This window comes from Pollicipes pollicipes, unplaced genomic scaffold (genome assembly GCF_011947565.3).
Source record: "Pollicipes pollicipes isolate AB1234 unplaced genomic scaffold, Ppol_2.1 Scaffold_4295;HRSCAF=5057_pilon_pilon_pilon, whole genome shotgun sequence".
NCBI lineage: Eukaryota > Metazoa > Arthropoda > Thecostraca > Pollicipedomorpha > Pollicipedidae > Pollicipes > Pollicipes pollicipes.
This window is the reverse complement of record NW_023596461.1, coordinates 34837780-34903529: the sequence shown is the minus strand read 5'-3', so window position 1 is coordinate 34903529 and position 65750 is coordinate 34837780. Positions and strand designations below refer to the sequence as shown.

Here is a 65750-nt window from a genome sequence, read left to right as displayed (position 1 = left end):
GGTGCTGGACATCGATGCGACGCACTTATTTAACTGTTAACTGCACGAGACAGAGAACAATGATCATTGATTTTTATCATCTCGAGTCACACGACTGGAATCGGTGCAAGGCCATGGTCGCAAGGAAAAGAGATAAGCCAGACATGAAAGAACACCAGTCATGCATACCAATGAGAGCATAAATTGTTGTTCCACGTCTCATCGCATTAAGGCATTAAGATCAGTATTGAGCTCATATACTGAGTATGAGAACACCTTTGTTTCTGCAGCGTCTTCGTCTCTGTCGGGGAGCCGGTGCGGCAGGTCTCTCTCACCACAGAGTGATAGTTATGCGTCACAGGGTGTACGGCGGCATGCAATAAGGTAGGAGCACGATTCCGAACGTGCCCCTGACCTTTGCCATCGACGTTCCTGAAATCAAAATAATCCGCGACATCCGTTGACAAATTTTTACGCATTACTGCATAGGCGTGCACCATGCCACAATTGGCAATAATGCATGACATTGCTCCCCGGCTGGCTGTTTCAGTCTACACCACTCGCTGTTGCAAACTATTTCTGTTGTCCCAGCCGGATGCCAAATCAGTCTAGGCCGCCTAGCGCGACCGAAGCGTCAAAACAACAACGCTATTGAATCTGGTGCGCTCGGATGGCGGCAAAAGCCGGCACGCATCTACATAGATCGGACTTGGCACGATGAAAGCTTTGCAGCATTCAGAGCCCGCTGCTAAGCCACGACGCAGACGTCCAAAGCTGAAATGGATCCTTTCAGCGCTCTGATCAGTTTATTCGAGTCTCCTTTAGTCAGATCCAGATGTAAGCTGTTTTACGTGCGTTGATATCATTAATCTGGGAATTAGTCGATCAGTCATTGGTGGCCCTGGACATGATGACACGCCAGGAGCTTGATGCCTGAATCATGCCATTCATAGCCCTTGCAACCTGTATGTCAGTTATAATAACAGACAAGTGTCGTTACCATTTCTGTAGACCCCTTCAGTCTTCTTTTACCCGTCAGCCGAAGCTAAACATTTTCATTACCCGTTCGGAAAGAAGTTAGTCATGCCCAGTAAGCCTATGCCATATTTTGTGAAGGCAAATATGAAAGTCAAAATCTTGCTTTTATCGCGGGATAAGACAGCCCCGCATCACCAGTGCATGCAGTTCATATTCACTCAAAAACCAACCAGCTGTCTCGCGATGAATATCAGTTGCATGTATTGAACCAACAGCGAGTGTCTTACGGTTGTAATCCATTACAACTGCAACGTGACACCATTGCTGATGGATTACTCATTTAAATGGTTCTTAAACAAGGCTCGATCTATTTTGCCTGGAACACTGTCGTTGGCCCAGCCCTTAGATGAAACGCTATTAGCCGGCCTAATATCCCACCGCCATCGCACTCTGAGTGCCGAAGGGACGCGAGAAAAAATGTCTAGATATGAGCAAAGTTTGTGGAGGGTGCAGTGGCGGGCCGAGTGGAAAGTTCGCCAAGTGCAATGACTCCAACCACCTGACTTTCAGACAGTCAAATTACTTGGGCAAAGTTTGACTTGAAAAGCTGGCGGCTTATACTCGAGATATCTGCGGACAACTATCACTCGGCTCGCCAGACAAACTCATCGTTTGCATTGAATGTAAAGTGTGCAATAAATCCAGACACACGGTGACTTTCAAGACAGCAAAGAATTAATATCGCCAAAAATATAACTCCATGGGCAAATCAAACATCAGCAGCCATGGAGGGAGCTAATAAGGAGTAAGAAGAACGGCAAGCAAACGCATTTAATGCAAACATAGTCACGGGCTAATGCGTACCAGCGACTGATAAATGGATTAGCCTCTGATGAAGATAATGGCAAGAGTGGGGAGAGGGAGCAAGGAATCCGGGAACAAAGGAAAACAAAGAGAAAGGGAGGCTGTGGCAGTGGAGAGGTTCTTCAGCTGGAGGTGGAAAACGTGCACAATGGTGTGTGCAGATGAAATGTGGGCGTGGAGGACGATGGGTACACCAAATGTGACAATCTTTGATTTGGCTAATGTAACAGACCAGCATAACGGCGAGGAAATGTGATACTAAAATGACCATTCTGGTCTGTTGGGCTGACACTACCTGAAAGTGAGCAGCTGACAGACGCAGACAGTAGTGAGGTTGATTATTTGTACGTTATTTCCGAACGCGGCCCCGCAAGCCCCATCCATCGTCAGTGGGGCCTCTGCTCAGGCGAAGGCGAACACGTCTGCCGCCAATAAAAGGAGGGCACTCCGGCCGAATAGCAACGCGGGGCCGAAGCCCTCTCGGAGGGAAACACAACGTCTTGGGAAATTAACCCGGCAAGTCGACCGACGGAACGTTTTATTTAATTTGGGGCCGATTGCACCTCCCCTGTCTGGAGCGACGCGTCGACATGGCGTGGCCCCTCGTGACTGTGGACGTGTCCGCCGCCATCTTGCGAGTCGCTCGATGGGTTGCCAAGGGGTGACTTGGAAGGGGCTCTCAAGTAAAAGGGGCCGTTACAGCTCTGTTTCCAGTCCAGGTGTCGAGCAATCCTGTAGTGGCATTCGTCTTGCACGGTTGCATCTGTCGACATGCATTTGTGCGCTTGAAGAGCATGTAACGTGCCGCCACTGGCGATCACTGTGGTCACTGTGGCTACGGTTACCAGTCCGCATCTACCTGCGGCCTCCATCATCTGAACGTCATAAAGAGAGCTGCGCCATGACAAGGTAAGTAGACCATCGGCATGTTCAACAGGTCGGAGCAACAAACTATTTTCAATTGCATTGCACCAGCTTCACAGTACCCTGGACCAAATTTCCAAAATGCATTCTCATCATGTGCCTCCGAATATAATCATTACGAAAATTTGGGAAATGTCCCTATTTGCATTCCTGGTTCAAATTTATTGAAAGCAGAAATGCAGGAAGCTGGCACTCAAATGAAACAGCACTTTTCATTTCACCGCGAGGGTACTGCAGGGAGCCGTGTCAACACCCACAACATTCGTGATGACCATCACGGAGGAAACCAGCCTCAGCACCACCACATAACAGACAGGAATCCAGACATGCATTTCTCCGACCGGTTGTCTGCTGTCCGTTTCCCTGTGTTTTTGCCAGTGCGGGCCGCGTCCTGCTGATGAGAGGGCTCGCCTGGCATACATATCGCCTCGTCGCCTCCCCCGGACGCACCGCACCCGGGGGCCATTATAATCCCGTCATATCGCCGCCGGCTGTGCTGTCATAGCGCGCTGTCGCGCTGTGTTGGCGCCGGCGGGTGCCGACCGTCCGAGCTCCGTCGACGCGTCGGCACCGACGCTGAGCCGGCAGACGGTAGGGAGCGGTGGGGATGGGCTGAGCCGGACAGGCAGGTGTGTGGGAGCCGGGTACCCAGCCGGATCATCCCGGGACGTCGGGACGGCGGGCCGCCTGCGGACGACACGCACGCAGCCAGTGAGTGGCAGGCGGCCGGAAACACAGAGGTGGAGCAGCTGGGGTGACGCGGCGGCACTATTGTGATGCGGCGCCTTTGTGCGTGTGTCGGTAAACGCCCTCTCATGGGCCGTAATCGCGTGGCAAGCGAGATAATTCCGCGTCAACTGTGTGAGTTCTCAGGCATGTGTTAATCAGCTCGCACGTGCCCGAAACAACCGTCAGATCTGCTAGCTACCCGCCATAACTTGTGCTTGATCACTGTGTTTGGCAAAATGACAGCAAATTGAATAAAACATGTTTTATTGCAAGCATTGAGAGATGGATGACAGCCGTTTGAATAAAGAAGGTTAAGTGTATGAATGATGTTTCTACTGCTACGAGGTATTGTTATTATCATGCATTAGTATAGACAATTTTTATCATTGCGTGAATGCTATTACCATTGTTATATATGCTGGTATGTGGGCCGCATGTGCCTGGCTGGGCACGCTTCTGCCATTTTGTGAGGCCGTGTGACCTGACCGATGACCTGACCTGACCTGACCTGGTCGTGTGACCTGACCGATGCCGCCCCGCTACAGAGCACGGGTCAACAGCACGTAACCCGACCTGCAGTCAGCGCGCTCCCGCTCCAGAGCGAGGGGCATTTTATCAATGGTACAGCTTACCAAGCGCAATAAGCGGGTTTTGACTAACGCCGAAGGACTGCAAAGGCGCCAGTCGGCACAAGCGCCTGCAATCTATTTATGTGCGTGAATGGCGCCGATAACACGGCACCCGCGAGGCAGACCACTGGGCATGCCACACACGTAGGGGTGTCATAGATTCTACTGACGTTGTCAATGCTATACTTAAATGGTTAATTCAACTATATTCGTAATTCACAAATATTAGCGATACAAATTGTACGTAGGTGCATTAAACAAAAATCTGGATCGTTTCGCGTGAAGTGCCTCTGAGCTGCAATCCTATTGCGCTACCGGTTCGTTTAAACGCTATTTTTCGGAGCAGGCACGATATAAGTTTAGACTCCGTATTTTTGCATCATCGCGTGGCCTCCCCTTCACGCCACATCTCTATGGGTTGTCAATCAAGGGAATCGCGTTTGTCAAAGTTTAATTTCGCGGATTTCACGCCCGACGGGACACGGTTGACGAAGTGGCCTGGAGCTAGGGGCCGGCACAATACACGCGCCGGCGCTGGGGGAGACCAAATTAGAATCAATATAAAAAGCCGGACGTGCGACGAAAAATGATGATTTTCCTCGGCTTTGCACCGTTATCGCATGCTCGTGTCGGATGGCGGTAGTGGGAACAAAAAGGAAAAGGAAATGTTGTGCTGTGGCCTGATATTTCAAACCTTTCTTGTAAAGGTAAATTATGTTATTGATGTCAGTTTCTAAGGCATTCAGGTCTCCGGAGTACTTGAAGGTGCCGTCATTCGGCTATCTGAAAATGGCTCACTGAAGCTGGGACACCTAAACACCAAAACCAAAAGGGAATTTTGCATGGCAATGCTTGAAGAGTACGCAAATACCGAGGTACGTCGGGTCACCGTTCGCAAATGGCGCTCAGTCACAGCCTATACACCACGCGTGCACGAGTCACGACCCGACATCTAACCATTACCAAATGGTCTAATTACACGACACGTCGCGTCCAGTCTGCAGTTCGCCAGCTTCCCCACCCATTGGGGAGCAGCGGCAAATTCGTCACGCGCCTCACCCGGTGGGCACACTTAATTCTGCCTGTCGCGACTACCACGGAGGGCGCAGCGCGAGTGTTGTGTGTGTGTGTAGCTGTTGCTGAGAGAATTATGCCATCCATGAAGGTGCGCGTCAGTGTGATGCTAATGTAATCATCACGGCTCCTCTGTAATAAGCCTAGACTGGAATGCCCCGGCCGTTTTTGCTTTTTTCGCATGGTTAACCAACCCTTCAAGCGTGCAAGAACGCAATTAGGGTTAATTAGGTTATAAATCTTAGCCGTGCACATATGCAAATTTCTGGAGCACTGTCAATGCAGTTGGCCACGCTGGCCGGTCCCTTACATGTTTATCAAACACATTACGGGTTTCATTAGTCATCTAAAAAAACAGAAGACACCTGCTATTGCACGTCATAGTTTTCAAGGTTCAAACTGAGCGCACCCGCTCTATGAAGCTAGCAAAAACAACAGCAAACAGAGAAACAAAGAAAGAAACAAACATAAAACATGAATGAACAGCCATGTTCGCGTGAATTTGAAGCGATGCTGGTTAGGTAATATACACATAAGTCTCAGCCATATTTGTGTAAGGGTAAGAGTCGCATCCAAAATTTCCCCTGTCTGTATTTTGTACAGAGCCGTGCGTTTTCTTGAGGGACGTGACGCTCACTGTTATATCTGATCTAACCTTGTCGAGCTCAGTATCTATTTTAGATAATCTAGCCTTTGGTGGTATCATATAAACGGACCTTTGAGTGCATCAGTACAGCCATAAATACTGGCAAAAAGCCGGTGGAACAGCTATGGTTCCTTTCATCCCTCCAACGTACCATTGCCGAGTGGCATGCCGGCAAAGCTGAATGTTCTCAGTGCCAACAGACGCCCCCACGCCTAGCGCCAGAACTGTCGGGCTCACGCTGCGCTCCGAGACCGGCTCGCACTCTGATAATGCCGTGCTTTGTGGACCCGGCTGATTTGTGGGCCTGCCCGGATTAGCGCGCGCCACTTGAGGCTGATGAAATTATCGCATGTACCGGTCGCCGCTCAGAATCTACATATAAAAGCGGAGTCTGGATGCACCAGCCTACAGTCACCCTCCCCATCCCATCTCCCCCTGGCGCAGGGTGGACGCTTCACAATCAGCAATATTGCGAGCGCAAATAGAATTCCACCAAGTGGGAAGGTGCGGGCCCTCTGAGCGTTCGGCTGCGCTCGCTGCATGCCGATTCCGGCGGTGCTCGTGGTGGCGGGTGTGAAGGTGGCAGGTTCCGGGTGACGTTTTTGTCGCGGAAATCCCGACGGAATTATTTCGGATACAGAGTGCTCGCTTGCATTGGTGGGGGGATGGATGGTGGGGTTGGTATTGTTATCGAAGGAGTGCTGGGACGAGCCCGCGGAGCACGGCGTAGAGTGCGATTTTCGTCGTGACTCGCAAACTTCAGACAGATCAATGCATGGAGGTAGTCTTGGCAGACTTCCGAAGTTTCGGATTTCGAGCAATAAATGCTAGGTTTTTTAGTAGCTGGGGAGGGGGTGGAGGCGGATGGCTGCGACCAAAAACGCTTTCTGACATCTATTGGATGAGCATTCCATAGCGGCAGAGAGCACATTACTTCAGATGAGATTTGAGGAAGAAACAATAATGAATCGTTGCAAAGAAGCAGGACAGATCCGTCAGCCGATAGCCGCCCAAACCATGTCTCTGATAAGAATGGGACGACAGGGTACAGTGTACAGTGAGTACACAGTAAACAACATGCCCGGATACGACGACGATGACCGACTTCCATGTCACGCAAGTCGCAAGGTTAAAGAAAATCGACAATCCTCAAATGCCACTGGCACGAGTTCCTGGATAAATCGCGTACTGAAGATGGTTTATGCACTGATATTGCCCGCGATTGGCAATTCGCCATCTGTGGAGGGCTATAAAGTCCCATCCCATGAGATACCGCAAAATGTATTACCTCGCTCTCTTAAATCGATGTCGGGTCGGTTCGTTTTGTGGATTGGATGATGTATGATATACTAAGGGCACTAAAAGTCACAAACGCATTTGAGCTCCTGATGAGGGTGAAGTCATGGGCATATTGATTGGTCTCAACAGGCATTGGAGCCTGTCAGCATTGTCAAGCACCATTGGAAGCGCCCATTCAAAGAGGAGCTTTCTGGCAGCTGCTTTGCATAATTGTAGAAGTTCATTTGCAGACAGTCGCATTTCGTTTTTCATTAGCTCCTGGCCAATCACACATAATCGAATTGATCAAATAAATTGGGTGATTTCTTTCCTAAGTATTCAGTTGCATGCGCAGAAATTTTCCGGTGTAAAATTGCAGCATGACGCGTTCAGTTTTGCATTAATCCCAATTCCATCAACTATCATGCATGCGCGGTTCATCAAGTTGTTCTTTCTAGGCCTTACATAAGGCTGTTCATCTATATTATATCAAGCATGTTATAAAACATAAATGGTTACAGCCGTAGTAATGGATTCCTGACGTTCGCCTTATCTTTCAGCACCACGGGGCTGCGTGGCTTATTCACGGCTGCTATGGAGGAAAAGACGTAGAGAGGGGTAATGAATACGTTACGTAAGTTCGTGCGATGTGACTTATTTAGTGTCGCCCCCCCCCCCCCCCTCAGCGCAATGGCGCAGACATAATGCATTGTTTTATCAACAGGGCTACAAAGGTAGGATCAAGGGCTGAGTGGATGAGAATGTGGCCTCGCGCTGACGTGGCCTGACGCTGTACTCCTGAAAGCTTCTATGCAACAGCCTTACATTCAGCGCGCGGCTCGCGCTTTGAATAGGGTTCTCAAGCCCAAGCAACTAGGAACAGGCACATTGTCAGCCCACCAACCCTCTGGGACAATGCTCAAAGGGATTCAAAAGGTCGTCGAGTGACAGATACTTCAGAACATGGGGGTGGGGGTGGGGGTGGGGGTGGGGTTAAGGGCTGTAGACGCCAAGGTACCCCAATTTTCCGAGGATGCTGAGCATATACCACATGGCGACGCATGACAAGAGCGGACACCAAAATTCATTTCGCCCCCTCCGTTCCTGAGACGTTCCCTCAGCTATGCCGAGTGACCCGATTGATCCGGTGCCGTCCGCACGGCCAGGCGGCATGGCGCGAGGCCTCACCCTGGGGCAGTCCGAGGCGTTATGCAAACGCGTTCTGGCGTCGCAGAAGGCAGATCATAGACACGCCGGCCGGGGACCGGCGCCGACGTCCCCCGGGCGCCCACCATGAAACGTGCGGCGAATCACGCCGCTGGGGGCTCCGCCATCGACAGCGACGCTGGGGAGGGATTCATGATGCGCTGGGAGGGTCGCAGGGGCTGGGCGACGCCGCTCTGTCACGAGGTGATTAGGGACACACTTGAGGTTGATATGATTTAGGAACAACCATGCGCTGCCACGCTTACACAGCGGCGCCTATGGTGTTCTTGCAAGGACATATTCTAACAGTTTCCGTGGCGCTGACAGACATGGACGAATCAGCTGGCTCTTCTTTCCGCCGGATCTGACTTGAACCCCTTACTCCGGAGTGCGGATCTGCACGGACCCAAGGCCCGCCCCGTGCGTTCAGCTGCGGGGCCTGGCCCCATTTCCTTGCTCAGGCCGGGTCCCTGTGCCCTCGGTCTACCATACGGCGCCAGTATCATTTGGGCAGTCTGTACGTGTGGAGGGGGGGGGGGGGGGCGTATTATGGCAGTGGATCTGGGACGTGCCGCGCCATCCAGCCGCTCTAACTGCTTGCTTTCCTTAATTAAAACCGCAATAACTGTTAATTACTGTTAATCACGGTGATACGTCGACATCAGCGCTAAATGGACGGTGCGGTGGGACAAGGCGACGACTGCGGCGGGGCCAGCCCACAGTCAGCCGTGTTCACCTCAGCGCAACGGTCAGCTGCCTGGCAGACAGCGTTATGCTGATAACATGCCGGGCACAATCAGCTTCTAATGCCACGCTAATGTGTTTGTTGCAGTGTTGTGATAACGCGACATCTCACTGCCATCATGTCTCGCGGAATGTTTCCGTCGGTGCTGTTGAGCCCAAATGGCTGATTTGATGGGACGACATGCGTTCTGTGATAATCTCGGGGAAAACGGAGTGAGTTTAATGTTTTAGTTGGAATAGGTCGCGGAGAGGAGGCTTTCGCACACTCACGTCTACAGCGACGTGGTGGCAAGATGCGCCTGGCCTCGTACCGGGTGCGTCTGTCGTACCATCAACGGTATATTCTATGAAACCTGTTTTAACTTAAAGTATTCATATAAAAAGATATATAGTTCTTCGCAAGTAGCATGGCATGACTACTTGGATGGCATGCACAGCTAACAACGAACTGTCTCCGGTCGCGTGGTTTTGGCATCACCTGGTGTGTGCTAACCCATCGAGTCAGCACTTCAACCGTGGCTCCAGTGACTGGCCTGATGACACGGCGCGGCATGCTTGGAGCCGTCAAAGTGGAGTACCCCGCCGCGCCGCTCTAGTCGATAACCCTCCGGCGAGCTCCCCACTCGGACCGAAGCGGCTCCGCTTTATCAAGGCCCGCGCCGACGCCACGGGACCACGTGTCGCCCCCCGCCCCGCGATCAGTTACGTCACGTCGGCAAACGACTCCACCGAGCCGACTGTGGTGCTTGCAGTGCGGCTGTGTACACACGGGCAGCCTGGATAAGCCAAAGGTCGTGCACGAGCGGCTTGTGATAAAACAGAAATAGCCCGAGACGTGGCGTGACTGAACCGCTCACCACCCACGCCGCGGGTGCCCCCCCCCCCCCCCCTCCCTCCCTCCAACACAAATAGCCTTATGCCCCGCCGTGGCATATCCATTCGACATTTGATGACGTCGAGTCGCCTGCTTCGGCAGCGACACGTAGACTGCACCGCCCCCGCACCACAATACGGCGCTGAACGCTAGCGGTGGTCCCGCCGCTCGCAAATGACTGCATTGCTCGCGCGCGAGGGGCCTCAAGATGATTGGTTTGTGGCGTTCTTGACCATTTGGCCATTTGATATACGAGTGCTCCTTTCTGGAAAACATTTCAAATCAACTGTAACGCCATTTGCTGATTGACACACACCATGAAAGTACGTAGTAGAATACAGAATGGAAAAGGGTTCCGAAATTCATGGTATATAAAAACGTCAAGTAACGTGTCTGGGAGTCATGTTTTTGGTTGCTTCACAAAGGATGGGAAAATTCATGCTTCTGTTCACGGGCCGTGTTAAATACCGTGTTAAAATAACAAGTTATAGCTTTGCATCAACAATCCCATTCTTCCACACTAGTCGTACATGATACGCACTCCACAAGCTAATGCGTGTTGTGCAATGTATCCCAATAGTCAGTTCCATGCGTATGCCATAGATTCGGAGCTGATACCAGCTCTGACTGCTCTCACCCCGCACCACGGCCAGTGGCGCAGCCAAGGTGGGGGAGGGGTGGGCTCATGGGGCTTTTAACCCCCTCCCACGTCAGGTTCGGACGCAGCGTTGTCACCAGACACTACGGAGCATAATTCCGGAATGCGATCATCAAAATGATTTGGGTCCTAAATATCATAGACACCACCGTGAGCAGCCACATGTCGAGCCCGTCAGCCGTAATTTGGTAGCAGGCCTGGCGGAAAGCCAAGCGCACATATACGGTACACAGCTGAAACAATGGTTCAAGGCACCAGCGCAAAGCGACGTTGATAGCTCATTGATACGCTAGGTACTGTATCCATAAGCGTTTGTGCGGTCTCGTAGTTTGTTCATAGGCACAGGTACCGTCAATGGGGCTGGGACTCAGTCGTAAAAAAATGGCCTCTGGTCATAACTCATGCAGCCCTTCCTGTGGCAAGTCCTGGCTGTGTGCCTGCACTCGCTTGGCACTGGGCAGCGCCAACAATATTGAAGTGCCACCGCACCGCTTCTCGGGACCCATTCAGCGGTGTTCATCGATTCTCCCGCTGGATCTTCCTTGGCCGGCCATCACGGAAGTGAACAGGTGTTGCTCTGCTGGCATGCGTGCATTGCTGCTTCTTCCACAAAGCCTGGCCTCTCTCTATCATAGCACACGTCAACCTATGTATAAACCAATGCTATCGACAGTGTCAGTCGCAACATTAGCCTGTCGAGGCGCAACGAAGACAGCAATATGATGTGGATAAACTCGCTCAGACAGCTCCCGCCAGCGGCGTATGCCACCTCAGAGAGTATTCCCGGCTTTTAAGGTGAGGAACAGCGTAAGTTACGACGCATAACCCCCGCTCTAAGAAATAAAACAAAACATTAATTTCCAATGTTTTCTTCCGCAAAGGGCCCACCGGAAATTCTGTATATGAAAGGCGTGATTTCCCTTCGGTCTCATAAGGCTTTCATATTGCTCGTTTGCTTCCACTGAACGCCCGGGCTGTGTTATGGTCTGCAATTCGTGTTGTTTGCGTTCGCTGGCATACGCCTAAACTACCTGGCAGCCATAACCTGGCAACCTCAACCGAGTTGCTGAGGTGGCAGGGCAGTGTTAAAGCCATCTCAACAAGTCGTCGCGACCCTCACTAAGACCGAGATCCTGTATACAAGGTACGGTCATCAGGCAATTTGACCCCAAGTCACGTGGTCCCGTGACGTCATCGGTTGCCAGTAATGCTGCTTTGAGAGCTGCACCACCAGTACGCAAGAGTCGTCTGATTGGACAGGCTTTGATTACGTCAGTGGATCCTTCTCCGCCTTCGCTACGATATCCATGCACAGCAGCGTATTGCCGATGAAGCTTTGATGGCATATTCCTTTGCATTACCTTGCGGAAAATCTAAAAATGTCTTATGCCCTAACTGTAAGTTATTTTGTCTCAATGTTGGCTCGATGAAAACTTTTCTAAATACCGAAAACTATCACCGATATGCTTGCTTTTGGTGACACATAATTCATTTCACGCCAGGATTCCGTTCTAGGGGACCGCAAGGGAACGGTGTTTCCTTAATTCTAAGAAAGGCAGGTTTTCCGGTCAAAAAGGAAGGCTAGGAGAAACGCTTTCTCCCCAAATAGCCTTCACAGAAACTAGGGGAAAACATGCAAGTTCGTACTTTGTTCGAAAATGATTTGCTGAAACACAGCATTTAGCGCAACAAGTAGCTTAGCACAAGGCTTTTATGCAGCGAGTAACTAAATATAAATTGGTGCAGGCGAATGTCGGCATACTTCTCCCATTTCGGCGCGCTTGATCCATAACAAACGGGCCATTACAGCCGTCGGCGCTTGGTGCGCATTCCACGTTTCGCACATATGCCTTGCCAGCAGCGTTAGCACTGACATAGGACCTGCGCAGAAAGGAGAAGACTGTGTATCACGCAGCAAGATCAGGAAGTGGTTCCAAAAAGCTGTAGCTGCTACAGTCAAGAAGTGAAAGGTAGTAGGTTGATAAGAGCTTGTATTGTGATAAATCGAAAGTAAAAAAATAGGTTGTTCCATGGCAGTAAATGATTTTAATTAAATCCATTAATAGAAATATATTCTTCATGGAATCGCTGGCTTCTACCCCAATGTGAACTCCGATTTCCATTCTATCACCCTAATACCTGCCCGGCATGGAGCGTTCCCCTAGTTCCAAATTTCAGAACGAAACCACGTTTCACACTGCTCTGAAACTCCCATTTTCGATCCCTGAAGGCGTCTCAGTCATTTTTTGTGCTATATTTCAATAGCCATGCTCATGCTGGAACTGTTTCATTTACCACAAGTATCATTTAATGTTGAAGAGTGTGAAGACAGTGCACATGATCGCGGGAAAATTCGCCGGAATCTTGGCATAATCGCCGAGCTTCATTGTAATTTTGTCCCAATACCGCGCCCTGAAAATGCACGTATCATGCCAAGTATCGGAAATTGGGATCAAATACATTAGGTAAAAGGCTGAACATTTTGAAAACCTGCTTCAGACCGTCTTTGAGAAACCCGTTAGAAGCCCGAAGGGAGGGATCTGCCACCGCCCGGAGCAGCTAAAGCGAAACTGCACCAAAATCCCATCTTGATATAGATAGTCACGCACACACGCACACATGTTTCCACCAAACCATACCGCATGTCACATCTCACACATCTTGCTTATCAAACCACACCACATCAAACCATACCAAAAGGCCTAAGACTGCTTTGCAAGATGCGTCTTACCAAAGTACTAAAGCCGAAAAAAGTTTAAGGCTCACTGGTAAGGGAAAAAACCGTTCCTGCCTCCTCAAGAGATCGTGCAAACTACCTCATGCTGTCTGATCACCTGCATCCCATACAGCCTTCAAGATACAACTATACTAGATAGCACTATCTTAAAAGCTTTACGAATAAGACGGTCGGACAACTTTGTTAGATCGTGGTGGGGGTGCCCATCCCACCTCACCATTACTCTCTTTCAACCCTAGTTGGTGAAAAAACACTGAAGATTTCCAGTAAAGCACCCGATCTTAACGCTCACGTGTCGCACTTTAAACTCAAAGTTGCCAGCTTGAGCATGTATTTCTCGCTCAGAGCACATATTGCATGGTGTTTATCAGTGTTATTTGTACATTCGCCTCCGAACCCATCCTTTAAAAAGACTTTAAAATATCTTCAACGGGGAAATTTCAATATTCCGTTTTCTAGTTCAACTTTTGGTCAAACCAGCATTCCCATAATTCATGCCGCCAGCATCGGTGGTGATTGCAGTGGCATGATTACAGATGCAGACAATCGGCTTGCAAACATTCCTGATGTAATCGACACGAACTTTCAAAATAGACACGAACCAAAAAACGTGTTTCGCTCGGCAAGACTTCCCCCTTGATGTACTCACCTGTCGTCAAAATGTGTGTTCACTGGACGTTGTGACCAAATTGCTTTCGTTACAGATGAGCAGCAGGCAGAATGGGCCTTACGTGAACCATGAACAAAAATTTCAAGTATGAGTGCCGAGAGGCCTTGCCCGGCCCGGCCCAGCCCTGCCCGGTCGCCACGCTCTCTAGGAGCCAACATGCTTGCAACCAATAATCGCACCTGCATAGCTTCCAGCACAGAACCACGATTCGTGACAAGCTAAGCAGCACCTGCACATTACAACCTACAAACAAGTTGCATGCTGCACAGCCATGCGTGACTTGCTTCCAGCGCTGCTGTTGACCGAATTAGAGCCTTCCCTCGTCGATCAACATGGGCAACGTCAAACTGCCCGGTTACCAACCTTTAGATGAAAAACATGGTTTTAAACCTGATCCAAATATCGATAACCAGGCGTTGCAGCGACATGAGACTAGTACCGAAGGAGGGGAAAGCGGACGGGCGGATTGGCAAACTGTAGGGGTCGATGGGGACTTCCGGTAAGGCGTTTACGTGCGAGTGCCGTGAATCCGCCCATTTTCTCGACGCTGTTCGGGTCAAAGGTCGTCAACAAGCTTCTGGAATGCGGCCAATACCACTTTTTCCGAAACCGGTTTGAAATACAGCATAAGTTGCTGACGCCTCAGTCAAGGATTGGCCTTCGATAATGACAAAAGTGCAAACCCCATATTTGGCTGATATCCAATCGAAACAGCTGCATTTTTCGCAATAATTTGTTCACAATGTACAAAATCCTTATTCTTCTAAAGTTCCGTGATTTTGTTTATTACAATTTCATGGACTTGCCTGGATCAGAGTCAGTCGATCTCCAGGTTGCGCTGTTTGTACGCTTATGCGCAAACCCTGGCGTGCCTCCAACTGCCAAACTCACGAAAAACGAACAATTTGTTGCAGCGATAAAACCGAATGGCGTCACTGTAATAAAATCGGTAGCTTTGGTTTTACCTAAATAGCGAAACCACCCTCTTTCACTAACAACTCAATTGTCGCACGCCGCGAAGGACGTCTGACCGGTGGGGAATTAAATTAAAATTGCAGAACCACATGCCGATACAAATACGCTGCTATGCGATTACAGTCATGGAAATTTGCGCACCTAAAACTTATTCAACGGAGGTAAGCTACCTGATGAAGTTTACAGCTTTTAACGGCTTTTTGTACCAGGGCGAGTTGTCTGTTTTACGATCTGCGGACCCAGGGAGAGTTTCTAGAGTAATTTCGGCACTCATCTTGTGTCTTTTCAACAATATGATGCTAGACATAAGCCGCTAAGATTTATGCGTCGTCTGTCAGGACCCGTTTAACCAGTATTGACAACAAATTATGATGAAATTGTGGCTTGACATAACTATGAAAGCAAAACTTTGCCTTTTTGTGAAGAGCTAAGGAAGCTTGCACACACCGCCAGCCGCGGGTGTGTACCATTTTGGTGTGCTCCCGGGCCCACGAGGACTTCGACTCAAGGGCGCTGCCAGAGCCTTGGTGAGGGAGCGGTACGGGGTTGACAAAGGGCCACCTGATAGTGAAAATACCCCCCCCCCCCCCACAAAAAAGGAAATCGCCGGATATGGCCCATTTGTTAATAAGGTTATGCTTTTCTTTGCAACGTTGTCATTTTTACCTTCTGTGACTGGAACAGGAGCTAGCAGCTATTGTGAGATAGATTTCGTCCGTGCTTTATAGTCAATAAACTGACGAAATCATACGCTAAAAAACTGTATGAAATAAATCCCCAGTGCTCTTCATTTCACGGTGGTCTAATGAACGCGTTCAAAACCGATAGAGCTCAGAGGCTTTGCCAGAATTTCGATCTGGGCTCTACAGGGAATTTAAGGACACCACCGTTGTAGATTGTAGATCGAAATGAGGCAACAATCTGTGATAACATGACCAAGCCTGGGCTCTGTGGACATTTTCAACATTTACTCAGAGTCACTAAGGGATAAACATATGTAATGTAGTTTTGAACACGGGCACTCGCAAATATCAGCAACAGAAAACTCTACACCAAGCGTTGAAGCCTCCCCACACCGCGCAGCGTTGGCCCCGCTGCCACCACTAGGCCATGGCCAGCGGGCGGACGAAAATGGTGACGCATCTGAAAGGAGTATCTTTGAACTCTGTACGACATCAAATCGCACATTTTAAAGGCAGTTCAAAAGTACATGTTACTTGTGCGTTTTTTTTTAGATTGACCTAAGAACGGATTGGCCTTTACAGCACCGCGAAGCGGTGTTGGAATCTGTTGATGGAATTAGAAGGATAAACGTAGAATCTCTATTTTTCGTTTTGCTATACCGGTTAATCTGTCCAGAGCATAACACTAAAGCCCTTCGGAAGCAGTATTTCACGACAAGCGTTCCCGCCCGCACGGTGAGCGCCGCCTGGCGTTACATGCAGTGGTCGACGCTGTTCAGTTTTACAGAAGCTGCAACCCAGACTATCGCTGTCCTTGCTCCTGACATTGCGAGCGGGCAGGCTCAAACCTTTTGATATAATTTGTTTCACTAGTTTTCTTCACACGGATCCAGCGAAAAAAATGAGCATGCTCGGCCAATCATGGGACGACCTTTTTCATTTCTAAAGCCAATTTGACCCACTTTATTCAACACTAATGAGACCCCCTATTTTTCCGGGCAAGGAGCCTTCTTAGAAGAATACAAGGAGGCACATCATTGCCCTCGGCTGTAGGTTGAAGGATTATTCCGTTTCACCACGAGGTGTCTTCCGGCTGTCATTCTGGCGACAGGGGGCGGGATCCCCTTATCGATCCGGGGCCCTTAGAAGGATACATCACACCACATTGACTCCCCCTCTGACGAAAGAGGCCTTCTGACCCGCACAGTTGGCCCCAGATTGACATAGAAACACTTATCGACGCCATAAGATCCCTGATCGCCGCAGGTGGTCCACACACAGATTTGGCACACATACTCCAGTTCGGCATAACTCTTGTCATGATATGGGGCTCGATGCAACCCCCTGCAAGGTCTTTCAGGATGCCTCCCCAGCATGTTGTGAAATCGTCGTCCATGTTTTAGACGCCTGGGGGCACTTATTGCACGTGCTGTAACACCAAAAACGTGCTCCTAGCCTTTTTTGGTATGGGAGCAGCGGCGTTTTTTAAAAGTTTTTTTACTCCACGTCTGTCTTCGGCCGGCGCGGGCGGCGCGCGGCAACCGACGATGTCGAGGACCGCGAGGCGCACCGACATTGGTACCTTAAAGGGAATGTTCGATATTGAATTGGCATGTTGAAAAAGGAAATAGGATATTGAGGTGGAGACATTTGAGTGAAAAACTGCTTTAGACAACGCAATTTCTCTGACTGCTGAATATAATCTTAAATACGTCACTGTTCGGTTAAGTCGTCGTACCTTGCGCTACAATAATTGAGAGCCAAGTGACGACTGTTAGATATGTAAATCTTGCCTGCGAACGCCAAATATGAACGATTCGGCGTTTTCTTGGCCTTGATCGCCACATGGCTGATGGAATAGCAAGATTTGAATGACGTTATCATGGCGAACCTTGAAATAGTCTTCCCGAAATAGTTCACGCATCTTCGCGAGCGTGTAGCTCAGGTACACACCCATCTCAACTTTATTAGCGGTGTTTAGGTCTAAATAAGGGCAGAGTTGTAAACTGCACAAAATGATCTTCAAGATGACTATTTCAGTTCAAAACTTCAAACAAACTTGAAGCATTTTTTAAAGGAGACATGAATCATAAATATATGCTCAAAATACATGGAATAAACTCGATTGCACTCGGAATAGAACAAATAACATGTCTGGGCATGTTCGTGTCATCACGGGGCATGGTCTCGTGTGTATGATGTTGTCCAGCTGAAAAGTAGCAATTGTGCGGAAAATTTAACCTTTGACCTGGAATAATGGGTTCAATAATTGATCTAACAACACACAAAGTAGTACCAATAGCAACATTTCGTTACGAACAATCCATCTTTGCTGAACTCTGTCTTCAATAGCTTGGAAACACCAGGGAATCACTTTGCCCCCCACCCCGGTCAGTTCGCGTTATAAAAAACAACAAAATCAGGGCGGGTTTAACGAGCCCATGCTGAAATTAGGTTGGAGAGGCTGCCATTCGGTACCGGAGACCCTGGCCAACACATGACCATTCCATTGTTACAATGTGAACACTCATCATAAGTTCTCATGTTTCCGTGCATCCCCGCCACACCGTCGAAGAGCCTCAATCAACGCACGAGGCCCCGTGGCATTCGGAGTTCCGTCCCCGTCCCTGTTCAGCAAATGCTCCCCGGGCCGACTCGAGGCCCCTTATTGACACAGGATATTCTGTAGGCGCTATGGACCCTTGACCGATCCAGGACCCCTGCATTGTTGCAGGGGTCCAGATCAACGTAATTCGCGGGCCTGGCCCCGTCCCTGCTTTGGAACTGGCCCCCGGAGCTCAGACCGACACTGAGCCGTCTGTTCGGTGTTGATGATCTCTAGCCGAAACGGGGCAACGCTTTGTCTCAGGGGTCCCTAATCGGTACAATAGGCCCTCTAACTGACATTTGAAATCATGGCCCTACGGCCCTACGGGCGGCTTTCCTTAATTTGACATACAGTCAGTCCTTTGGGCCCTTCATCCTTACAATGAAACATTTTATCTTTGATCTCAAGAGGCCCTTCGGCCTCTCTTTGGGGCCCCTCAAACACCGCTCCTGGCCGACTCGGGACTGCTTGCCGCCACAAGACCCCTGTTAGGCACTGTGACCCCAGGCCGAAAAGGAGCCCTCATTGTGTCAGTAACCCCGAGCATTGTAACTCGCGAGCTCCGGGAGCGTTTCCGCTTGGGAAATGGATCCCAAGGACTCAGACGGACATTGAACCGATTGTTAGCTTTGTGCCGAAGCTCTATGCAATAGCCATGGATAACCCCAACAACAGGGGGTTGTAGAAGCCACCTGAACGGCATTTGAGGTCCCGGCACTTCGGGCGAGGGACCGGGCTCGAGTCCAGTCGGACCCATGATCTTTGGTCACGAGAGGCCCTTTGACCCATCTTCGGAACCTCGCGAACGCGACTCCTGGCGAATCGGACCACGAGCCGAGATATAACCACCTTTCAGGCACTGTGGGCCCCTGACTGACACAGGGGCCCCGGCCATCGTTTCAGGGGCGAAGAACAATGCAAATCGTGGCCCCGGCCTTGCTTCTGCTTGGGAAGTGAACCCCCGGGCTTAAACTGGCGTGGAGCCAATTGTTCGTTGTTGGTGATCCCTGGCTGGCTTAGATGCCCGCATTGACTCAGTGGATTCTCAAAGGGCGCAATCGTCATCTGACTAATATTCCAGGTCACGACTTTTGATTCTTTTATCGCGATTCTTTATATGACTTACAGCCAGGCAGGGCCCTTAGCCCCTCCAGCCGGACCCTTCATCGTCGGTTCCGGTGGGCCACCCGGGCTGCTCTTTGGACTTGCCTTTGGTCGGCTCGGGGCCGCTTGAGAACACGGGACCCCTTTTAAACAATGTGTGCCCCTGGTAGATACAGGGGCTCGGACCACTTTAAGTCGCAGACCGCAGCTCTGTTATTGCTTGGGAAGTGAGGTTTCAGGCCTATACCGACATAGACCAGGCTGTGTGTTACCGGTGGTGTCTGACCGACATTTAGGCTCAGACTCAGGGAAGGGGGGGGGGGGGGCTGAACAATGCGCAGGACCCTCTGGCTGGTGTTGGAGTGACCGGCCCCGCGGCGGGGCCCCTGAATGCGACCTCTGGCCTACCTTTCGGCACCTTCGGACCCTCAAGTTGGGCCCTTAATCGTAGGTCCCGAGGCTCCCCGGAACGTAGGGGGGCACGTGCCCCTGTGCCCTCCCCCCCCCCTCCCGCCTGCGCTACTGTTCGCACCTCATCAGCGAATCTGCAGGAGTACGCCCGTGCTTGCGCGACGCACGTCTCAGTTCCGCACTACAGGGGCGAATTCAACAGTGGCTTTGGGAGAGGCTAACATAAAAATATAATGCGAATGGCACAGAAATAAAATGCAAATCGCATAATTGTACATCGTATTGGAACTTTAAGTCAAATCCGTCTCTAACTCTACGGACCTTACCGGTGGGTTGCGTTTGAATTAAAACCTTATTTCAAGCAAAATAATACTGACATTGAAATTGAGAATGAATGTGTCGCTAACTTAACGGACGTCTCTTGTTTTTGCTATTACCGTTTTGAGAACGGCATTTCTCTGGCATTTTCAATTTGCCTACATGCTATTATGAATCGTGATGAGGGTTTCTGACGCAGTAGTTCCATTCCCTGCGCGAATGTTGTTCTCCCTGCGCTGCCACCCATTTTATGTGGTGGGGTATGTTTGGGTGTGTTCCTGCTTATTATAGGCGTCGTTATTGCCACGTATTACCCATTTCCAAGTAATATTGAGCCATGCCATAGGTGCAGGAGTATGCGCATGTGTGTGCGCATGTTAGTGCGAGATGCGAATGGGTGGAGGGAATGCAAGTCCTTTAACAATCCTTGCGTTTTCAATCAATGATGGATGATCGTAAATGATTGGGCAATCAAGGTTAAATAGAAAAGCAACGCTATGACTCGCCACCAGAAAAAATAGATCATATTTTAAAAATATTCACCCAAGGCTGAGGGCATAAAAGTAAACACTTGAACACAGTGTGAGTGTGGCTGCAGGCCACAGCTCAGGTCAAAGTGTATCTGGCACTCCATAGTGCATATCAGATTTGTAGGCTGGTGCTGCTGAATATGTGCAGCATTGCGTGAAGTTATGATTGACCTGGTTTGTGAGGCCCATAAGACCTTGGTTGAAAAGAGTGCCTTCCTCCTAACCTACCCATGAATGGGTAGGTGGGTTCAAGTGACCAATGCCTTCAAGTGACCAATGCTATTTACCCCGACCTGAAATGGTCTGCTGCTGGTGACAATGGCTGCTCAAGTTTAGAGGGTAGGATGTACTATGCTAAGCAGTGCAATGCATTGAACAATCACCACAAGATGCCAGAATTTAACTCAAATTTCTTGATTGGATGGTGGAGTCAGGGCATACCTAACAAGCAGTGCTTAGTTTAGCTTGCAGTGCCATAATTTCAGCTGATAAAAATATTCAAACTGAAGTACTGTAATGCACAATTCATAGCTTGCAATACCAAGCAATTGGGAGATCAAGGTCATCATTGCTTATGTCCATCATTTGGAAGATACTGTCTATGACCCTGCTTTGAACATGCCTTATCAGCACAATCATGTCTTTGGTGTGATGTGATTTCAGAGGACTCCAAGCTGACTTGTGTTGAAGGCAACCCTTCACATTGGAACCATGACAGCAATCAGGTTTGCACTGGAGAAGAGCATATTTGAGCCCAGTGATGAACGCCTAGTTAAGGCCATTCACGTTTCTCAGTTAGAAAAGAAAAAGAAGACGTACTTCCTGTGCCTGTCTGTGAGCAAGGACAAGAGTGGCTTCATCAGCACTGTCAAAAAGCTAGACAAAGACAACTACAAAAAGAAGAGAACATGGGGCCTCCAGGATCTACGACTGGTGGATGGCAAGGATGGGAAACGAGTATGTGCCCATCATGTCATTAAATATCTAGGTGTGCTTTTGGCTGCATTTGGTTTCAAGGAAATGCCAGGCTTGATCCATATATAGTGTGGTATTTATATTATATGCTAGTTCCCTCAGGATTTACAGTTGCTGGGAATGCACATAAACAAAAGTAAATATTACAATGGAGAGCAATGTATTATGTTCCATGTTAGACAAAAACTGACATTGCAAACTAGTTACAGCTACATGCTCTGCAACTGTCATTGGTATTCATCTGTGAAACTGCCGTGAACCCTTTGGAAGGCACTGTGTGAGTTTCAAATTAAACAGTATGTGACAGCAACAGTATATAACATAATTTCCTTGATTACACAATCTTGTGTATTTGGACAGCTGGCTGCTTCTGTTAATCACTGATTGTCTTCCCCTTTCAGGACACTGCTGATCTTGACTTGCAGTTTGAGAAGATGTACAAATGGGTGGCCAGCACGCCACTGGAGCGTAACATGTTTATCGCCAACCTGTGGATGGTGAGGGCAGTCATGCATCTCCATACCCTTCCCATTAAATTTGCCACCCTTTGGTGTATTAGCGTGATCTAGGAAGTTGCCGGAAACTGAACATCTGTCAAAATTTATGCCAACTGTGTGCATGTGCTTGTTGGACATTGTCGCCCGCAAAATGAATTGAAACTGCAGTGGCGGCGCTCCCTCGTAGTTATCCCTCACAGAAGCACATGCAAGTGCAGTCAGGAATATGAATGTCCAATCCCCAGATGTGTCACCCACTGCTCTCGCATTCAGTATGCACCATATTTCTAATGATGTGTGATCGGTGTGCCCCCGCGTAGCGTGATCAAGTGCGGACAACCAGTGTAACGCCAATCAAGTGGGGAAATCACCCACAGCTGTGTGGATCCCGATGTAACAGTGTAATGCCGTCGCGCTGGTCGCCCTACCGCCTTCCCTGCGCGCGTGTCCTGGCACGTCCCGCCGCTGGCCGGGACGTGGCACGTGTTGTGCTCCGCGCCGGCAGGGGCCCGTGACCGCCCGTGACCACGCCGTGACCGTGTGGTAACCGCCCGTGACTACGCCGTGATCGTGTGGTGACTGGTCGGTGACCTCTCGCCGTGACCGTGTGGTGACCGGCCGGTGACCCCTCGCCGCGACCGTGTGGTGACTGCTCGGTGACCCCTCGCCGTGGCCGTGTGGTGACCGGTCGGTGACCCCTCGCCGTGACCGTGTGGTGACCGGTCGGTGACGTCTGGTCGTAGCTGTGCAGCCAGCACCTGCACCGTCAGCAGCCGCAGTTTGTCAACATTCCGGCCGAGTTTCTGGACGGCGGCGGGCAGACGGCTGAGACGCGGGCCGCCATGTCGCCAGGTGGGGAAACGGTGCTGACCTAGCGAACGGATTGTAGCCATGCGTGTCTGTGGGGGGTGGGGGTTCATGAAGCGGGCGTCTTGGCCAGGTGAGTTTAAAGCTGCTCTACAAAGGTAAGCCTTATATGCTCGTGTTTAGCTATTTTGGCTCCTGAATTTGGTTATGTAAACTATAAGCAAAATTCTCACAAACTCAGGTAAAAATGACGAAAAGTTTGTGAAAATTTCAACTAATTGTTTAAATAACGGAATCCAGCTTGAGGAGGCAAATCAAAAGACATAGCAAAACACAAAATGACCAAAAATTAACGCATAGTGTTTCATCTCTGGACGCCAGAAGTATGATCAAGGCGTAAGTGCGGGCAGGTGACGGGGACCATGATCAGATTCAGTGTTTTTAGGTGAGAGGGGCTATGACCACTCATAAGATTTATCATTGCCTATTGCATGACATGATTCCTGCAGGGTCACACCGCCTCTTGGCCTGCTTCTTTATGTTTGTTTCTTCTTCTGAGTTGTTCGTGCCGACTTCGATAAAATCGAGTGCGACTTGTGCGAGTGTGAGTGCGTGCGAGAATGCAATTTTATGTTTTCTTGTGTTAACGTGCGGTTTATTGCGGCGCTGGGATAGAGGAAGGGGCACTCCTGGTTACCTGTTGTTGGGTAACGGTATAGACAAAAATGACAGAGTATCGGGTCTCCTGCAAACATGGCTCGTCTGTTGGCGACCACGGCCACCAGATGGCCCGCGGAGTTACCGGCGGCTGGCGCTGACGCCGCCCGCCTGCTGTCTCCCGTAACGCTCTCCCGATGACCGGGCCCACGTGGCCGGCGGCCGCTGCGGTGGTGGTGGGTCACTCAGACCAGGCGCTGTCTGGACGGGGCCTGCTCGGATCCGTCATTTGCCCCCGGGCTTTAACTGGGCCGGTGGAGAGGCCGACAGTAACTGACCAGGTGCGCACCTGTACCGGCAGTGTCGGAGCTGGTAGTGGAGGCCGACAGTTACCAGGCGTTGACGGCGCAGGAGGAGGAGGACCTGCTGCGCATGATGTCCGAGCACGAGACGGCCGTCAGCAACGCCGAGGCATTCGCCGAGCAGCTCAGTCAGGAGCTGTCCGGTCTGGACGGGGTGAGGACGCCGCCCGGCTCTCTGGCGGTCTGGCTTGGCACCTCCTCTCGGGGAACGCCCGAGGAGGGGTCAGCTCAGTTAGGAGCTCTCCGGTCTGGACGGGGTGAGGACGCCGCCCGGCTCTCCGGCAGTCTGGCTCGGCACCTCCTCTCGGGGGTCGCCCGAGGAGGAGTCAGCTCATTCAAGAGCTCTCCGGTCTGGACGGGGTGAGGACGCCGTCCGACTCTGGCGGCCCGGCCTGGCGCATCCCCTCGGGGAACGCCCGAGGAGTGGTCAGCTCAGTTAGGAGCTCTCCGGTCTGGACGGGGTGAGGACGCCGCCCGGCTCTCCGGCAGTCTGGCTCGGCACCTCCTCTCGGGGGTCGCCCGAGGAGGAGTCAGCTCATTCAAGAGCTCTCCGGTCTGGACGGGGTGAGGACGCCGTCCGACTCTGGCGGTCCAGCTCGGCGCCTCCTCTCGGGGAACGCTCGAGGAGGAGTCAGCTCAGTTAGGAGCTCTCCGGTCTTGGATAGGGGTCATGGACAGTTGTCTAACTGGCAGTCAGGTCAGGGGTGATGTGGTTTTCGTGAGAACGAACGGGTCTCGGCGCCGGTGCTGCTACCGATGTGGAGGAGGAGGCTGCTGTCGAGGAAGTGGGTATGACAAACAGTGCTGCTTTTTCGGGTGACGTTTATCTGAGATCAGTTTTGTGGTCGAGGTGTAAAGACGGGTCCAAAGAACATCAATGCTCTCTGCGGTTGACGAATTCCTGGAGCCGCGCCGCTTGGCCGGCGAGTCAGCCATGCCAGCGTCCTCCCGAGGATGATAAGGGAGCGCACCAAGCCTGAATGTAAGCTGTGCTGCATTGGTGGGTCGGGGTAGGGTTGGCCACTGGAAAACTCTGGGTGGAGGGAGCTAATAGCAGACGAATAGTTTCATGTAGCAGGCAATGGTTAGCTCGACGAATTTGTGACGTCTGTCATTGCTGATGGGTATCCCAGACTTCAATGAAAACAAGCGCAGTAAAGGGTGATCTGGTGTATGTTTGATACGTTAACCAGCCAGATGGCTTTTACACAGACTTGCGTTTGCCCCACTCTTGTCTTACGCTGATGTCTTGTTAATTTTCTATGCCTCGCGGATACGAATATAGCAATTCGCACTTGATGTCCGCCACGCTGCTGCTGCGCTGAGTACAAACGCTGAGTCCAGCTGTTGTCCAACTGTCCCACATTGCATTTCCCGCGGGATATATTCAGGCGCACGAAATATTCCATAACATTGGGTTTTCATAGATAAGACTGAAATAATAGCCGTATTCCTCGGAGAAAAAGCAGGAGAATTGAGATTTAGATGGCTTCATATTTCGGCAACATGCCTTTATTGAAATAACAGGAGAAATGCTATTTTTGAACTCTATAAGTAACTTATGCCATTGTTGTTTTGAAAAAAGAGATGTTGCTAAAATATCAACCCATCTATATCCCCACTCTTCTGCTTTTTCGCCGAGAAATAAGGCTACTACTACTGTCTTATCTATGTGAACAATGTTCCTCGCTAATGCACTGAACAACTTACGTAAAATTGGGTTTTGTTTCAAGTTTGCCCCACTTTGACTTTTTCGTGCCGTTGATCTCAATACGGCTTCAAAATGGCAGAATTCGGACCAAATGACTTACCATCTACTGGCCCACGCCACGGTAACGCTAGTGCACCAGGTGGCAGCAGCTCCCTCACGTCCCAACGGCCAACATCTGGACGTAGGCGGTATCGCAGCAGATGGCAGCACTGATTGACAGGCTGATCATAAGGCTGCCCGTGCTTCACAACGCTATAACACGGGCGGTGTCACTGCATCTCTCCACACCCCACAAACCAATACTCAGCCCGTCACAGTGTCACATCGGCAGCTGACGCTTCGTACCCCGATCTCATGCATAATCCAGTTCATGATAACGTCACAGTGCAGCAGGTGGCAGCACTGCGCCTCAGTGCTCCGTCATGACATCCGTCACAACACTCCGTCACAACACCACTCCGTCGTGACATCCGTCACAACACCACTCCGTCGTGACATCCGTCACATCACCACTCCGTCACAGCACCGCACCGCCCACACCACGCCAGCAATCATCCGAGTCACGCGGACGCGGCAGCGGCCGGGTGACATCTGACTGCGTCCGCTGCCGCCCGCAGGCCAACATCCAGTCGATCATGGCGTCGGAGCAGCAGGTGGCGGCGCTCATGTCGGTGATCCAGCGGGCCGTGGACGAGATCTCGGCGGTGGAGGAGCGCCTCGAGCAGTACGACCAGGCGCTCGTCACCGTGCGCCAGAGCCTCAGGGAGATGGGCCGGGAGAAGAGCAAGATGGAGGTGACGCAGCGCAACCACCACCAGCTGCTGCAGACGCTGGAGGGCATGCTGGTGCGTTGGAGGGAAGGGAGGGAAGGGCGACCAGAGTCGGAGCATGCCAGCAGTATCGTTAAGTTTGCAGCGCAGTGGGAGGCGACACGGCCATCGTCATTGGCATCTGTAGGCCCAGCTGATATTTTCAGGGCAGACTGCAGTCATCACTGCGACGTGAAGGACCTGAGTGTGTTCGTCGCTGGTGTGGGCAGGGTCACCCCCGCCGTGGGTGCTATCGGCGAGGCTGCAGAGTGGGCGGTGCTGTCATTGTGAAGGCCAGATCCCAGCAACGTGTGTAAGACATGGCGGAAACGGGTCCTCTCCTCCGTTAGGATGGTGTGATATGGATCGAATTATAGATGATGATATGGGCGTCCGTGATGTTGGTCGGCGCTGCCTCGCCGGAGTCATGGCCTCCGCGCCATCCCGGCTGTCGCCGGTGGGTGTATGTCGCCCCAGCAGACGCGCCCGCCGCACTGAGTCAGGCCTTCCGTGCCCTCAGCCGGACCTGCCGACCAAGGACCGCCAGGTGCTGTCCGACCCGGACCTGACCACCGCCGTCGGCCTGAAGGACGCCTGTCAGGCGGCGCAGTCCCTGCTGAGACTGTCGGCAACTTCAGTTGACCCCCAGCTGCAACAGATGGCAGCAGTAGCTGAACAGAAGAAACTCTTCGAGAAGCTGAAGGCCCGGTTTTCGCAGGCTGTGTACCGGCAGATGAACAACTTCTTTGTTCATATGGTAAGTGGCGGTCATGGTATAAAAAGAAATGCTACCTTAATCGGAGTTTTGTAGATGTCAAGTGATTGCAGTTGTTGTCCAGTGTTCCAGCAGGTCTAGACATATCCATCTGCGGGCTTCCGCGCCACTCACCGCATGCTTTATCTTGCAGTTCTGGTGGGTCTCATGCAGGTTAGGCCCATCATTTTCTGAGACATCCCATGTAGCAAGGTCTCAGAAAGTGTGTGGGGGGGGGGGGGGGGGAGGGGGAGGGGCTTACGTATTCCGAAGTCGATTCTTCCTATACATCACCATTGGTTAACATTCTCAGGGGGGGGGGGGGAGGGGAGATGCATATCCTCCGCTGTGTCCGTTCCTGCACCCATGGCTAGGTTGAATTCAGATTGAATAATATTCAAGAATTTCACACATGACATTTTCCGGCGCCCTTTACTGCCCTGCCAATTTCTGGTCATCACACCTGCTGGTGTTCGATGTACACACCATCATGCAGTGTTTTGCACGAACATCATCCACATCGCTAATACGTTTAATCGTCGTGCACAAATTCAAGTGCAGTATGCTGTGTAAGAGGCATATGCGCGTCTTTCGAAGCCAGCGTATGCTTAGAATGTTTCGGTTTCAGTTCAGTTATCACGTTGTTCATCGATAATCCTTTTGGAACCTATTCAGTAATCCTGAACCATTGTGCTCTTCCTAATATACTTATTTTCAAGCGGTTATCTCGCCCAGCGTCTGCCAGCAGTGACCTTTAGGGCGGTGCTGCCACGGCGCTAGGCTGTGGAAGAGAACGTTTCACCGTAGTACACGGCGCTTAACGGAGGTAGTCGGATTGTAACACGCAGATGTAGACAACGTCAGTGGCCTTACGTCATTGAGCCTGAGAAGCTTTACTTCCGGATCTCAAATGCATCTGTTTTGTCGCAGCCGGCCTGACATTTTTGGTCATGTGGTCAAGGATGATAAGAAAGGCCAACAGCCCCGCCGCTCGCCGCCGCCGGTCGGTGATAAGTCGGATCTGGCGTCATTGTGAATTACGGGATTGCGGGTCTAAATCCTTCCTTTCTCAATATTTGGATGCTTCTTGACGCATTGACGAACGCAAAAAGTACGATGATATCTTACGTGTATCGCTTAATCGCCTTTTGTGCTCATCTGACGGCCCCAGTAGTGAAATCAGTTGAAAGTAACCAGTGAAACCTTGAGGGGAAACACCCCCGCTACTTTGCTGACGTTGATGACGTCAAGCACGTGACTTTTGATCTTCAAGGTATTTTTCTTTTAAATGCCAACGCGCATTTATCTTTGCCAGGTGTACCTAGCGTATGTTCATTAATCGCCTCGCGCGTGATAGTGCAGAGGTGTCATATGCGCAGCGTGTGACCAGGAGTGACTGGTGCTTGAGCGGAAATACTCACCCGGTATTGCGGGATGCGCTTGGTTCGGTTTTGATTAGAGCCCCTGCGGCCAGTAATGATCCCCGCTCGGAAACACGTACGTGATATGTGCTCGTTGGCCGAACGAGGCCTCAACCAGCGGGCGCTTAAACCCACTCACGGTTGGTGCATGTGCTTGTCCCGGATAAACGGGCTTCGGGAGGATGCGGGATAAGACGAGAGGGCGGGTGGATCGCGGCCGGATCGATTGTTGCTTGCTCAATGCGGCTTCCCATTTCCTTTGCACCGTCAAGATGATTTATGGAGCCAGCTTCGCTGTAAGATTTCACATTGCAACGGATGGATGAATTCAGTCCACGATGAAAACTATAAATAGCAGTTCGCTGTAGATCGGACCAGGACGGCAAAACAATTCAGCTGTCGACTCTTGCTTTAACAAGTGACCTTTGCAGCCCGCCACCCCGGACCTCAGAATAGCCAGTTTGTGACAAGCAGTGGCAGTGCGGCGGCTGCCGGACGGCCGTTCAATATCAGCCGGCCGGGAGGTCTTTTCCCGCTAATGCGCGCAGCGCCCACATGTTCTATTTGTTATCGCTGTCTGGCCTTGCGTCCTGCCCTAAGACCCGTTAACGAACCGGCCCGGGCGCGCCAGTCAATAAACACGCATGTCACGGGACCCAAACTCTGCCGGCATCGGCCGCCGGCGCTGCGCCCCGCCAAAGACCACAGTGCCCGCTTCTGACCCGCTCGACTAATTGCGATGGCCGACTGCCGGTGCGTTTGGGCGGCCCGTCCTCGCTCGAGCTGCCCAGTCATGATCGAGCGCGGCGGAAAATCGCCGGCTCGGTCCGAGTGACAGCCGCTGCTGGTCGGCCCCGCCGGCCGGCTTGCCAGACGACGCGTCTCCGGCGCCGCGTCTGGCGCCGACAGCCGTCGTCTGGCGCTCGGACGGCGCTGTTCTTGGGCCGGTCCTCCTGGAAGCCACCTGGCGCTGAAGTGTGCTCGCTCCGTCGTCGCTGACAGGCAGACAGACTGAGAGTGACCTGAACCTTGTCAGCACCTTCACAGTCAGCACAGAGCGGACTAGTCGACGTCAGCCGCGCCGTGTGCATCCACCCCCTTTTGTTTGTGTATGTTCATGTGTTTTTAATGTAGTTATGTGTTGTGTTGCGTTTTATTTTTATGTCCTTTTTATGTGTTAGGTCATCAAATAGCACTAAACGCAAACGTTAAAAATCATCACAACAGTAAAGACGTATATTATAAGATGCGCGTTTTCCGGGAGCAAAAACAAAACAAAACGCAAACCAGACTCGCGAGCCGGCGGCGGCGGCGGCATCGCCACCACCCTCAGGTACCGCCTGTAACGCCAGCGCGCCTCGCCTCACCCCCAGGGCAACGACGGAGTGCCAGCCGAGGACTCGCTGCAGCTGCCCAGCCACAGCTCGCAGCACCTCAAGCTGCAGCCCTACTCCGAGCTCATGCACTGGACCAAGGCCGTCGACAACAGGTGAGGAGCCGATGTGACCGCGGTCGGCTGGTGGCGCCGGCCGGCTCGCCCGCATGCCTGCTGCGGAGCCGTGAGCGCCCCGGCCGTAATGAGTGGTGACGGGTGTAGGTCGATGGGTGCAGGACAGGAAGCTTGAGCTGGCCATTCCGAGCAGCTGGGCGCTGGGGGAGTTCGTCGTGTATGTGTGTAAGGTTGCCTGTTTTCAGGTTTGACTTGTATGGCCGTCTTGGTGTGGTGGAAATGGATTTGTGAAATGCATATGGTTATTCGGTTTGATGGCGTCAGTGAAAACGAAACTGTTTTTTCTTAGTCGATTAATTCTTGACCACGACTAAGACCAGAATTCTTACGTTGGGTGCGACATTGGCAGCCTGTACGGAGGTCCGGATTTTTTGTCGCTCCGTCTGTGTTTGGTTAATCTCTGAAGGGGAGCCCATGAAAATAATACATGTGTGCCTTACTTATTGTGATAATTTAGCGTGATACATTTGGACAAGCAACAACATTAAGTGACGTTTATGCTGGCCTGTCTTGCTGTCTCATCTTGGTGAGGCCAAACAACCTGCTGAGATAACAACATCCAGTATTGATGTTTTCGCTAATGTGACGTTTGTTTGGTTTTCTTTGGACAGATCAAGGCATCAGCCGTTCCTAAAGCCCGCTGAGCTGTGGGAGACCTTATTACGAGCTGCTCATTCCAGCTTTTCGCAAAAAAAACGGAAGCCCCTGCCTGGCTTTCATCTTTTGCGTACAGACACGTAATTTGTGTGATGTAGCTATGTTCGAAGACGATTTTTCGCCAATCGCAAAATAATGATTATGGTTCGACATGAGGAATACAATTGTCAATGGGTAACCAGACAAATGTGCTCGACTTCAGGGGTAAATTTTCCGCTCCTCCTGGTCATTGTCTCCCATCATTTCACATTTCGCGGTCCCGACAAAGATCATATATATGATATTAACCTAAAATTATGTACTTCCAGCGATATATTTTAACGGCAATCTGTACCGCCTCTGTTGGCGCAGGCAAAGCCGGGACCTCCGCTCGAGCTGCCGTCTCGACTCCTCCCCACCGTGTCTGTCCAAAGTGACCCCCAACCGCTGCGTGCAGGGGGTATGAGACGCTCAAGACGGTGTATGGTCAGTCGCTGAGCAAGCGGTACGAGCGGGAGGTGAAGGCGCTGTTCGCCGAGGCCCGCAGCCGCGTGGGAGCCATCAAAAAAGGTACGTCCAACGAGGGCGTCCGCACCGACACACGCCGTTCGCTGGAGATGTGCGAAGCGCAACTGGTCGCATGTCACACTTCCGGCGGGCCTGGAGTTCGAATCCCGCTTAGTCCGTAAACATTTTGCTGACGTCATAAAAACGTCATTCACATCCTTCGGTTCCATAAGTGATGCGGCGATCAAGGCCAAACAAAAATTTAATTGTCGAGTCACTGATCTCTGATGTTCGTGAACACGATTTCCAGATGCAACAGTCGCCAATCGGTTCTCAATGTTTGTTTAAGGTACGATGATGCATTCAAACAGTGATGTATTGAGGGGGATATTGACTAAGTCGAGAAACTGTGGAAGTTGTTGAGTACATTTGCGAGGAACATTGCTTATATCAATAAGGTAGTAAGAATAGCCGTATTCGTCGTAAAGTAACCGGGAGAATGGATAAATAAATCCGAATATTTTTTTGTAAATTCGAAATGTCTGCCTATTCTGCTGATTTTCCAGGTTTTTTTTAACAACAAGCCACAGTTTTTATAGGTCACTAACATTATTTGGATCAAACAAGGAGCAGTTGCCAACCATTGCTACAACACAGTGTATATCTAAAAATGAAGATGCGCGAAAAATACGTGTGCATGCAAATGAATTCAAGTAAAGTGATGTTCGAACGAATTCAAGCTTAAGTGACGCCTGTTTACTTGAATTCGCCTGCGTGCACGTGTACTTTTCGCATTTTGTAATTCTTAGATGTACACTGCATCGTATTAATGCCTTGCAACTGCTCCTTGTTTAATCTCGTAAATGTTGGTGACCTATAAAAACTGTGGCTCGCTGTTAAAAAGGGAACTGAAAGATCGCGTAGAATCGGCAGCCAATTTCGAATTTATCACTGAAATGTGTTTCGATAAAGGCATTAGCCGAAATATCGATGCATCTATCTTTACACTTACCTGGTAATTTTACGAGAATAAGTATTCGCCCTGCCTTATTAATAGAGGAGATATTTTGTTGTCTATGGCAGTTTTTTCTATTTAAAAGTATAGCAACCGTTATACGTGAGCTTATTTCATTAAAGGTGATGTGTGGTCCAATGCCTTCCAATGTCAAACATTCCCTCTAAAAGTACCAACTGTGATAAATGAGCTGATTTCATCATATCTGATGCTTGATCCAATATCTTCCGATGTGAAACATTGCCTTGAATACTGGGCAATGTTTCACATGGGTTTCCGGCCGACAGCCACGCGTCATGTGTCGTTTAGCCGGGGAGACGTCACCGGACGGTATTTGTGGCAGTCGGCGGCTCGTGGTGTCATCCGCGTACACAGCTCGATAGCTGCGGCCCCGCACCAGCCGTCGGTCGGCGCGGCGCGGCCTTCGTGACTGCGGCCTCGGGGTCCTCCGGGTCGTCCGTTGTCGTCGGTGCGCCAGCGGGGTGCAAACCTCGGCCTCCTGGCTCACTACCGGAGGGCCGCCGCCCAGTTTGAGTGGCAGTGGCGGCCGTACGCACGTTTGGCCTGGCTGATCGCCCCGCTGATTTATGGCAGCGGGCAGCTTTGGGCGTATCATCTGTGTGAGCTTTAGGTGTGATTGATTCAGCCGACTTAAGCCGGAAGCCTGGAGTAATAATGTGGCCGCCGGAAAGCCGGGTATAAATGCTGGATGGGCTGCGATTTGCGGAGAGGCATTCCGAACATTTGATAAAACTAAGAACGCACGTGCAGAAGACTGGGAGTTAACATCGTTTGTATTCTGCATTGTTGTCTCTAGCCATGGTCGTTGAGGCCAGACATCCGACCTCACCTTGCCTCATCGGCCCCTCTCCGACTGCAGCATCGCGAGCCACCGTCTGCCAATATGCGTCGGCCACACCCCAGCTGGCGGGTGTCTGCCGGCCTGTTGTCGGCCCGTCACCGACAGTCGGCCGACGGCCCCAGGACTGCGCTGGCGGCGAGCGCGCGCGCTGCCGGCCGGCTGAAAACGCTAACATGCTGGGACGTGCCGGCCGGGCGGCCTCTCAGGGCCCGCCTAGGCCACTGTTTCGGCTCGCTCGCCACGAACGGCCGGACGGCGGCTCTGTGGTGAGGTGGCCAGCGGCTGAGAGGCCAGATCCGGCTCAGTGGACGGGCTGCGATGCTGCCCCCGGGTGATCTCTCGCAAGCCCGGTCGGTCAAAAGTCCGGCAGAAAACATGGCGGAAAGGCTTCCAAAAAGACGACGGGAGGCGAGAACGGACCGAAACACGATCAATGCATTTCTCCTGCGTTGAAACAAGGACGAAGGGCTTTTGATTTTTAATTCACGTCTTGTGCTGCGATGACCCAGCACCCGACCTTTTAGCGATCAATATTGCACAGTGTCACGTCTTGTGCTACGATGACCCGGCACCCGACTTTTTAGCGAGCACTATTGCACAGTCTCACGTCTTGTGCTACGATGACCCGGCACGCGACCTTTTAGCGAGCACTATTGCACAGTCTCACGTCTTGTGCTACGATGACCCGGCACCCGACCTTTTAGCGAGCAGTATTGCACAGTCGCACGTCTTGTGCTGCGATGACCCGGCACCCGACCTTTCAGCGAGCACTATGGCACAGTCTCACGTCTTGTGCTACGATGACCCGGCACCCGACTTTTTAGCGAGCACTATTGCACAGTCTCACGTCTTGTGCTGCGATGACCCGGCACCCGACCTTTTAACGAGCACTATTGCACAGTCTCACGTTTTGTGCCGCGATGACCCGGCACCCGACCATTTAGCGAGCACTATTGCACAGTCTCACGTCTTGTGCTACGATGACCCGGCACCCGACCTTTTAGCGAGCACTATTGCACAGTGTCACGTCTTGTGCTACGATGACCCAGCACCCGACCTTTTAGCGGGCACTATTGCACAGTCTCACGTCTTGTGCTACGATGACCCGGCACGCGACCTTTTAGCGAGCACTATTGCACAGTGTCACGTCTTGTGCTACGATGACCCGGCACCCGACCTTTTAGCGAGCAGTATTGCACAGTCGCACGTCTTGTGCTGCGATGACCCGGCACCCGACCTTTCAGCGAGCACTATGGCGCAGTCTCACGTTTTGTGCCGCGATGACCCGGCACCCGACCATTTAGCGAGCACTATTGCACAGTCTCACGTTTTGTGCCGCGATGACCCGGCACCCGACCATTTAGCGAGCACTATTGCACAGTCTCACGTCTTGTGCTACGATGACCCGGCACCCGACCTTTTAGCGAGCACTATTGCACAGTGTCACGTCTTGTGCTACGATGACCCAGCACCCGACCTTTTAGCGAGCACTATTGCACAGTCTCACGTCTTGTGCTACGATGACCCGGCACGCGACCTTTTAGCGAGCACTATTGCACAGTGTCACGTCTTGTGCTACGATGACCCGGCACCCGACCTTTTAGCGAGCAGTATTGCACAGTCGCACGTCTTGTGCTGCGATGACCCGGCACCCGACCTTTCAGCGAGCACTATTGCACAGTCTCACGTCTTGTGCCGCGATGACCCGGCACCCGACCTTTTAGCGAGCACTATTGCACAGTGTCACGTCTTGTGCTACGATGACCCGGCACCCGATCTTTTAGCGAGCACTATTGCACAGTGTCACGTCTTGTGCTGCGATGACCCGGCACCCGACATTTTAGCGAGCACTATTGCACAGTCTCACGTCTTGTGCTGCGATGACCCGGCACCCGACCTTTTAGCGAGCACTATTGCACAGTGTCACGTCTTGTGCTGCGATGACCTGGCACCCGACCTTTTAGCGAGCACTATTGCACAGTCTCACGTCTTGTGCTACGATGACCCGGCACCCGACCTTTTAGCGAGCACTATTGCACAGTCTCACGTCTTGTGCTGCGATGACCCGGCACCCGACCTTTTAGCGAGCACTATTGCACAGTGTCACGTCTTGTGCTGCGATGACCCGGCACCCGACCTTTTAGCGAGCACTATTGCACAGTGTCACGCCTTGTGCTGCGATGACCCGGCACCCGACCTTTTAGCGAGCACTGTTGCACAGTCTCACGTCTTGTGCTGCGATGACCCGGCACCCGACCTTTTAGCGAGCACTATTGCACAGTGTCACGTCTTGTGCTGCGATGACCCAGCACCCGACCTTTTAGCGAGGACTATGGCACAGTGTCACGTCTTGTGCTGCGATGACCCGGCACCCGACCTTTTAACGAGCACTGTTGCACAGTGTCACGTCTTGTGCCGCGATGACCCGGCACGCGACCTTTAAGCGAGCACTATTGCACAGTGTCACGCGTGCATCACTCATTGGTTTGTAAGCACCGGCGTGGCATGGCGATCATGCTGATGGAGAGGCTTCATTTCAATTTAATATGGCTCAGGGTCGGCCGCCGCCGGAGCTTTAGCAGCTCCTTTCAGTTATTGTGAGCCGCTTTCCAGCGCACTGTGCGTATGAGTTGCGCTCGCTCCGCCAAGCGGCGGATCTAATTCCGCATCGCTCGGGTTTAATTAGTGGTGTTGTTAGCAAGAAAACCACCGCCCCTCGAGTAAGCAGCTTCCTCCAACAATGTCACGACGGTGACGAGATTGACTTCTACCCCTAGCAGAAGCGGAGGTAGACAGAGGCAGAGACAGAGACATGGGCAGGGGCAGATACGGATATAGATGCAGAGACAGAGACGGAGACAGGGACACAGACAGAGACAGAGACCGGACAGAGACAGGGACAGAGATAGAGACAGGGACAGGAACAGAGGCGGAGACAGAGACAGAGACAGAGACAGGGGCAGAGACAGCCAAAAAAAAAAAAACAACAGAGACTCACATCCTGACCCTGGAAAGTGGGCCAGTGACATGATGCATGCGTAGTATTCTTCGCCAATGAAGCACAGACGTCTTCTTCGGAAGCGGTGTAGCCAGCATTTTCAACAGGGGTAATTAGTGGTGTGTATGCATATTCGCTCGTGATTTATGTGAACTAAAGTTCATTGCGCTTGGCACCTCTGATATTTGTTATCGGGTGAAATCATCCCCGAATCCCCAAACGTAGACTCACTCAGCTGTCATCGCCAACGTGTTGCCGTGCCACCCTGATCCGGCGGTATCGCGATTTACTTGCCGCCGACATGAGAGCGAACAGACTGTCACTCGCGACCTTGCAGCGAATAATGACACGGCATGAACTAGTAACATCAAATAGCTATTGGCATGCTTTAAAAGAAGCATGGGCTAATTTTTGTTACGTATGGATGGTCGTGGATCACATAGAAGAAGGCGGAAGTGCCGGGCTTTATGTGTCGGGCGCGTTGGTGGAAACAGATTCAGCAACCGTTCGGCGGCAATGTGGATACCGGTGATGCTTATCATAAGCCCATGATATTGCAGTCAGCATGACATTTTATACCCAGATTAACACCTGGGCTATATGGCATGTGATTTGTCTGAAATAGTTATGAGGCCGTCTCATCATTACTACATCACATTTTCATTCGAGCATTTCAGCTCTGTTCCTGAAATAGCTGCAAGACTGTTCTATTATGATTTCGAATGATGACAGATCCTGTTTTCAGTTTCCATTATTAACTTGTCATCGTAGAGCGGAATCAGTAAGGCTTCTGTGAGATGCCCCCAGCATATTTGGAAAGTTTCAAGGCTCATTTGATACAAAGTGCGGGATCATTTGTTTGTTCCGTCCTGTTTCGAAATGAGGATTAACTGTCGTGTATTTTTGTGGTCTCTCCGCTCCGTAAAGCGTTAGCCATTGATTGGCAGCGGTGGTTTATAAATGCCAATTGGACATATATCTCTGCTCCACCATCCCCACGTCAGTCGTGAGCCCGACGTGCTCCAGTACCACGTGCGATCCCAACTGCCAAACTGCGTGCGTGCGCCCCCGTCTCTGTGGACGGGCCAGCAGTATGGCCGCCAGGCCCTGACTGCTATGTGTGGTGCCCAGCTGACCATGGCATCAGTGCTTCAGTAGCTGTGTGGGCCGGGTGGACTGCCTGTAGGCTGCTTTTTATGAGTATCCAGTAACGGCATTGTCTCCCCTCGGCAGATGGGATGGCTCGAGTTGTGCTGGCACTTGCCACGTCCGAACTTCTTGCCCCCTCCCGAACCTGACTGGTGCGTTGGCTTTTACCTCAAACGCCGAAATGTCCTGTTCCTCAGATCCGATGAGGCCGCCATGTCTCAGATATCTAGCACTGTAAGTTCCTCTGCGTGCAGATCCGATGGCACGCGTGGTGAAACAGTCAGCATGCCACGGGTGTCCGGCGCTCTAGCGTCCTCCAGTCCTGATCAACTACCCGGGCGTAATGACCACTCTGTCTCAAGTTCAGCCAGCTGTATGCTCTCCCCTCGACACATCCTCAATAGACTCGCCGACCGACGTGTCACTGGCCACTTAAATCAAAGTCTGCAGCAAAGTGGCGAGTCAGACGCACATGGTCCAGTGACATGTGCCAGGCGTTGTAGCGTCTCCCCTCTAGAGAGCCGATGGACTCGCCGTTCGGGGGGATCACTACATTCCAATGTCTGGCTCCGTACCATCCTCGCGTCCGCACACATGATGGAATCGTCGGGCTGAGCAGCCACCATGTCTCGCATCTCCGCCGCTGTACGTCCTCCCCTCGCAGACGCGATGGCTCGCCTGGCGGAATGGCCGCCTTGTCTTGCATGTCCGACGCTGAAAGGCTGTCTCTTCCATAGACCCGATGAACTCGCGGGGCGGAGCGGCCACCATGTATCGCATGCCCGACACTGTAACTTCCTCCCCTCCGCAGACCCGATGGACTCGCCGGGCGGAACGGCCACCATGTCCCGCATGTCCAGCCAGCTGCGCCAGCTGCAGGCGAAGCCGGCCGGCGCCCAGCATGGCGCCGTTCTGCTCGGCTCGGAGCGGGAAGCTTGGACCACTGTGAGTGAGATCTCCCCGCTGCATCAGCGCCGTGTCGCTGGCCACGGGCCGAACGGAGGATATGTAGAGGACGGCAGTAGATTAGTTAATGGAGCGTTCATCCATGACGCTGTGCCGAGTCGTGGGTTCAGGCCTGACTGCCAGAGCGCACTTTTCGCCGCCTCGCGTTATAATCGGCACAGGAGGTGACGCCCATTACCGTAGCAGTTACATGTGTCGTGAAGGAACCCAATGTTATGGAGGGATTATGAAAGAGTGGTCAAATCATTAACAAAGCGGTTGGGACGTCTCGAGGTCAATAATAAGAGGGCAAGGTCGTTTCCAGCGGCCAGAGTGTGTTTCAAAGGTTCTTTTCTGATGCTGGCTGATCCGTTCCTCTTATAACTTTCCCCTCTGTTGAGGCATTTCTTTGACGTCATTCTTACCATTTGAAACACGAAAGAGCTTGCCCCAGTAACCTTTTTGCTGACAGTAACCTTTTGAGAAATGAGGTGGCAATGTGTCCTATGTATTGTAAGGAAATCGACAGGCTGCATGCGCACAAGTACAGCATAGAATGGCCGTGAGAGACAGCGCTGGACGAGATCAGTTTAAATCAGGATAGCAGCGGCACACTAACGACGCGTACACGGTCGGCTGCAGAGGATGAATCTCATTCGTATCCACGGCATGGAGTAACACGATCAAGGTGGACAGCACGCGCCGGAGACCGTGTGGTCGCTTTCTTGTCACGCAAGCATGTGGGTTCATGTTTGATTTCACCCTTCCGCCAGCATTCAATGAACGGCTGTCATTCGTGGCGACAGAGCAGGCACAGGTATGAGGTAGCTCTGGTATCAGGGGAGTAACGGTGACGAGAGAGCAGGCTCTTGTTGACGCGACTGGCTAGCGCGAGGTTCATTCAGACCTTTTCTCGTCGGCGCCGCGAGAGAGCCGTAAATGTCGACGGTGGGTCCGCATCTCGCCGCGTCGGCTGCAAGGTTCTCACCTCCCGCCGACCCCATACCCGTGTCATACCGGCGTTCGCCACCGAGCCGGGCGCGTTCAGGACGCGTGACGGAGTCGTCCAGAGGCAAAGTGACAGACCCGGCTGCAGAAGACCCGGGCTGACGCGCGACCCGGCTGCAGAAGACTCGGAACTGACGCGCGGCTCGACTGGAGCGGGCGGAGAAAAGGCGGCCGCGGTGCGGGATCTTGACGTGGGACTGCCACAGAAGGCTCCAAAATGCAGGCTGTGAACTAGCAACATTATTTGTTGTTCACCCATGTGCAATGCAGAACGCACAGGGTATCCACTGCATTGTTCCCAGTTTCTGTTCTCCGTCCGCACGCTCTTTTCCAACTCGGTGGCTCGAGCGATCGAGGCGCGTATTACAGTACGTCAGTTTCGGCCCGCATGGTGTCGACTTCAAGCGTTGGTAGGGGGGGGGGGATTCACTTACGTCTTGGCGCGTGATGTTGGCGCGCCCCTCCCCGTTGCGCAGACTTGCGCCGCATGCGCCCGAACTTGTGTGCGACCCAGGCTGTGTGACTATTACGGACAGCCGTAGTGAGGCTCACTGCCACCAAACGCTGCCGTGTTGAAGCAGTTTAGGCTTTGGTGTAAGGTCTAAAAAAGATCAGAGCAAATGACGACCTGACATGACCCACATAGCATAGGCGTGTGTGACGGCTACCACTCGCCAACAGGTGGTAAGGCTGTCCTACCACGGGTGTGCCCGCAGTGACCCGGAAAGCCTTCAGTTCTCATATTGGGGCCTCGCAGCCCGTCCCGGACACAAGGCGCTGCTTTGGCGCACAAGGGGCTGTTCTGGCGCACAAGGCGCTGCTCTGGCGCAGAAGGCGCCGAACACAAGGCGCCTGTTCTGGGAGACGGGGTCGGGCAAGCCGCACAGGCGCCTGGTCCTCAAATATGCGCGCCATGTCGTGACACCCTGATTAATTTAAACTATATAATTGCAAGCTCAGCGTTCCCGGCGATTACAATTGTCAAGCCTGACCGGACCCAAAGCGAGGGCTATTTCCAAGCAGTGCTGCGTGTGAATGAGCGAGGCTATTTTCAAGCGGTGCTGTGTGTGAATGAGCGAGGCTATTTTCAAGCAATGCCATGTGTGAATGAGCGAGGCTATTTTTAAGCAACGCTGTGTATGAATGTCGAGGGCTATTTTCAAGCAATGCCGTGTGTAAATGAGCGAGGCTATTTTCAAGCAATGCCATGTTTGAGTGAGCGAGGCTATTTTCAAGCAACGCTGTGTATGAATGTCGAGGCTATTTTCAAACAATGCTGTGTGTTGATGAGCCGAGGCTATTTTCAAGCAATGCCATGTGTGAGTGAGCGAGGCTATTTTCAAGCAACGCTGTGTGTGAATGTCGAGACCATTTTCAAGCAATGCCGTGTGTAAATGAGCGCGCAACGAACTGACGCTTTCCCCTGGGAGGGCGGCCACCGCTCAGCAGGCTTCTGCTTTTAAGGTTCTCGTAAAAGCCAGGCTTTCCATCGTATTTATCAAACACGTCATCATTGATTGCCAAAGGCGTCTGCCTCCATTAGCGTGTTTTTGGCACCATCTTCGCAGTGAGAATCGATAGCTCACATCTGTTATCGTCGTGCTCGTGTCACGCCGCACAAGGCACCTTACTGAATTTTGTTGCCCTGCCAAAACGGCGCTCAACTGAGCGTCTATTCTTGTGTCGTGCTGATTAATTATGCCACATTTTTTGCCAGTGCACTTACTTCATTGCGTCGTACTGGCGGGGGACACCATGATGTCGCAGATGGTTGTAGCCGTTGACCCGTAATAATATTTCGCGAAATAGCAACTGATTTGATTAAATTGAATAATGAGCACCACCAGTTATCTTTATCATAATCATTGCCGTCAACTTTCCTGGATGAAGTCAGCTGGCTGGGAAAGGTGCGGTGTTGGCAAGAAATCTCCAAACGCTCTTAAGACAAACTAAACACTAGCAGACATTCCTCCAGCCACACTGTTCCAATGGTCCGTGCAGGAGTGGAAAGAAAAGAACATGAATGGGGTCATTCCCAAGCGATCTGTCAGCCTCGGGAGACCACCTGTATCGCCAAGAGGCCTTTTGGACGATTATGGTCCTAGGAATGCAGGACAAGATCCGAACGAAGTCCCGACAAACGTCAACGTTTTGGGTCCTCCTTCCCGTGGTGCCCGCCTTGTCGAGCTATTCGTTACTTCCGGTCGTCTGGCTTACCAACCGTGCCCTGCATATCGCCCCATACCCGCCTTTCCTTGGTGCCCGCCTTGCCAAGCTATTCGGGGGTTCTGGTTCACGGTCGTCTGACCTAACAACCGGCCGTGCCTGTCGCCCCACACCTACCTTTCCTTGGTTCCCGCCTTGCCAAGCTATTTGGGGGTTCTGGTTCGCGTTCAGTCTGGCCTAACAACCGTGCCGTGCCTGTCGCCCCACACCTGCCCTACACCACCACTGAACTCCGCTGTTTACCGGCTGCCCTGCTGCAAGGATCTGACTGGTTCCCTAGTCACGTTTGCGGGAGTCAAACGGTCCTCAGCTCTTACTGCGGTCCATTGGGACGCTGCGCGGTCGACAGCCCCAGTGGCGGATGGGTAAACGTCGCTATTCGTTGAGCTGATGATTCCTCCGCCGCTGTATTCTTTTGCGTTGGCTGTTGAGTACGTCATCCCGAACTCGTCTATGAGCGTACTGATCTTGTTCATTAACTGAATGTGCGTGCGTGCGTGCGTGCCCGCATGCGCGCGTGCGTGCGTGCGTGCACGCATGTGTGTGTGTGTGTGTGTGTGTGTGTGTGTGTGTGTGTGTGTGTGTGTGTGTGTGTGTGTGTGTGTGTGCGCGTGCGTGCGTGCGTGCGTGCGTGCGTGCGTGCGTGCGTGCGTGCGTGTGTGCGTGCGTGCGTTAATTTATAATTTGACTGAGCGAATTTTTGCCTTTCGCATTGTAGACACTTGAGAAATAATCGCCTGAAAAAGTTACCGGTAACATAGAAGCACCAGCCGGCATGACAGTGCGGCGGCGGACCCGCGTGGGCGCCGGCGCACTACCAGCTTTTGTCTCATCCATAACAAATTAACATTTTCTCTTGCTGCAGTCTCGGCATTGTGAGCACAATCACTGCTCGCGGGCCGCCAAGCATGCCCTGCGTCATGTCAAATGTAAGGTCCGAGTGAACGCCGCCCCCGGTGTCACAACCAATGCAACATTCACACGGTTGCCAGACGGGTCTCGCTTGTTTCAGACTTGTACATCATATAGTATTGCTCTGCTTAGCTTAAAAGCCTCAGTCCCCTGCTGCATTTAAATAGACGTCTTTGAATTATGAATTTTTATGGTGAAAACCATCGACATTCAACCAAAGGAGCTCACTGACGATAGACACTCACTGCAATTACTCGTAATGCCGGGCGTGATCGTACAAATTAATGATTTTAAAAACCCAAACAGTGCAGCTCACAGTATACAGCGCCGTAATGCATTTCTCGCTCATATCAAGACGTGTCGAGACATGACATGCGCGTGATCATACCGGTTGTCATATGTGTCGTGTTTACGTGGCATGATATGCATGAGACCATACCGGTTGTCATACGTGTCGTGTTTACGGGACATGCTATGCGTGTGACCATACCGGTTGTCATATGTGTCGTGTTTGCGTGTGTCCCAGCGCTACAGGCCGGTGACCTCACTGGCGCATCCAGAGAACAGGATTCCCTAGTGGCTCTGTACCTCCTACATGCGGCCTTCTGTCCTACCTAAACAAGTTTGGTTTGTAGGAAAAAATGTCGTTTACTTTACGTTACGTTTACTTCGAAAACCTGTCGTTTACTGCTTAATTACACAGGCTTGATTGCTGTTGTGATGCAGTTGCGGCCAAGATGCGGCTTCCCAGCCCAGCTTGTGTATTATGGCGACGTCTTGCTGTTGTCATCACGCGCTGGCAGTTATCGCTATTCTGACTCGCTCCCTCCCAGCGGAGTCTGCTCTCCGCTCGCTGGTGAGACGGGAACCGTTTAAGAGCCTGTTTCCGCTGTTGGTTCGCCAGCCGCTGCCCTTGACGCTCTGGATGGGGAGGGGGGGGGGGGGGGGGGCGGTGTCAGCTGTCGCTGCTTTATGAAAACTTCCAGAGCTGTCCAAGAATTTCAAAGTGTCTTGAGGCATTTTCGATGGTTTGAGTGCGGCACTTACCATGCGTCCGAGATCGAAGGAGCGTCGGATGGCCTGGGCTGCTCGCTTTGCCATGGGTTCCAGTGGTGTGGTGACCAGAATATTGCGTGGCGCTGCCTATCGGGAGAAATCTGTGGCTCGGTGCGGTATAAATTTGCTGGGCTGTGACTGCGACCGTTGCAAATCGGCCTATCTGTCTCAATGTCGTTGATAAGATATAAGCTGCATGGGTCTCGCGATAGACGACCCCAATAAGCTGCAGTTTCACCTCGGTGGAGCGGATGGGGTCCGTAATGATAGTGCGGTGGCTGCCAGACGGCGAATGACGTTATGGTACCTGCGACCTAGATTGTGTTATTTAAGAGGCCAAATGCGCTCCACAAAGAAGTGGGATGAATTATGCAGGAGTGTTATCGCCGAGCTGCTAGTTGCACGACCTAAATTAGAGGGTGGTGGAGTTCCGATGTGACATTAACACTGGCGAAACATGCGTTCCAAATAACAGACGTTAAGCATTTCACAAGTACGTTTTCAAGCCTGCATTTGACAGCAAACTCACTCAGTGACCTGGACTGTTATCTACTGCGAAGTTAAATAGTTCAAATGTGTAAATCAAGTCTGCTTTTGACGTTGTGCTCATCTATATTGGTGACTCCGCGAACCGTTTTTACAGAAAGTAACCGTAATGGCAGAGCGTAAAGCGCAAAATCGGCTGTCAGCTATGTCATACGCCAGGGTGAAGACGCGGGTGTCGTTGCTTATCATACTTTCAGTCGAGACCGTCGGTTGTCGCACTTGACTTACGCCAGGGCATACCGCCTGTAGCTTCAGTGTGCGTGGCACAACGTCACGCCCATGACGTCTACTGCCAACACTGTCACAAACACCGCCCAGCACAAACTGATTAGAAAAGGTCCCGACGCTTCAAGCAACATTGAAGCATCCGTTCTGCTTTGCTTGTGGAGTTGGGCCCGGCTCCACGCAGTGACAGCCGCTCCCCGTCTCCGCCCACAGCTGGACAGCTCGGACAGGCTGCGGTTCGACGACGTGCTGGAGCAGCTGTTGAAGGGGCTGGAGCCCTCTTGCCTGGAGGAGCAGAACTTCTGCGTGGGCTTCTTCAAGCTGGGGCAGGACGGAGCGCAGTCGCAGGTCGGTCGGATCGTCCCATAGGGACCGGTCCGGGCTTAAAACGTTTTGCTTATTGTAATGAACTGCAAGAGCGAGGTGCCACGGGTTTCCCTTTGGCACGAAGGAACCATCCAAACAGTGTCTGCGGCGTTAGACACCTGTTGGTAGCACGCACAAAGAAACGTTTTTAGCTCGGTCGGGTTTGCTATGTGATGAGGATCGTGGTTGTCGCCACAGGATTTTTACGGTGGGGATGATGCTTGGTGAACTGGAGCTTTTTGCATCCCCATCGCATATATTCAGTGTCAACTAAAACCCAAGTAAACAACAAATGTGCACGCAGAGCGTACATTTTTTGTCTTTGCTAGGATAACTCGCTAAACATACACCTGCAATTATTTATCTCCCGGTCAGCTCCTTTTCCTCGTCTATTGATATCCTGGCCCAAGTAAGGCGTAAACAGAAGCCGCCAAAAGTCGAAGTCGTCTGCCTCCCAGCGTCACGCGCCAGACGGCGATTTCCCAAGCCAGGCACGTTGCCGTGTTATACGCCGCTGATCAACTCACCATCCAGCCGCCCGGGGGCTCGACCGCGCACGTGCTGCTCTACAAACCGCCGGCCTCGGCCCGTCAAATTTAACCGTAAAAACTCATTTAACTCAAAACGTACGCAGACGAGACAAACTAAATCAAAACAATCGTGGAAGTTCCCGGATGTTACCGAAAACACTGCCAAACATCAAAGAAAACCGGCTACTAAATGAAATCCCAACAATCTTGATGTGTGACTATTTATTTACGCTTGTGATTAGACTGTCCATTTACCAGATGTGTGTACGGCAAACCCGAATGTGACGGAGCCAGGCGGTTAGCCGGGCGGCATCTGGCGTCCACACAAAGCGTATTTGTCGGTCGTCAATGGCGCATTAGCAGCGCTGATAACGAGCATCGGGACTGCAACCGGACCCCGGTACGGATGTGATGCCGGTGCGGCGCGGCAGACTCGAGACAGGCCGACACAGCTCTGACTCGGCGCCAGAGTCAACTCCAGGGTCAGCCAACATTGGGCTGAGTCAGGGTTCAGTCGGCTCCACCGGCAACAGGTGGAGTCAGGTTCAGTGTTTAGTCGGCTGTCACTCCCAGAGTTGGGGCGGAGTCGACTTTAGCTGCGCATCATGTATTATAACTGCACATTATATAAAGCAGTAGCATTGCTTTAGTCCGGTCTCAAATTGCATAGTATCTCAGATATCATCCTTGAATGACAAGCTGTGACTGCATGTACAAATGTGCACGGCTGCGGCCACCTCTGAAAATGGAGAGGGCATGGGACAAATGAAGACTGAGATGATAAAATTGAAACCTGGGGCGACAAGCTGGCTTGACAATAACATTTTTGAATGCGAAAGCGTTAAAAACGTGCATTGTACGAGTAGAATCAGGGAGGTCAAAATCCTGTTTTGAAAAGGGTTGGATGACGATCCCTGGTACCCCCAGGCGATTACAACCATATATACCACCATATGCCTTTGTACATGCCTTGACGCTCTGAACTTTGTCAGCAACAGGGGGATGGTCAGTGGCACTTACCACGCTGGCAGCTGAAGGTGGTGAGGTGCCAAGAATGTTACATCGATGCCGCTGTGATCTCTACCCACCCCATACACTTGGAGTTCGTCGAGCCCAAAAGAGCTCGAATCACAACCCACAATTGCGTCCCATGAGTGGAAACAAATGAACAATTTAAGTAACACTCGTGGCTAGCAGTAACGCATAGTCATGTGCAGCACAGTACATCGTCGCCTGTCAACAATCTGTCGCTCATATGTTTCAAGCGCGATTCACAATGAACGCGAAGCTCGGACAAAATGGGCCTGCTATTCCGGTGCTCATATGCGCCGGAATTGGATCTCCAAATTGGGTCGTATCTTGAAACGACGTTTAGACGTGTATTGGCGCACTTACGCTATAGGTGAGTCTATCAACTGGTTTATCGCCTTCTTGTCACGCCATATGTATTTCAGGGCATTTTAGCTCATTGCATTTCGGTGTCTTTTCGTCAGCTTAGCCGTTCGGTGAATGTGCATCCCAGAGAAAAGAAAACACAATGTAACGGCGAAGTGAGGATCAGCTTCTCTACTGATTTCAGACTAATTGTGAGATGTAGACAAATTTTCGTGCTCGCATTGGTGCTGAATAATCCGTCAGCACATGCCAAACAGAGTTGTTGCTTGTGCGCCCGTATGCGCAGTGGAGATAGAGTGGCGACCGTGCTGTCGGTGAAAAGCACCAGACTCAAAATGAGATGCGCTGTGGGAATATTTGCTGCGTTGCAGGCGTGGAGCACAGTTAACTGCATGGCATTTGTTGAAAAACACTGGTCATACAGCTGAGGAGACGGCTGGTCGCGTCCTGTGCGTTTCACTTCATGTGTGACGGGGAGAAACAGATTGTACAGTGCACAACATTTGGACCTTTGCGTGTCATGAAGGGTGAAATGGGCCATTCATTGCTGGCCACTGCAGGGGGTCTGCAGCTATCGTTTCACCACTGCTAATGGTTAAGTACATTGAAATGCCCCCACCCAATATGTTTCAGAACCGCTTGGCATCAGAGTTATGAATGATTGGCGGTGGCTTAGAAATTTGTAGCGCTCTGTTGATGTACTTTATTTAATGTTTGTTGGTTAGTAGGAGCAGTTCAAACATGTGTCTAAGTTGGGTACCTGTACAGCTGACATGTTCACTACTCAACCTCCATTAAGTGAGGTAATCGGTTTATGCATGGTAGTTACTGGTATCCTACCGCTAAAGTTACCTGCTGAACAGTGTTGAAAATGATTTAATGCAGACAAGTTTTAAGCAGCTGGAGTCACGCTCGCGGTGTCGGCTCTGACACCGATAAGTTTCGTTGTATTCTGAGTAAGATTTGATTCATTGTATTTTACGACAGCCATGACCAGGGGGACAATCGGCTCATACGTATAGGTGCGAAATGACTTGGACCGTTCGCGCGCACCTAAGCCCAAATCATCATCAAACAAGTCAGTTGCATTCAGAGTAAAATGGACCGCATACCGTCCGTCATAATCAGAGTCGGCCCTTCTCATCGGGAGTTGAGCTGAGCACAGGTCCTCCTCACGGACCCCTCGTCCACACCGCGTTCACGGCCGGCCCACGGCGCGCGTCGACCCCGGGCCTGTATTGTTCAGGGTCACGGCCCCGCGGGCCGCTCCGGGCCGGACGAGTCGCCGGCGCGCGGCCGTCCATCAGGGGGTGCCACTCCGGTGGCTGTCTCCAGCCCGTACGCAGCGTGCCAGGCATGTGGACGCCGCCGCTTTGGTGGGGTCGGTATGCCACTGGAGGTTTTCGGAAGGCGAAGCAGGTTAAAGGGACGCGTTAAACTGAAGTGCAGACACACGGAGGACATATTTTTCATGCACACCGAAGTGCCACGATGAGGCGTTTAGACCACGTGTTTATTGCATGGTTAATTACCGATGTGGTATACAGATCGCGCGTATTGTATCACCCAATCGTAGAACTGACCGCCGGTGGCCGACATGACCTGAGCGGTGCCCTGTCCCAGAGCTCCCAGCCGGACTCGCTGGCGGACGGCGCGCTGGGCAGGCACGACGAGGTGCGCTCGCTGATGCGGGAGCTCTTCGGCTCGCTGGAGACCGAGCTCAACTCGTTCCTCGCCCAGCATGAGCGAATCGACAGCTTGTAAGTTCTCGGCCGCGGCCGCCATTAGCGTAGCGACAAATTGTGACTGATGGGCCGTCAACCCCGCGGCCATTGGCAGCGTACCGGGGTGGATGCCAGGGACTCCCTAACATAAGCTGTTCTCGGGGACTGACGGAACGGCGTGTGCTATGCATGTAAGCGGGAGACGGGCTGAGAAAAAGAAAAAAACGTGCGTTTGATCGCATCTTCTTTTCCCTTTTTCATGGCTCAATATCAAACTTTATATCTGAACCGCCATAGTCCATACTCACCGATGCGCCCCCCCCCCCCCCCCGCCCTCCCCCTCTCTGCCTCGACAGCTGCGTGATGCACATCCTGGTGAGGCTGTCGGAGCACGTGACGAGCACGCAGGACTCGGGCTCGTTCCTGCACCAGACGCTGGCCGCCGCGCTCGTCGCCAGCAAGCAGAACTTGGACCGGCTGATGCGCTCCCAGATCGAGTCTGTCGAGACGTGCCCGCCGCCGCGCCGCTCCAAGTGCGCCATCCTGCCGTTCGTCTCCAACTTCCAGGTGAGCGCGTCCGCTCGTCTGGCCCGGGTGAGCGTGATGGCGGTCGTGCCACGTGACGTCGGTTAAGAGATGGGGTCCGACAAGACCGCGGCATCTCGGATTTGTATCACGTGGCTTCGGTAGCGTCCGAAGCCGTCAATCACGTGATCGGATCGGGACGGCACGGGGTATCTCGGGCGGATGTAACGCTAGATTCGGTCCGTCTGGGCCGCTGCCAGAGGCTCTTTGGGGAATCGCTAACTGATGGGTTCTCTGCGGTGTTTTGGCTGTTTGAAGGATCGAGTTAAGATTATAGGGCAGGAACGGGCTTTTACAGCGTGAAGATTTCGCAACTTCCTTGTCTAGGGAGTTACTGGGCTTACAGAGGTAAAAACTTGTGATAGGGCACTTTGTGTTAAATTAATGTGAAAACAGACCTTCGCCTTTATGAAAGGTGTTATTCCTGACCACTTTTCCTTGTCTGCCACCAAAAGAGTTCAGTTGGTGGTTGTTAATAATGTCTGTGGTAGTCTTCAATAACATTTTTCCATAGCGTTTTGAGTTTTGTTAGTGTTTTTAGCACCATGTTGGTTGGTTGAGGCCTCAGGTAGAATGGGTGCATGGGGCACGTATCCAAAGCGCTTCAAATCGTGCGGTATGAAGGCTGAAGCAGCATCTTCAGTATGCACTGTTGTCTTTCAGTTGTCTCATGTGACATTTCAAAGGGAATGCACGGAGCGCACCAAAGCGGCAGTGTTTGTTGCCGTGTCATCTGCGGATTGACTGCAGTTGGCTGTGATGTCTGCTGTTTGACGCAGCCACGGTTTGACATGGGACCCTGCTGCGCTCAGAAGCTCCCCTCGCCTCCGCTCTGGCCGCCGTGTTGTATGAACAAACGCGGGGCTGTAGCTGTTTTCACGCATGCAGTGTCGCAAGGTATTTTTACGCGCGAAGTTTTTCGGACAGTTTGGTGGAATATTCATGATGCTAAATTCAGTTGTAAGTTGAACAGTTGCTCCCAGTGTCAAGCGTTTTCCTCCCTCAACCAAACCTTTTACAGCGAAGCAGAAGTGATTTGATTAAATGAAGGCGAACTTCCTGCGTAGTTTTCGGAAAATCTCTTAAAAGGTTTAAAGCATTTCCCGTATGAATTTCTTATGACAACGACTCCTGCCGCTTTTACTTGCCTTTTTCCCGACTCCAGTATCTCATACAATATCGTGTCTTCAGAATTAATTTAAACGGCATCGTTTCGTGTGTGGTCCAAATTGGTGCCGTAAAACTCTGGGGATACCGGGCTAACGTGCTGCTAATTACGCACCACTTCCAGCGTCACGAGCCTCATGTTGAACACCGGCGCTGCCAGCTGCCGTGGTTTGCCAGTATTTGCATGCCATTTAAAGCCACTAGGGAAGGCATTGGGCTCGGGAGCGGGCATCACGGCACTGCTAGACAGCTGTCAGCACCGGTTTCGCTGACTGTAATAACCCATCTTTCAACTATTCGTTTGAACTGCCTTCTGTGGTCTGGTTAGCATCCCTGCAATTACCTGACGTCGCGGGGTCTCTCGCTTAATCAAATGTTTGCGCAAACGCTTCCAAGAATTGCACCGTCACGGAACGCGAGCGGCTACACATGAGCTCACACTTCGTCGGCTGTAAAAGCCGCTACGAAAACGACAAAGAGTTGTAGTTTTGGTATATGAGAGCTGTGAAAGCCTTATTGTCGTAGCTAATGTAATGTTTTAGGAAGCGCGTGCACAGCGGGGAGTACAGCACGCATTTGTGTCCGTACTGAACTGTCAACAACTCAGCTGATATAATTACCGCGGACGAAAGGCTAGTGATTGCATGCGATTTTTTCTATTTTCGGTTGGTCTACAACCTTTACTTCGCTGTCTGTGGAGGATGATTATGTTGCATCATTATTTTTTACAAATGTGTCAAAAAGCAAGCCTTGAGCAGGTTAAGTAACTACCGTTTCATCGCAACAAATACCCTAATTACATTATCAATTATGATTAATAACATAACTAAGTACGGTTGCACTGCAAGATTCATAGCAGCATTCAGCTTTTCTTCAGTGTGTAGTCGTTTTGTGCACGCCTATGGTCATACGGGTTAATTTCTGCATCGCGGTGTGTAACAGGACGCAAAAATGTTCGTCTTCGTAAAGTTTTTTATTGGATTTTGTCGCACCGTTCACTGCATTTGTATTTCTTCTCACATCGCAGTGTGGCCCGTAGCGCGTGTTGTTGCCAGCCTGCACCGCTGACGACACCCTTAGTGGTCTCTGCCGCCCGGCCCCGGTGCCGCCGGTCGTCTTCCCCACCTGCCCGCACCTCCCGTGACCGCGGCCTGTGACGTCACCAGGAGCTGGCAGCGATCTCCGAGAGCGTGTTCCGCGATTCGTCACGGCGGGCCGACCTGGACCGCTGGTACAGCCGCGTCATCCGGGCCGTCATCGACCAGGTGACGGCGGCCGGCGCGACACTTGCCGTGGTCGGGCGTCGGGCGCGACACTGGCAGGGTCGGGCGTCGGGCGCGACACTGGCAGGGTCGGGCGTCCGGCGCGACACTGGCGGGGTCGGGCGTCTGGCGCGACACTGGAGGGGTCGGGCGTCTGGCGCGACACTCGAGGGGTCGGGCGTCGGGCGCGACACTGGCGGGGTCGGACGTCCGGCGCGACACTGGAGGGGTCGGGCGTCCGGCGCGACACTGGCGGGGTCAGGCGCCTGGCGCGACACTGGCGGGGTCAGGCGCCTGGCGCGACACTGGCAGGGTCAGGCGCCTGGCGCGACACTCGAGGGGTCGGACGTCCAGCGCGACACTGGCGGGGTCGGACGTCTGGCGAGACACTGGCGGGGTCAGGCGTCTGGCGCGACACTGGCGGGGTCAGGCGCCTGGCGCGACACTCGAGGGGTCAGGCGTCTGGCGCGACACTGGCGGGGTCGGGCGTCTGGCGCGACACTGGCGGCGTCAGGCGTCTGGCTCGACACTTCGCATGGGTGATCTGTTTTGTGCTGGAGGATCAGGGACAATCTGTGATGTGGTATTACAGTATTGTGGGTCTCAGTATTTTAAATAACTTCAGTAGATTGTAACTGCAAGCGAGAATTGTAACCGAAAGTTTTGATGGCCGGAAAAGCTGAGTTTTATTCGGTCATCAGCTTTTGAGAGAAATCGAGTGTATTTCAGCGGGTTTTCTCACGGTGCTGTAGACTTGCTTTCTTTCTTGGTTGATTTAGACGCGCATGCAGCTGACGGCTGGTATTCGGACCGCGGCGGCAGGTGACGACGGTGGGCGGCCAGCACCAGAAGACGCCGCTCGAGGTGGTCCAGATGGAGAACTTCCACCATCTGCACGCGCTGTTGATGCGCCTCAAGCTGGCCGGCCTGGAGGCGGAGAAGCGGGAGGTCAAGGCTAAGTACACTGACGCTCTGCGGGCCTATGTCACGCGCTACTTCGGCCAGCCGCTGATCAAGCTGAACGTGAGCAGGGCTTTGGGAAGGGGCGATCTGCGTGGCTAGTTGAGTGGTCACAGGAACAGCCGGTCTGGTGGGCCTGTGGTCCGAGACCAGCTGGTCGCCGTCGGACGGTGGTTGGTTGTGACGCGAGCGTGCGCTGTTTCGCTTGTGAAGCGATGCAGTTATCGTTAGTTCGGGTGGTGCGGTGATACTGGCTACCTGGTGTGTGTAGGGATGGAGGAGGAGGGAGGGGGGGGGGGGCGGCATAAGGATGGATTAATGTTATGCGCTCGACTTGCCAGTTGTACAGTGTTGTCCCTCCATATTGGCGCGGAATAATGCGCTTGATTTGATACGATTTCTAACACCAACTGCAGTTGTCGCTCTTCTGATGTGACTGAAAAATTCGCCGGATGTTTCGGTTCCAGGATCTCGTTGGAACGAAGCCCGACGTTTCCCTTGCAATTGTTCAACACAACGCAACAGACCGTGGCTTGATTTCGTACATCCCCTGGCTGGCGCCAGCACCGTCTTTCAACCAAAACGTGTTCGTTATTCCGTTTGTCTGGCCTATGAGGAGGCATATTCGATATCACGAATAAAGCCCCAATCATCATCGAGTCGGTCCATCTCTTGAGCCCTGTACCCATGCTGAACGCTCGATCCATGACCCTGATGGCAGTCGACCGCTTTCCAATTGGCCCAAATTCGTCCGGGGACCGATTCCCACCCAAATGACCAGCGCTCGCAACTGCTTCTATAGCAGTCGGCGCTAATTGAATAAGCCTTGGAGCTCCGCCCCGCTCGGCCCGTCGGGCGCATGGCTTCAGGCCTCTCATCTGGACTTCGCGGCAATGCGATGATCAAAGTGGAGCGGGGGCCGTACCCGAACGCGGCCGAGTCATAAGGGTCAGAGTCCGGAGTTGACTCATTCGGCGGCGGCCGCTCGGCGCCGCCTTCCCCAGATTGACGCCGGGCCGAAGCCCGCTCCAATACGAGCAGACTGTAACTGCCGCCGGCTGGCGGCCATGGCGAGAGCGGCTCCGTTTCATCGGGACCGCCGGCGCCAGGCAGCGGCCGTCCACAGAAATACGCCCTCTCCCCACTTTCCATCCCCCCTCTAGCCTCACCGACTGTGTAACGCCGTTCCGCTCCCGGGAGACTGGACCGCGCGGAACCTCGGCCGTTCTGGCCACCGCTGCCTGTCGCGCTGTGTGTTGTTCCGCGCTGCCAGTGTTCCTCGTGTTTGTGTACTCGAGCCAATGTTAGGCCTGGGGAGATGCGGAGGGGGGGGGGGGGGGGAAGCCAAGCGGCCGTTTCCGCTGTCAGCCGGCGGGCAGGTTCCGGTACAGCCTTCCCGACGGAGCCACAGGCGTGGTTATGACACGGTACTGCCCGACATCGTTCCGAGGAGCGGGGGTAGTCTTCCCAGCAGGCCTGCTCCGTGTGTTGCAGCAATTCTTCGGCGGCGTCCAGTCCAAGGTGGCCCAGGGCGTGCGCGAGTCGGAGATGGGCTACCAGCTGGCCTTCAGCAAGCAGGAGCTGCGCAAGGTCATCAAGGAGTACCCCGGCAAGGAGGTTAAGAAGGGCCTGGAGACGCTCTACAGAAAGGTGGAGAAGCACCTCTGCGAGGAGGAGAACCTGCTGCAGGTGGGGATGAGTCGTCGCCTCCCGGCCGGCTGTAGCCAATTGACGGCGGCGACGTATGTGTGTGTTGGCAGTATTGAAAGTGCGCGTCGGAGCTTGATTCAGTGTTGACGTCTGGGCCGTCTAGTATTCCAGCTAGAGCTGTCAAGCTTCAGTCCGCTAATCACGGGCCTAACTGAGACGGCTGGCTGACGGCCGTGAGAGGGTGACGAACGGCAAGGAGTCCTGGCGCGGGGGTGGGCTATATCGCGAAACCAGGGGGAATCGCCCATTTGGGAAGTCGTAGAGTTAGGGAAATGCTGTCTTGCGCATCGGTTTGAAATGGATTAGAATGTCATTTACGCATCTGCAACTATCTGTTGTTAGTATTTTGGGTAGTTTAATGTTCTGTTGCTCGATTTCAGTTATATTCTTGTACCTATATTATCTTTTCAAACACATTGGGATTTCACGCAAACTCGCCCTGCAACATATCTCGCTGCTTTCCGCCACGCCATGTTTGAAGTGCCGGGGCAGCAGACATTGCGCAACCAGCCGAACCGTGTCAGAATGACCGTCCATGGCCCAAAATAGCGGAGTACAATGCCGAGCCACTGCAGCGTTAGACGCGCCAGAATTGTGATCGAGCTCTCGAAACAGTGACGCACAGGATCCACCTACCTAGCAGCGGCCAACGGCAACAGCGTCCGTCCCCCCCCCCCCCCCGCCCGCCCCTGGCAACACGTGCCGGGGTGACTCTCGGCCGATTTGTCCGCCCGGCTGCCCTGCGAGACACCCGCTCGAGCCGAGCCGAGCCGACGCCGTTGAGCCCGCAGGCGGTATCGATTGCATCGCGCCGCCGCGGCTCGTCCGCCTTGTACGTCTCGCGAGTCTGGGGCGTCCCGCGCCGCGAGCATCTGTGAGCGCGGCAGGTCTGAGCCGGGCGCTGGCGCGGCGCTCAGCCACCCCACAGTCCGCACCAGGAACGTTCGGACGGTCACTCACGCTCGGGTCACCGGACATGTGTGTTCTCGGCCTTGGCAGCAACGCTCGGTCCGGGTTGCAGCGCTGTGCGTCATTCCTAGGTGTGGTGAATCCCAGTGTCTGAAAGGTATGCTGGCTGCCATGCAGGAAAATTCGGGTGTTAGTGCGCCTGTCAATGTCGGTTATCAGAACACAATTCCTCTCCAAGAAAGTGGAGTCGGCGTATGTCCCACACCCAACGCCCGAGGTCAAGCCTTCGCGTCTGTGCTGCGCGTCCTGCCGCGCCGGTGCCGGGCGTAGAAGTGCCACGCGGCTGAGGGAGCCGGCGGAGAGCACGGAGCCGGTGCCGGGCGTATGAGTGACACGCGGCCGAGGAAGCCGGCGGACAGCACGGAGCCGGTGCCGGGCGTAGGAATGACACGCGGCTGGGGGAGCCGGTGGACAGCACGGAGCCGGTGCCGGGCGTAGGAATGACACGCGGCTGAGGGAGCCGTCGGACAGCACGGAGCCGGTGCCGGGCGTAGGAATGACACGCGGCTGAGGGAGCAGACGGACAGCACGGAGCCTGTGCCGGGCGTAGGAGTGACACGCGGCTGAGGGAGCCGGCGGACAGCACGGAGCCGCGCACGACCCCACGGCACGCCGCGGAGACAGCTCGGCCGGGCCCGAACGGACCGCGCGGCCGGCTCGGGGCTCGTGTGGCCGTCTGGCGCCGACGTCCGGCGCTCTCCGGTGTCCGGGCCAGGCGTTGGGGTCAGCTCAGCACCGGCCGACCGGCCCCGCGCCGCCGCTCGATCGCCCGCGGCGGCGGCGGCTGCGCTCCGGCGGGCCGCGCGGTCTGCGGGCCTCCGCTCCTCGCCCGCGCGGATATGGCCGTACACGCGCGGTGCATGTCACGTGGCTGCCCTCCGATCTTTGCGCGTGCGCTCCGAGCCGTGAAGACCTCCCGATTTCCGCACGTTTACGCGGAACTGCAGGCGTCCAACCCCCGACTTCCCAATGCACACGCACAACGAGTCGCGTGATCTCTACGCGTGTTATCAGAGCGTGTCACATGTGTTCCCTTCGATCTCCACTGTCACGTGTGGCATAAATCACGTGCCGCTGCCTGGCGACCGATCCCCGCCGTGTACTCCTGGCCGGCTACGTGGTCACTCCGTCACGCCGCCGCACCAATCACACGCGGCGTGGCGCCGGCTGCCGGTGCCTGCGGCGGCATAATACAACACTGGTCCAATAAGCGTGGCCATCTGATTCAGCGGGGGTCATTACTGGCCGCTATCAGCCCGGGGCCCTGAGGACGTCTTTGTTGTCGGCCCCGCTGGCGCCTGGTCGGTGCCGCCGGCGGCAGATGGCTGCCGCGGCCGCAGCTGCCCTCCGGCCTCGTCATTAGCTGAGCGGCTGACCAGCGGCGACATTCCCGCTAACTGGGTGTTGTGTGGGGTGTTTTGCTGGAAGCGGTAAGGCTGCCATGCTCCAAGGGATAACCGTGGGGGAAAATGAGCGCCGTAGATCCGTGACCGTAGATTTTTGCTCAGATGTTGGGTCGTACGCACGTATACATCCTGAAGTCATGTGCTCCTCATCCCCTACCAAGTTTGGGGTATGCATTGAGTGTGTGCGTTACCCAATTAGGTCCAGAAAGACCGATAGAACTAAGAAGAGCGCCTGGTTCTGCGAGATCCCAGATAGTGTGCGCACCCGCGGCGCGCTTTACTCGGTTTCAGGGGAAAATTTTTGAGTGGTGTCCCCCCATTCAAAATTCTGCGCACACCCCTGTTCACATGCGGCAAAAAATGCAGCGTGGTTGCAGCGCTCCCCAAAAACGCGTCCAAAATGGCAGGACGTCAACGCACAACCATAAATTTCAATGTCGAGATGAAATGCGTCTACTTACTGTTGTACGATGCCAATCTGCGTTTGCTGAGCCTTCAAACCATCCCAATGCTCACACGATAAACCGGTGTACGACACCGGCATGAAAGTCCGGCATTCGCGATGATCGCGACACTCGGCGGACGTCATTTTGTTACATTTGGTAGCCTCGTATGTTAAGTCTATGATTTTGAAGACGCTGGGACTATCAGCGCCGACCTGGCGTTCTTACCATCGACATCAAAGTACTTGTTCGCACCGGTACCAAACAAAGATGTGCTGCCGCCGTCCGCGGCATGTCCAAGTGTTGATCCGAACTAGCATAATTACCGAAGCAACTGTCAGCTGCAATATGCAATAACTTCAGATGCATGCAGAAGGAGCTATTAAAGCATTAGCCTGCGCCTTTTCATGATTATTTGTTATGACACTGGTACGTTTCCACAAAGTTGTTGGTATCACGTTTGTATTTTTAACCCCTGCACAATGCATAACAGCACATTTCGTACGTTGCTGAATTAGGACGCAACATTTCGAATCTCAGTGGAGCAGTCAAGTAATGTTGCTTTGCTTTGTGGAATGTATGCCCATGTGTTGAGACGCTGTTAATGAATGGAAAGCTGGTGCTTTTGGTCAGGTACGAATATACTACGCACGTGACGGCGTATTAACAATAGATCCCTCAGTGCGATTTCCATTAAAGATAATAGGCGTTTTGCTTCTTGTATGTTTGCAATTACGGACATAGTTCCTCACCCCTGGCAGATAGGCACGGCCGGACAATCAACGGTACTTCATATCTTGTCTTGAAAATGAGCTACGAAATTTTGCCTTCCGCCAGTGCTTCCGGCAGTCCATAAATCCGGTATGTGTCACACGGGATATTCATGTGGACGGCAAGGCCTACAACCTGATTAAGGAGCGACAAAGCGACGGCAGCCAATGTTGGGTATTTTGGTAACCGCGGGTCGCAACGAGTTGGCTTCGTTCACTCGGTGAACGTCGAGCTTGGCTTCATTTGATTTGACGCTGACGGCACTGTATTGTTCGAGCCGAACTGCCTGTGATCTCATACATGTATTCAAACTAATTTCGATTGGTCGGATGGGCTTCAATGTAACACAAACGAGTTTAAATCGGTTTGGCGGCGGCCAGATGGTCCGCGAAGCGAGGAGGGCAAAGATCCTGTTTCATTATGTTGTCATGGATGTGCTCTCGTGTTTGTAGCGTGGCGGGGAAAGGCAAAATCGTATTTTCCCCGTCGCTGGTAGTATTCAGCACATCGATCCTTTGCTTGGTTCCGGTTCAGCGGTATCGATTTTGGTTTTGACTGCGCGGTGGGGTAATTCCGACCCAGAACCCAGGCAGGACCCTGTTGTGAGTTGATTCCGATGTATGATGTACAAGACGTAACCTAATCTCGGGATCGATTCCAGTGCAGTTGATTCTGGTAGCAACGGCTTAGCATGTAAAACAGTCCATGGGATGCGAAACGCAAGTATGAAGCATACATTTTAATAAGACAGTGACCTATCTGGGGCCGTTTTTGCTGCTCACATAACACATGTAATTTTTTCGCATTTCTTGTCATTTACCGTCGTTTTGGAGTCGTCTCATCGATAAATCGAGCCAGCGCAGGGTTCCGGGGGATGGCTCATCGTACCACGGAGCGACGCTCTGACTGAGAGCACGAGCATTACCGCAATAGGCGCTTGACCTTAGAGCGACGCCCGCTCCTGGCCGGAGGAGAAGCGCCGCGTCCTTTCGCTCCAGCTGACGCCACGGGAAGCGTGACGTCACTGATCAGCCTTGGCGACGTGCCTGCATAGGTGGAGTGTCGGAGGCAGCCGGCTGTTATTTTAGCCGCCGGTCGGCGCTGGGGGGGGGGGGGGGGGGGCTGGCGGCCCGCGCCGGCCGTGTGGGCCACGCGACGCGCGACCACCTGGGACAGTGGGGCACAGGTCGCGACGGGCACGTGGCACGCGTGTGGGGTCGCCGAAATGTGCAGCGGTCCGGAATTGAACTCGCGGTTGCGTCACTCTCGCGCTGCGATGGCAGCGTCGTTTTGGCAGCGCTCTAGCTTTTCGAGTTTGAACGGCTAGGTCAGTGGGCTGAGTAATGACGCCGCTCTGCAAACAACCGGCATGTTCTGCTGCCCGCCAGGTGGTGTGGCGCGCCATGCAGGAGGAGTTCATCACGCAGTACAAGTCGATCGAGGAGATGATCCAGCGCTGCTACCCGGGTGCCATGATCACGCTCGAGTTCACCATCGACGACCTGCTGCGCTTCTTCTCCGAAATCGCCCGTTCGCACTGACGCCTGGGTGCGGAGGTCGCGCTGCGCTCTCGTCGGAGAACATCCGCGTGGTGTGGAGATTGGTTGGGGACGGGCGGTGCCGGGTTGGAGATCGGCTAGAGACGGACGGCGCCGTCTTGGAGATCGGCTGGGAACGGGCGGCGCCGGGCTGGAGATCGGCTGGGGACAGGTGACGTCGGGCTGGGGACGGGCTGCGCCGGACCGGAGATCAGCTGGGGACGGACGGCGTCCAGATAGGGACGGACGGTGCCGGGCTGGAGATCGGTGTGCGCTCCCCAGGCTGCCCGTTTCGCTGAGGGTCGGATGAAGATGTGTTGTCGTGGCTGGTAAGAGCGCAGCGTGTGCTTGACGGCAGTCCATTTGCTTTAAGCAGTGTTTGTTTGAACAGCGTTTTGAAGAGCTGTGGTTGCAAGCTTTTGAGATTGCGGGAATCGCTGCTTCTGTTTTGAACATATTTTGTATGTCGAGCGTCTGGATTCGCGAGCAACGCTTCAAAGCCTCCTAAATGTCTCAATACATATCCCAATGACCACGGGAAAGGTAAGGCATGTGATGCATCTTATTTGTCCTTGTTTCGTCTCAAGCAGCAATGGCCATCGCATGGCCATGCTAACGCGTGCTTACAAGATGCCGGATGTCGATATGTGCCGTGCTTAGCGGACGGTGGGACGTCGGTTGTTGTGGCGCCACCCTGTTATGTGTAGGCAGCTTGTGAGGCATTCGAACCATTGTATACTGGCTGTCTCACGGTTTTGCATTATTGTAGTAGTATTGTTATTGTTTACTGAGCTGAGTGCTGTAATCTGTAACTGAATGTACAAGGGCGACTGTGTGACTGATAAGGCAGACCTGTCATCGTGTTGGCAGTCTCATTTGCTAGCATGTGTGATATGCAAGATTCATGCCTTGTTTGTTATTGTAACGATGCAGCCCCAGGCGGACAATGGATACAAATGGTCGGCTGTTGATCCGCGGCCAATTTCCTGCCGCAGTCCGTCCCAATGAATGTGGCGTTGGTGGCCGTTCGACGGCCCTCGGCCCGATGAATGGACGGAGTTTGTGAGCCGCTGGCGCCGGTTAGACGGTTCATTCCCCGCGGCACGCTTGGCCGCACCAGTCCGCGGCGCCGGCCAGGTCTCTGGCTGGGGCTGCCGGACTGGGAGGGGGGGGGGGGGGGCGGCCCAGGCTCCCCGAGGCTGACCCGCGCCTGCTGAAGTTGGGGCCGGGGCGCGCCATCCCGTTTGAAGCACTCTAGGTGGACCACCCTACAGTCAAAAACAAAGTCGAATGGCGGTGTTGGACCGGAGATGTCAATCCCGCGCTTTAGAAAACCCGTCATCCAGGGATGAACGCAAACAACGCGTGGGGTATGCCGTGACAACTGTGCGTTTGCAGCAAAATCATTATGATTGCCGATACATGAGCGGAAACCACTAGTCCCCAAACAGCTGCACTTACGCATAACATCATGACCCGAGAAACGGTGAACAATGCCAGTGATTCCAAAGGAAATGCTTGGAAGAAAAGTTCACCGTGCACTAAGTTAGTTGCGTTCCGTTGCGTTTCAGTAGTCTTGTCAAGTTGAGGCGGACATTCAGCGTCACACTTGCGCTCCAGTCACCCCAACTTTGAGAGAAAAGGGGCAAAATCCGGGGAGATGCGAGAGTTTTTGGGGTAGGTGCCATAATTTTCAACAACTTAGCTCCCCCTCCCCCCCCCAACTTACTGTGCAAACGACACCTCCGCCATATTCTCTTTAATACCTATCGCCATAGGTACGAAACTCCCAGGAGCATTGGCTACGTGTCTCAGAGCTGGCGTGTCGTTCGACCTGACTGCCGTGGAAGGTCAGCAGGTAACTGACCAGTGAGGGTCAACCAGCTGAATGGAAGACGAACTGTACACCGCCAGGGTTCTGTAATCCACATTTTCGTTGCCAAGCGCCTAGCTGTCATGAGTTGGGATTTTATGTATCCCATTATTTAAACATAGTGGTAAATAAAAATACATAAACAATAGTGGTATTTTATGTATATTTCAATACACACTATCACTTGTAAATGTAACACGGTAAATGTAACACGACATGGCCAGTTGAGTTTGCATTAATGTTGTCAGCTTGACAGCTGTTAGGAGCGTGATGTACTGTGGGGCTTCCGCCTTGGCCACATGTTCGGGAATTGCCGCGTTGAAGCTGCAATGTCCATATTACTTGAATGGAGTGTTCCACATTGATATGGTGCTTTGAACTGAGATAACGGTCTTAAAGATCTTTCGGTGCTGTTCGCAGTCCTGCGCTTCTTAAGACCTACGCCCCTTTAGTTTCTGCGCTACGCGCCCTCGAAAATGGGGAAAGGTATGGCGGGGAGGCTGTTTTAAAGCCACCTTAGCGGTCATGACGTCATAATAACGTCACGTGAATCATGTGAATCACCGAGGGCGCAACTGATTTCAGCTGCGGAATTTCGGCCAGAGGGTGCTGTACCCGGGATGGTAGGCCCTCGGTCCGAGAGCGCGGTCCAGTGTGGAGGACCACTCTCGGACCGAATAGGGGACCGATGCCTCTCCGCTGCGCTCCATCTATCGGCTAGATGCCCTGAGTGGCGCCGGATCCGATGGCTCGCACTCGAGACGGGGGCTTCCGGACAGCTGACCCGTTTCAAGGAGAACTGCTGACCTTGCCGCCTGCCAAGGCGTTCACCGGATACACTCGAGGCGGCAGTTGACCTCACCACGTGGCCGGGGTCAACTTCGATTCAGAGGTGTGGGTTGTGGGTGGTGACGGTTGGGTTCGTGGCCCAAACCTGGGGCCGGACAACCGTGTTGTGCGACATCGCCTGCCCTCACTTTGATGAGCGGCGATGGTCTCTGACATTGCATGCTGTTGTAGGTAATTCAGCAGCTATGGACCGTGCTCTGAACAATGGCAGCGGGGAAAGCTCGTTGCTCATAGCTGATTTATATGGTTGGGCTGGGACTTTGCAGCGCTGGGTCTTGAAAACGACCGCATTTTCTGAACATTCTGTGTTCGTGCACTTACGCACAAGTTTTACGAGGCTTTCTTCGAGTGACTTTCAGGCCCAATTTCCGCTCTGGTAAGTGCCCTGGCGGAAGCATTCTTATCAGACTGCACTCCCCAAGTTATCCGAGACTCCACTTCGCGTTTCCTTTTTCTGGCTCAATTTTCCACACTTGCTAACGCCTTGGCGGACGCAATGTTTTACGAGGCTGCAGCTTTCGTGAGATGTTACGAATAAAGTGCGAGCACGGTGGTGGCACAGACGTCTGCTTCAGCACCAATGTGCAAGGAAGAGCCTTTAAGGCTCCGGACGTGTTTTTGGAGGAAAAAAAACAAAGTCGAGCGAAGTAAAGCTGAACGGGTCACAGCTGGATGCTTCTTTCGACGCGAATCGGCAGGTTAGGCGAGACCTACCAAGCCAAGTGGCCAGCTCGGCAGCTAGACGTAATTGTCAACCCAGTCTAGCCAACTAAGCAGAATCAGTCTGCTAAGCAGAAGCGCCGCTTCTGCGGCCCCGCTCAGCCAGCCACGCTGCGTCCGCCGACTGCTCCGCTGTGAAATTCTCAGCCACCAGAGCGCAGGTCTTTGAAGGTTGGCCATTAGTTTTTCGAAGCACTCGAGTGCATGCCGTTTGATCATGTCGCGTCTCTGGCAGCGTTTCAGAATCATTACTTTTACCTTCCCATACGGTAAACATGGTTAACGAAAATTTTGGATTGCAGGGTGGCTGAGGACCGCGGGATGGGAACAGGTCCCAATCTCGGCAACAAGGAGTCAAAGCGACGTAGCACCAGTTGTTCACACGCGCCCGGCCGGTCGAATGCCGTTCGCTCAGGGGTGGATCAAACTAATCCCCTGAGATCTAAAAAATTAAGGGATGTAGAAAAATCAAATTTACATGGTAAGCTTATGTGTATGTGAACTTACTTATCTCACAATTTTAGGTTTGTAGATCTTGACCTTCGGATAAAATAGGGTCAAACGGGTTCATTCTCCGGATCGGGGTACAAAGTGCCCGCAAACCTCCTCATGCAACCCCTTTGATCGTAGATACCTGTTTTAAGCAAAAAGTCACCAGTGCTCATTTGAGGTCAGTGACCTTATTTGACTCAGAAAAGCTCATGGTGACCAAAAGCACAAGAAATTGTTTTTGTTTTTGCACTTGCAGAAGCGTTAAGGATTACGCCAGGTGGTGTGTTGCTAAAACAATATGTTGACCTTGGTAATTTTAGGTCAGTGGCTCACTCTGACGTTAGAGAAGTCCAGGGGATGGCTGACGCAATCCATGTTAATAAAATAATTGGAACGAGCATCAGAAGCGAGTAAGAAAGCAAAAGTTCGCGAGCAAAGAAGCAGGTTGTTTTAGACCTCGGTCTCAGCCTCATATCTGGGCCGAGGTCAATGAAATTTGCCGCAGTCCTGAGCTCAACTATGTCATTGCCAACGAAACTCCGATAAATGTACGGCTTCGCCTAGCATCCCGTTGTAACATCAGATTGAACGGATCCCGACAAATTGCCTTCGTTGGCAGTCACGGCCTGACGGACCTGCCGTAGGTCAGCGACCTTACAAGGTAAGCGTATTTTACTATGCCAAAATATCCACTTCCAATGCCTGCAGCTGTGTACAATTTTCCTTGGCGATGCCGCGCCATTATGAAATTGTTCTGTAAAAACTTTCAGGGAGTAAAGTTTACCCGCCACCCGAGCTCGTGTTAAAGGAAATATTCCACGTTTGAAGATATTGAAACAAGCACCAGATATGATGAAATAAGCTCACTTGTATCTATTGACATGCTCTTAAGCGGAGAAGACTGCTCTAGACAACACAATTTCTCTGTTAAGTAAATATGCTCCTAATTACGTCATTGTTGGATTACGTCATCGCAACCTGTACAACATTGATTGAGAGCACATTAACCGTTATCTCCGGCTGTTATATCTACAAATCGTGTTCACGAAGTCGGACGTGAATAACTCACCAATTATGTCCTTCATTGCCGCTTGGCTTATGGAATGGCAGACGTGGACACTATGGCGTCATGGATGTCTGGGTGACCTTGAAATAGTCATCCCGAAATAGTTTGCACATCTTCTTGGGTGTGCAGCTCAGAAAGTGGGTTTTTAGGAAAGAAGGTTAAGGAAAGTAGGTGTTTTTAGGTCTTAAGAAGAGCAGGGCTGTGACCTGCATCGAATGCTCTTCAAGAGGCCTATTTCAGTTCAAAATTTCATGCAAATGTGGAACACTCCCTTTAACAATTGCTGACAACAGCGTACACGGACAACGTGCTGTCAAAAGTGTGGGTCAGTGTCTGCAAACCCTGACGGCCTCATGCGCTAACCATGGATCCACCTGTTTTCGTTTTTTCGAACTGTCGTACGGCGAGGGCAAATGTACCGTCCACAAGTCGTAAGGCGGTCTCACTGCCGTTCGATACAAAGATGCGTCAGTTGTAGATCGGAAGGCCACCAGGTCATTATTTTCGAAACCAGCTTCAAATGCAACCCATTTTGTTCTGAGCCGAGACATCGAATCATGAAAACCAGAGACGCGCAGCCCGGTTCGTTGTGATCAGTAATGACACGCCCTGAAATAAGGTGAACCGGCTGTACTAGTCAACAAAAGGCCTATGTCTCTCATAGGTGTTCTATCCAGGGTTCTTGAAAAAGTCGCTCGCAGTCAGCTGGGCACGTATCTCCACAGCAATAGTATTCTCAGCCGTGCTTAATATGCCTACTGGCAAGGTCACGGTACTGAAAATGCTCTGCTCGATGCTGTCGGCGGGCTAGTGATAAACATCTACAACGGATAGATACCTTCGCTTACAGCTGTCGATCTATCCAAGGCTTTCGACAGCGTTGATTATAGTTTGCTTATAACCAAACTTCCGAGTTACGGTGTGCACCCCGATTGATTAAAAAGTTATTTGAGTGGTCAGAGGCAAGCCACTGGAAGTGGCTTGCCTCTCACTAAGTGAACTGGAAGCCACCAAGCGAGCCTTTTCTCATCGAACAGCAGCAGCTTGGAATCGCCTGTCTCCGACCTCCTCTATACCTTCATTTCTGAGTGACAAAAATGCTCGTAAAAAACTTTTCAGCGTCGGTCTTTATCCTATGGAATTTGGCCGTAACGTATCGTACAGCATCATATTTTATAGTATATTTCATAGCACCGTATTCCACAGTATATTTCGTAGTATCATTTTTCAATGTTTTTATGTGCTATAACGAGTGAGTGAGTGCTGTAACAAACTGAATCTAACCAAAGTTGTAACGGACGGAAGACCTGAAAAGCCGCCTTGTGGACGGATTTGAGCATAGAAACACACATACAAATACGAAAAGACCAATAACGATCCATAGTAATACTTCCATCAAAGGCACCACAAGCTTTAGCCATTCTAAACTCCCTCGTCTCGTCACAGCTGTCAGACCTGGACCCAGCCAAATTTTCAATAAAAGTATTGAGTGTGCGGACTCCCGTAAGAGTCCACCACCGCCTTGTCTCATGGAAGTACTCACATAGTATGGGTACATCACCGCCTGCCAAACTCAGTAACGCTTGATTTTAAATGCTTTGATAAATTCCATCCTTATGGGGTCTCAAAGGCGACTGGCTCCGTTTGTTTGTGTTTGGGCATCACCTGCTTGGTGATAATCCCTTCTGTTGTCACCTCGCTTGTCCTGCAGGGAAAA

At 52.5% G+C, this 65750-nt stretch overlaps 1 protein-coding gene across 2 annotated transcripts; it reads left to right on the top strand.

Annotated features, from left to right (window-relative positions):
• Positions 1-20339: 20339 nt before the first annotated feature.
• Sec3 (exocyst complex component Sec3) lies at positions 20340-60174 on the top strand. Of its 2 annotated transcripts, none has more exons than XM_037219613.1 (17): positions 20340-20359; positions 21283-21576; positions 21996-22091; positions 22835-22943; positions 23917-24071; positions 26246-26473; positions 26958-27194; positions 29986-30101; positions 31216-31328; positions 38101-38234; positions 44421-44555; positions 48122-48258; positions 48579-48789; positions 51141-51239; positions 52059-52259; positions 53691-53885; positions 58884-60174. In XM_037219613.1, the coding sequence occupies exons 2-17, from the start codon at positions 21331-21333 to the stop codon at positions 59034-59036; spliced, it is 2565 nt and encodes an 854-aa protein (XP_037075508.1). In that variant the 5' UTR covers positions 20340-20359; positions 21283-21330; the 3' UTR covers positions 59037-60174. The 2 variants fall into 2 exon arrangements, with proteins under 2 accessions (XP_037075508.1, XP_037075507.1); XM_037219612.1 differs by having other exon boundaries at positions 20359-20413.
• Positions 60175-65750: the final 5576 nt, after the last annotated feature.

Bases quoted from the DNA above. Each gene is read 5' to 3' on its own strand.
- Sec3 (XM_037219613.1), top strand. From the start codon at position 21,331: ATGACAGCAATCAGGTTTGCACTGGAGAAGAGCATATTTGAGCCCAGT. The intron at 27,195-29,985 runs GTAAGTGGCGGT...CCTCACCCCCAG, and splicing joins ACAACTTCTTTGTTCATATG to GGCAACGACGGAGTGCCAGC. The intron at 48,790-51,140 runs GTGAGCGCGTCC...TGACGTCACCAG, and splicing joins CGTTCGTCTCCAACTTCCAG to GAGCTGGCAGCGATCTCCGA.